Below are 71,029 nucleotides of genomic sequence, written 5' to 3'. Positions count from 1 at the left end.
TACATATACACATCAACATCCTATCGTAAAATCTTAATGTGAATTGTACCGGGCTGTACAAACCCGTGCATCATTCTCTAGCCGGTTGCACCCAAAAACCAAATCGTGGTACTTCATAGTTGACTGTATGTAGGACAATATACAGATCCAATGCGAAGCCATGGGTATCACCTGCATGATAGAACCATATTTCACATGGTTGGAGGTACTCCATATGGCATTTAAAATCATTCCTTGTCCTTCATATGGCCCTAAAAATAGTACAGTTGGATTTGTGGGTTTTAATTTTTTATTAACACACTCAATTGATTGCCCAAACATTGATTAATAATATTATTAAGGGGTGTGATGTTGAAAGCCATAAGAACAATGTGCCAAACATTCTTTGCTAGCGGACGGTAAATGTATACCCATCGAAATAATCAGCAGACGTGCATGTTTCTTTGGTCGTAATAATCTGCTGCACCATCTTAAAAGTAAATGGCATGACCATTTATTTGATTTGATAGCGTGCAGCTAGATGGCGTATATTACTATCTCTACTTCCTTGGGTCGCCCAAATCTGGAGTACTAAAAGCAAATCCTGGTGATTCATTTGACAAGACAACACAGATGCGTCCAAATTTCTCCGCCCATATTATTATAGTAATATACGAAATCTGGAGTGCGTTGCCTCGTTGCCTTCCAAGAGAAGCTGCATTCCTTGCCAAAAAAGAGAGAGAGGCTGTATTTATAACTACCTCACCGGCCGCCACTAGTACAAACCATCACTCCCTCTCCACCTCCACCTCCATCTCTTCCCTAGTAGCTCCACCTCCATATCGGCGACGGACCACAATCGCGCGGCTTCGACTTCCTCTTCGACGGCGGCGGCGACAGAGGCGTGAGGCACCTTCTCCGCGGCGCATCACTCATCCTCGTCCCGCGGCAACAATGGCTGTATGTGAAATCACCATACCCTTGTGTATGGTAGAGATGATGATGTGCGGATAAAATTTTATTGGCGGTTGCTCATCCTTGTTTGAATATTTGGTGTAGATTCACATCTAGGGCAGGGTGTCAAGCGGGGTGGGTAGCGGGCTAGCTAGTTTCAAGTATGCGAGTGCTTTAAATCTGCTCTAATCTCAACCACTATTTGCTCTAATTTTCTGCTTTATGACGATTCGCGGACGCCGCTTGCAACCCTAATCTAGGGTATTGATCCTAGTTTAGTAGACTACTAGGATTTACATGCCAATTTGTTTTTAGACTAGATCCGGATATTTGTCAATACTACTACGTACTTCTTTCGTTCGTATTTAATTGACTCTAGTTGAAAGCATCGACAGTTCATTTTCTTCTCTCCCTCGCGTCAACTAATTAAAACCGAACAGAGGGAGTATTAGGAATCCATGTGCATCCGTACTACCGAAGAAGGTATTGCATTGTTGCGAGGCTCGGTGTAATCAATATCTTTCGATATTAATATACTCACTTTATCGAAAAATAAATTAGTAATCCATGTTCAAACTTGCTAGTTTGATCGACGTTTGATGATGATTTGTGAGGCCATGTATGGGCCTAGTTTGTTTTGCACGGTGGTCGTAGGCTGATGATTTATTTTTTTGCTTGGTCGATCTGTGGTCGTTCCATGGCCACTGCTGATTAAGCATTACTAGAATCAACAATTTTTTGCTTGTCTGGTGATTGGAAGTGTATGCGCTAGCACCATCGCACGATGATTAGTCTTAATGGAGATGCAGATGTCGATCAAGAGGGAGAAACATATCTTGATCATGCATTTCTCACGAGATTACTTGGTGATTGGAAGTAGAATCCACAATTTGTTGTGCAAACTTCTCAACATATGCATATATTCAATGAATTGGCTTTATGTGATCAATAGTACTTCTTATTGCAGATGGATGGAGGGGAAAGAGCGAAAAAACCGATACTTAGTGAGATGACTTCTCATTCTCGTGACTTCGATATCCCGTATAACAAGGTAAATATATAGAACGACGATTCGTAGGTGATAAAAGCAGAATCCACAATTTGCCGTGCAAACTTCTCAACATATGCATATATTTGATTAATTAGTTTTATGTGATCAATAGTATTACTTATTCCAGATGGACGTAGGGGAAGGAACGAAAAAGCGGATGCTATGTGAAATGACTTCTAAATCTATGTGTTCTGATATCCCGTATGACAAGGTAAACATATGGACCGACGCTTGTTTTGCCGCTGCCCCTGTTAGATGGCTAGATGCTCTGGTCTAATTTCTGTTCATGTGCTTATTATTGCGAAACATAGAGTTGAAGAAAACTCTATATTGTCTCGATGACAAAGGTGAAATGGCATGCCAGTCTTTTAAACCTCCGACGCCACCTTGTTCTACCGTCTATGGAGACCGATGCAGCTGGACCTGGTGCGATGAGCCTATACCTGCATCATCGTGCCACATGAAGAAGGTTGTGGATTGGGTTTACCCCCGCTCGTAGAAACTGGTGGTGCAGCTGGAGCTGCTAGTGTAGAGCCTCTAGTGAACGGTGTCGCGCCACGGGAATTCTCTCGAATCGGAGCAAAACGGTTTACCTATTGTCAAGACCGATTTAACCGGTGCCGATGCCGGAGTTGCTACCGATGATCCCGCACCCGAAGGAGGTTTTGTATTGGTAGAACCCGTCATGACTATGCCCACAAGATCTTGACCGGTGGTGGACCCGGAGCTGGTAGGGTAGAGCCTCTAGCGAAAGGTGTCGTGCCACAAGAATCCTCCGAAGTGGATATTGGTGGTTTACCCTCTCGTAGAGACTAGTGGTCTACCTGGAGCTGGTATTGTAGAGATTTCAGCAAACGGTGCTGTCCCACCCGACTCCTATGAACTGGAGCATGTACCGATGTGCCTTCGTAGAACTCGACGCACCTGTAAGTAGTGGTGATGATTCCGCTGAATCTGATCAAGAAGGATCTGCATCTCTAGGACAAGATGTCACCGTCATTCACACTCAACTCGAGCTGAAGTCGCAACGGTAGCTTATATAGCACGGACTGTCCTTCAAGCTCTAAAGATCCAGCTTGGGTGGTTCACAGACCAGCTACTCCAAGCCATTGTCACTACAAAGACCAGCCCGGCATGCTTCGTCATCTCATGCATACTGTTTGACAAGTCAAGCACCGCAATCGGGCGCATTGTTCAATCCCATCAGCATGGAGAGAGGAGCTATGTTTATGTCAAGATGATTCATGCTGATTTGGTAAGGTTCCATGATAAGATGTATGGGTGGGGTGAGGCAAGAGCCACATTTTGCAGCATTCACACAGTCTTCGCTCTTGAGCCAGACCCCATGGATGCTTACCCGGGGTGCACTGTCCTGACTTGATATATGTTTTATGATCGGTATGTCATTGTCGTGGAACTGTGATGTGGAGCTACCTTTCTTATGGTTTCTAGGCTTTTGGTTTCAACATGTATTATGGAGCTTACCTTAGGACTTTCGCATGCATTTGGCTGTTGACCTGTAATGTTTGTGGTTGGTTGTCTAATCTACTTGGCACAATCACATTGCAAAGGCAAATGTTCCTTTTCTCTTTAATTGTTATTATGACTTATGTGTTATAACCAGGAAAGAATATGCAATCTTGGTTCTCTGACCGATATATATGTACACACAACTTTTGTTCACATAATAACACTTACACGGGAAAAGAGTAGCTGAAAGTGCATGGAGCCCCCATGTGTGGTTTTGGTAATTAATGACAATCCCTATGGACTAATGTTTGCATTGAGTTATATTTGTAGGAGTTGTCCATAGGCAATTCTTGAACCATATGTTGGCTTCAAGGTTGCAATAAGAAGAAATTGATGAAGGATATCAAGTGTCAAGTATGTCTTGAAGATGAAGATGAAGTGAGCCCTCAAGCTACTTCAAGACATCAACATGATGAAGAATGAAGAAATGAAGTGCAAGTTCAAGATGAGCCATCTCGAAGAGATCCTTTGCTTGAGTCTTGCCATCCATATGGTGATCATGGATATGTGAAGATGCGCCGAAGAAGAAGCTCTCCCATGGTGGATTATGGGGGAGCAATCCACAAGACTTCGTCAAGCAAGCACAAGCAAGAAAGGCGTTCCATCTTGTTGAGGTCAAGATCGTCGTCATCGAGCTCAAGTGGAATGCGCAAGTATAAGGTTTGCTCTTGATAGGGTTTGTTTCTCACCGGTCTCATAGTGTAGTTGGAGACCGGTTTATAGTTTAGTTGCCGTACTATCAAGAGGGCTCTCGAGTGAGTAACTCGATCGTATCGTTCGGAGAGAGCTCAAACCTTTGCATCCTTGCATCATCTTTCTTGGTTGTTATTTGGACCTTATCCATGTGATGTTTTAGAGCTTGTGCTTATTCTCATGACAAGCTCTAGTTCATCGAAAACGGATTTCGCATAGATCACTTGTTGCGTTTTCGAGTTTGGTTCATCATCTTTCTTGGTTGTTATTTGGACCTTATCCATGTGATGTTTTAGAGCTTGTGCTTATTCTCATGACAAGCTCTAGTTCATCGAAACGGATTTCGCATAGATCACTTGTTGCGTTTTCGAGTTTGGTTCATCATCTTTCTTGGTTTTATTTGGATCTTATCCATGTGATGTTTTAGAGCTTGTGCTTATTCTCATGACAAGCTCTAGTTCATTGAGAATGGTTTTTCCATGGGCAACTTGTTGCATTTTCAAGATTGGAGGTTTTACCGGTATGTCTTTTTGAGATAGGTCAAACCTTTCTTCATTTGTTTCTATCCTCCTTTGCTGGACTATGATGTTTCTATGCATATTGTTGTAGAGCTCGTTGTTGTGATTTCAACGAGCCCAAGATCATCGAAATCGGAGTCCGGATGCAAAAGTTATGCCCGTTTTAGTTTTGGTGTTTCGCAGTTTTCTTAGGCCGGATATTTTGGAAATATCCGGGTCGGATTATCCGGGCCGGATATTTCGGAAATATCCGGCCCCCCCGATATCGTCTAAGGACCGGAAGAGGTGCAGCGCGGGCTAGGGGCCGGATTGTTGGCCGGTTTTTGTCCAGGTTTTGTCCCCGAGGCCGGATTATCCGGCCCGGATAATCCGGCCCCAACTTGGGCCGGATTATCCGACCCCGGTTTTGCCCAAACGGCTCGATTTTCTTGGGGGTATAAATACCCCCTTCTTCCTCCTTGGGCTGGTGCTTCTCTCACTCTCTCCCTCCATTGTTGAACTAGAGAAGCTTGCTCCATCTCTCAATCCCTCCATGATTCTTGCCCCCATTTGAGGGAAAAGAGAGAGGAGATCTAGATCTACATTTCTACCAATCAAATCCATCTCTTTGTGAGTGGAACTCTCTAGATCTTGATCTTGGTGTTCTTTGTGAATTCCTTTGTTCTTCCTCTCTTATTCCCCCAATAGCTTTTGTAGCTTTGTTGGAATTTGAGAGAGAAGGACTTGAGCATCTTTGTGGTGTTCTTGCCATTGCATTTGGTGCATCGGTTTGAGTTCTCCACGGTGATTCGTGGAGGTGAAAGCAAGGAAGTTGTTACTCTTGGGTTCTTGGAACCCTAGACGGATTCTAGGCCTTTGTGGCGATTTGTTGGGAGCCTCCAATTAAGTTGTGGATGTGTGCCCCAATCTTTGTGTAAGGCCCGGTTTCCGCCTCGAAGGAAATCCCTTAGTGGAACCGTGACCTAGGCCTTTGTGGCGAGGGTCACCGGAGATTTAGGTGAGGCGCCTTCGTGGCGTTCGGTGTGTGGTGAGTACCGCATCTTGGGGTGAGGCCTTTGTGGCGTTGGTGTGCATCGAGCAACCACACCTCAAGGTGAGCCTCTTGTGGCGTTCGGGAGCACTAAGCAACCGCACCTCTCCACCGGAGATTAGCACTCGCAAGAGTGTGAACTCCGGGATAAATCATCGTCTCCCGCGTGCCTCGGTTATCTCTATACCCGAGCTCTTTACTTATGCACCTTACCTTGTGATAGCCATCGTGCTTGAAGTTATATATATCTTGCTATCACATACTTGCTTGTATTGCTTAGCATAAGTTGTTGGTGCACATAGGTGAACTCTTGCTTAGAATAAGTTGTTGGTGCACATAGGTGAACCATAGTATATATGCTTTGGGCTTGACAAAGTAAACGCTAGTTTTATTCCGCATTTGTTAAGCCCATCTCGTAAAAGTTTTAAATCGCCTATTCACCCCCCCTCTAGGCGACATCCGTGTCCTTTCAAATGGTATCGAGCAAGGTCTCTCATTCTTAGGCTTCACCGCCTTGAGAGTAAAGATGTCGGTTAGGGGATTAGATCACAATAACTTGTTTATATTTGATGGCACAAATTATGATCTATGGAAAATTTATGTGCTTAATATTTTGCGGGGTATTTCCCCGAACATGGAGCGATTTCTTGACATGGGTTTTTCTTCTCCTAAGGATCCCCAAAATTTATCTTATGAGGAGAAGAAAAACTCTTGTCTCGATGCTCTTGCTTCTCATGTGTTTTCCATTGTTGTGAGCAATGTAGTTACTTCTTCAATCATGCCTTTTGGGAGCGCTCATGAATTATGGACAAAGCTTCGAGATAAATATGATGTGTCCAATATCATTGAGGATGATTGTATTGCTTCCACTTCCGGCCGTGATGAGTTCTCATCTTCATCCACTTCACCAAAGTGTTTCAAGACACAAGGTAATGATATGGTGAGTGGTGATGGAAATTGCAATGTTGGTATTGAGCTTACTATTGATGATCCTTCATCTATATCTCATTGCAATGGTTCATCTTTGGACTTAAACACATCTAGCACTAGAAATGATTTACATGCTTGTGTTGATAGTCCTTGCATATCATGTGTAAGTTGCTTGAAAAATCTAATGATGATATGCTTGCATTGTCTTGTGGCCATGATAAAAATGATTCTATTTCCTCTAGTTGTTGTGTGTCTAACAATGTAGAGGAAACCAAAGATTCTATTGGTCAAGACAAGATCTTGAAAGGAGCCTCAAGTAACTCCTCATCTTTATTTCACGGTCCTCATATATGCCTTATGGCCAAGGGTTCCACGGTACCTCCTACCATGGAACCTAATATGTCTCGTGGTGATAAGAATGAGGATGAATATGAAGAAGAGGATTGGGTTGTCTCTCTACGCGATAAAGGTGAGAGTGTATTCAAGGTTCTTTACAAAGATAAAATTGCTAGCTCTCACTTCTTTGAAATCTTGACTACCGCTATTGAGAGCCAAAAACTTATTTGGATGCATGAGAACACCATTGATAAAAAGGGTGCTCTTGAACGAGAGTATGCCGATGATGTAGCATCTTTAAAGAATGATCTTGAAGAAGAACAAGAGACCGTAGCCTCTCTTGAGGAGCAACTTCAAACCCTTGAGGTGTCTCAAAATGAAATATTTGCTAAACTCACTAAAGAAAGAGACCATGCTAAAGCTAAATTAAAATTGCTTAAAAATGAAAAGTTCAAAGTTGGTGTTGGCCATGATAAACTTGTTAAGGATCTAGATGATCTAGACAAGGCCCACAAGGCCTTGGAGAGCGAACACTCTATCCTCACCAAGTCATATGAGCAACTACAAGCTTCATATTTAAAAGAGCATGCTATGTTACCTTCTCTTCTTAATATGTCTTGTGATGATGCTTGTGCTACTAACTCTACTTCTTGTGAAGCATCTATCTTGAAGGAGAATGTTGAGCTAAGGGCTCAACTTGAATTGCTAACTAGCAATTATGGGAAATTGGAAGAAAATCATGGAAAGCTTTCTAGCTCCCATGAGGATCTTCTAGCCTCCCATGATAGGCTAAAGTTAGCTCATGAGACTATCATATCGAAGGCAACACCTTGTGAGCCTCATGTGGATACTAGCACTACTACCCAAAATGCTATATTGCCATGTGCTAGTCCTAGTAATTCATCCACTCATAGTATTGCTAAATCTTGTGATGAATTATCTTCCTTGCCTTGTTGCTCTAACAATGAAGGTTCTACTTCCTCTAGTACTTGTGTTGTTACTAACCATGTAGAGGAAATCAAAGAGCTCAAGGCCCAAGTCACTTCTTTGAAGACCGACTTGGTAAAGAGTCATGAAGGGAAATGCAAACTTGACACGATGTTAAGTGTGCAACAATCCCCCAATGACAAGAGTGGACTTGGATTCAAATCCAACAACAAGAACAAGTCCAAGAACAACAACAACAAGAAGGGCCAAGTACAAGTCAAAGACCCGGCCAAGATTGTTTGCTTCAAGTGCAAAATTGAAGGGCACCATGTTAGATCTTGCCCTTTGAAGAAGAAGCAAAAAGGGAAGCGGCCTCAAGCTCAAACTCATATTCAACCTCAAGTTGAAGAAATTCCACTTCCCAAGAAGAATCAAGCCAATGCTCCCATTGTGGAGAAATCTAGTGAGAAGAAGGAGAAGAAAAGAACTTGCTACATATGCCGTGAGAAGGGCCACATCTCCTCTTTTTGCACTATTGGTACCTCATCCAACTCTATCTCCATTGATGATGTTTATTCTCTTTGTAAGGATGAGGGTGGCAATGTGTTTGCCAAATATGTTGGTGCTCAAAGTGGTGTCAAGAAAAGAACCATTTGGGTTGCCAAGCCTATTGTGACTAACCTCTTAGGACCCAACTTAGTTGGGGACCAACAATCCAAAACTTGATCAATAGGTGCTTTTTGGAGGGCATTGGAGACTTGGCTACATCATGAAGAGTTAAGGGATCTTCATCATTTATACTATCTCAAGCCAAGTCTTTTGGTTATCTTACTTCTATCATACACCCAATGTTCCTCCTTGCGGTAACATGTGCTCAACTCATTTATATTGAAAGTTACTCGCCCCTTTGCATGTGTTAGTTTTGTTCCTAACATGTGTTTGTATATGTTGTGCATCCTACGTGTTTTTCTTGAGAAATCAAGGCTATGTATGTTAGGTTGCACACCATGTATTTGTGCTTGTGTTGGAGCCTCTTTGCATCTTGTTGTATCTTATATGGCTCTTATGAGAGATTATTGGACTATAACATTTTGGGGGAGTGATATGCCTTTAGGAATTTCACAATCCTAACAATGTGTGTACATGAGGAATATCACTTAGAATTGATATTGCAAGATTATCTAGTCTCTATGTGGTATGTCATCTTCATGAGAAATTCAAATTCTAATGTTCATTAATATCTCTAGTTGGATCTTATTTGCCTCTTGTGAAAATAAATTCCTTATCACATTATGGGGGAGTAATAAGCTTTGTGCATATTACAAGCCTAGGAAATGTGAACATTTGAGGTTGTGTCACATAGAATTGATATTGTAGATTATCTCTCCTATGTGGCATGTTTGCTCAAACAAGCTCCAATTTGCTTAAATGGCTTCATTGCTAATATCTTTGTGGATCTTATTTGTGTAAGTTTTTCTTGGCATGGTTTTTCACAACGTGTCCCTCAATACATTTTTGGAAAACCATGTGCTTCAAGTCATACTATTAATTGCTTTGCATGTTGGTATGAATACTATTAATTGCTTTGCATGTTGGTATGAATACTATTAATTGCTTTGCATGTTGGTATGAATACTATTAATTGCCTTGCATGTTGGTATGACTAAATGAAGCTATCAAGAAACTTTCTTTGCATGATGGTTAACTCTTATCTTTTACCATATGCTTTGTTCGTTGTAAATATGATCTTATGTATACTTACAAACTACCACCGGAAATATTTCCTAATACCTCTTGTCCTAGGACAATTGGTAATCAATTATGAGGTAGATATTTATTGATCATATCTACATTGGCTCTTGTGTTTAAATTGCCTTATTTATTGCCATGAATTTGTTGTGCTTTGACTCCCATGTGTCTTCCTTGCATCTTATGGATCTTGTGTTTAAATTGCCTTATTTATTGCCATGAATTTGTTGTGCTTTGACTCCCATGTGTTCTTTTTTCTATTCAAACTTTCTTAGCTTTTTTTGTAGATATAGGTAGTGTGATGATCCTAGTTGTGTGCATTTTGTATCCATATTCTAAATCCTAGATAATGCACTAATCTTGGGGGAGCTCTCCTATATTTGTTATATAAACTTCTCTTGATCTTTATCAAAAATTTGGTTTTGGGAGTCATAAATTTTCTTTTTGGTACTGTGTGCCATCATAAAAAGTGTCGAGGGTTTGGTTTATTTGTTGGAACCTTGCTCTCTTGGGAGTTGGTTATCTCATTCCTTTGTGCTTAGGTTTAATTAGCTTCTTATAATGAGATAAGTCTTTGGAGTCAATCTTGTGTTGATTTGATTCTTTGATATAATTTGGACAACCATTGTCTCTTGGTTTATTTGGTGTTTTGTCCAAATTGTATCTTCCTTTGGTTCTTGAAAGTATTGTGCATGCATATTTAATATATGTATATCTTATGGCATGTGTCACTTTCTTTGATCCAATATATAGGGTAAACTCCATCAAATCCTAATTTGGCTAAGATGTGCATGAAATTCAATTTCATATCTATATGCACATAGAATTGTGGAGTTTGTCCTATATGTTGTAGTGTGTCTAACTACTTCGACCCAATTAGTTTGGGGACCATTTTGTACTTACCTTTGTCTTAGGTAAAATGTATAAGCATTGAATGCTTGTCTCACTCTTTGAAAGAATTGGTGACTAAATGGTAACGTTAGGCAAGCTAGGATGATCAACTAACACATATCTACTACATCCACACCAATGCTATCTTGGTAACAAGTATCTTCTCATGCATACTTTTCTTGTATCCAACCTTATGGTTGCATCTTGGCATGAATCTCTTGATTTGCAAATGTTGTGCTTCTTGCAAAAGTCTTAATGAAACCTCTTTATTGTGAATGTGAGTAATTTGAGATGAGTGCATGTGTTGGGAAGTATTTTAAATCATGCTCATGATTCATCCATCCCAACTATGCCTATCTAGCAATTTTGTTGCATATCAATTCCTCAAGGCTCTCACATGTGCAATATAGATGAAAGTGCAAATTTAGTTACTTCTTTTGGTATCCCCGTTTGTGATACTTGTTGCCTTTCTCAAATGCATCCCAACTATCTTCTATCCCTTGTTGATATTTGTGATGTATTTTAGTTGTTTGTGGTTGAAGTTCATGAATGTACAATAAGATAATATTGAGCCTTTGGCCATGCTATTAAGCAAAAATCTTATTGGTATATTGCATGACTTCGTCTTGGATATCATGCTATTTTTCTTGTGTATCTATTTGGTGTGTGCATGTTTCTTTGTGGATAAATATCTTTGTGATATTGTCCACTTAGAGAAACTTATACACATAAGAGATGATACATCTCCATTTGATATCTTTTTTATTTGTTGCATGTTGATTGGTCATGCTAAGAAATATAATTCATTGAAGACTATGATGATGCTTTTTGCTCATCCATATAATAGTCTTATAATATGCTTTATCATGCCTTTCACATATCTTCTTGGTTGAGCCTTTTATTATGGTGCCTCTTACTTTTTGCTCAACTATTTGTTTGTTGCAAGTGTTAAGCTTATTTCTCTATCTATGATCTATTCCAAATGTTTGTGTTTTAAATGGTAATGAGGGAGTGAGGATTCCATGTTATGCATATTGTATTCAAATACAACATTTTAATTTATGCATGTACCTTGGGGAGCTTCCTCATTTGATTTAGAGCACTATCTTGTGGTGATCATTAGAGTTTGATTCACTTGGTATCTTTTGTTTTTGAATGATATTATGGGAGTGATGATTCCATGTTTGTGCACTTTATACTCCAATGCAAATTGTCTAGTTTTGTGCACAAACCTTGGGGAGCTTCCTCATATTATTTAGAGCAATCTTCTTGATCTTATCATAATATCTATCTTTCTTTTGGTATCCTCTTTGTGACTCATTTGGTTGCTTGCTTCATTTGTTGAAGCTTCTTGACTTTGTTATCTTTTTGCAATCTTTGATCCTATCTATAGTGTGATTCCTTCCGAATATTCGCCATTGGATATGTGCATTTGATTCCACTCAAATTATGAGAAATGCACACGCTATGGAGGAACTCTCACTATATTAGCCTTTTAAATTTTTCACCCATTTCGGCAATTGGTGCCAATGGGGGAGAAGTTTGGAGGGTTTAAGGGAATTTGGTTATGTCTTTGCTTTGTGCTTAAGCATGTGCCTTTATTGCATTGCATCTTGTTGCTTTGCATAGTTGAATATTTAGAGGAAACTCCACTAGGCTTTGAATGCCAATATATGCAATGAAAGTCAAGATCATTCACACATGCATATATTATGGGGGAGTTTGCTCTATATATTCAACTTATTTGTTACTTAAATTCCTTATATAAACCCTCTCAAAGAGATTGTCATCAATTACCAAAATGGGGGAGATTGAAAGTGCATGGAGCCCCCATGTGTGGTTTTGGTAATTAATGACAATCCCTATGGACTAATGTTTGCATTGAGTTATATTTGTAGGAGTTGTCCATAGGCAATTCTTGAACCATATGTTGGCTTCAAGGTTGCAATAAGAAGAAATTGATGAAGGATATCAAGTGTCAAGTATGTCTTGAAGATGAAGATGAAGTGAGCCCTCAAGCTACTTCAAGACATCAACATGATGAAGAATGAAGAAATGAAGTGCAAGTTCAAGATGAGCCATCTCGAAGAGATCCTTTGCTTGAGTCTTGCCATCCATATGGTGATCATGGATATGTGAAGATGCGCCGAAGAAGAAGCTCTCCCATGGTGGATTATGGGGAGCAATCCACAAGACTTCGTCAAGCAAGCACAAGCAAGAAAGGCGTTCCATCTTGTTGAGGTCAAGATCGTCGTCATCGAGCTCAAGTGGAATGCGCAAGTATAAGGTTTGCTCTTGATAGGGTTTGTTTCTCACCGGTCTCATAGTGTAGTTGGAGACCGGTTTATAGTTTAGTTGCCGTACTATCAAGAGGGCTCTCGAGTGAGTAACTCGATCGTATCGTTCGGAGAGAGCTCAAACCTTTGCATCCTTGCATCATCTTTCTTGGTTGTTATTTGGACCTTATCCATGTGATGTTTTAGAGCTTGTGCTTATTCTCATGACAAGCTCTAGTTCATCGAAACGGATTTCGCATAGATCACTTGTTGCGTTTTCGAGTTTGGTTCATCATCTTTCTTGGTTGTTATTTGGACCTTATCCATGTGATGTTTTAGAGCTTGTGCTTATTCTCATGACAAGCTCTAGTTCATCGAAAACGGATTTCGCATAGATCACTTGTTGCGTTTTCGAGTTTGGTTCATCATCTTTCTTGGTTTTATTTGGATCTTATCCATGTGATGTTTTAGAGCTTGTGCTTATTCTCATGACAAGCTCTAGTTCATTGAGAATGGTTTTTCCATGGGCAACTTGTTGCATTTTCAAGATTGGAGGTTTTACCGGTATGTCTTTTTGAGATAGGTCAAACCTTTCTTCATTTGTTTCTATCCTCCTTTGCTGGACTATGATGTTTCTATGCATATTGTTGTAGAGCTCGTTGTTGTGATTTCAACGAGCCCAAGATCATCGAAATCGGAGTCCGGATGCAAAAGTTATGCCCGTTTTAGTTTTGGTGTTTCTGCAGTTTTCTTAGGCCGGATATTTTGGAAATATCCGGGACGGATTATCCGGGCCGGATATTTCGGAAATATCCGGCCCCCCCGAAATCGTCTAAGGACCGGAAGAAAAGCAGCTCTGGATAGGGGCCGGATTTTTGGCCGGATTTTGTCCAGGTTTTGTCCCTGAGGCCGGATTATCCGGCCCCCGGATAATCCGGCCCCAACTTGGGCCGGATTATCCGGCCCTGGTTTTGCCCAAACGGCTCGATTTTCTTGGGGGGTATAAATACCCCCCTTCTTCCTCCTTGGGCTGGTGCTTCTCTCACTCTCTCTCCCCTCCATTGTTGAACTAGAGAAGCTTGCTCCATCTCTCAATCCCTCCATGATTCTTGCCCCCATTTGAGGGAAAAGAGAGAGGAGATCTAGATCTACATTTCTACCAATCAAATCCATCTCTTTGTGAGTGGAACTCTCTAGATCTTGATCTTGGTGTTCTTTGTGAATTCCTTTGTTCTTCCTCTCTTATTCCCCCAATAGCTTTTGTAGCTTTGTTGGAATTTGAGAGAGAAGGACTTGAGCATCTTTGTGGTGTTCTTGCCATTGCATTTGGTGCATCGGTTTGAGTTCTCCACGGTGATTCGTGGAGGTGAAAGCAAGGAAGTTGTTACTCTTGGGTTCTTGGAACCCTAGACGGATTCTAGGCCTTTGTGGCGATTTGTTGGGAGCCTCCAATTAAGTTGTGGATGTGTGCCCCAATCTTTGTGTAAGGCCCGGTTTCCGCCTCGAAGGAAATCCCTTAGTGGAACCGTGACCTAGGCCTTTGTGGCGAGGGTCACCGGAGATTTAGGTGAGGCGCCTTCGTGGCGTTCGGTGTGTGGTGTGAGTACCGCATCTTGGGGTGAGGCCTTTGTGGCGTTGGTGTGCATCGAGCAACCACACCTCAAGGTGAGCCTCTTGTGGCGTTCGGGAGCACTAAGCAACCGCACCTCTCCACCGGAGATTAGCACTCGCAAGAGTGTGAACTCCGGGATAAATCATCGTCTCCCGCGTGCCTCGGTTATCTCTATACCCGAGCTCTTTACTTATGCACCTTACCTTGTGATAGCCATCGTGCTTGAAGTTATATATATCTTGCTATCACATACTTGCTTGTATTGCTTAGCATAAGTTGTTGGTGCACATAGGTGAACTCTTGCTTAGAATAAGTTGTTGGTGCACATAGGTGAACCATAGTATATATGCTTTGGGCTTGACAAAGTAAACGCTAGTTTTATTCCGCATTTGTTAAGCCCATCTCGTAAAAGTTTTAAATCGCCTATTCACCCCCCCCCCCTCTAGGCGACATCCGTGTCCTTTCAGTAGCTTTCTCTGTTGGACAAACACCAAACCACAAAAGGGTAACAACACAATATCCAAACTAGGTACGGCACCTGTTGAGCATACATGACTTTTGGCGTAAAATCACGTTAACCAACACTAGCATCATCTTGTTCTTTGCAAGGTGCTATGCTTATCGTCTAATCCCAATACACCACCTACTTCAGGTGGCACGATGATGTCAAGTGCAGGCTCACCAGTACCAACTCTCTTGCATCGGTCTCCATTGAATGTACGCCATCGTCGCAAGAGACACCATTAGCAATGCAAGCTGAAGTTGTTCTTATCCTCATATCAGGATCAAATAATACAGGTGTCAAGCTTCATGCACTAGCCAACACAATAAAAAGTCCGAACTAGGATAGCTAGGAAAAAACATGAAGATCTTTTTTCGAATCCCACACCGAACATCTTTTTTAACTAATTAGGTAAGCTCCTCGCCGACAAACATATTACAAGCAACTCCAAAGAAGTGGCTCTATATTTTGGCGCTGTGGGCTGAATGGCTGATGCTGCGCATGGAGCCGGCAATAGCTTCACCGGAAGCTGCAAACTGTGGCGGCCAAATGCAGGGCTGAAACAGCGTATTTTCAGAGGCGCTATAAATGCAGCGCCAAAAACAGAATATAATGAAAAATAGAGTGCAGTAAAACAGAAGATCAAACAAAGACTAGAAATAGACATAAAATAGGATAAAATTAGCTTGATAGATACTCCGTAGTTCATATTTTTACAAAGTAGTGCGATAAAACTAAACTAAAACTCGACATCTGACGAGTCCGGTGTCGTGCCCGACACCGGATCCGACGAGAAGAGGTCAATCCAACGGGGTCGTCCTCGCCAATGGTGGTCGGCCGGCGAGCTGCGCTTCGATGAAGGCCCGCTTCGTCGCCTTCTCCGCCCTCCGTCGTGCGCGGTCCTCCTTCTTCGCTGCCCGCCTCGTCGCCTTCTCCGCCCTCCGTCTGCGGAAGTGCTCGTTCTCGGCGGCAACGTCCTCGGGGAAGCGGGCCGCCCACTCGCGCGCCGCGCGCTCGTCCCGCTCGGCGATGCGCAAACGGCGCTCCGTCTCGCGGCGGCGGTGCTGTTCCTCCTGTCTAACGATGTACGGCGGCGGCGCGAGATCCTCGGCCTGCCGGCGCGTCCACACGTCATGGAAATTCATCGACGATCGCGGGCGCCCGAGCCGCCACGCCACGGCGTCGTACGCGCGCGCAGCCTCGTGCGTGGTCTCGTAGGTGCCGAGGCCGATGCGCTCGCCGCCGTCACGTATCTCCGCGTAATACGTACCTTTGGGGCGCGCGCGGACGCCTCGGTACCCCGTGCCCGAGACGCGGCAGTACCGCGAGCTCGACGCGAGACGAGGCATGGCGGCGGCGGCGGAAGCGGAGCCGCGGCGGCGATATTAGGCGCAGATGGGCAAATTTCAGCAACCCGTGTCCATCTTTTTTTTTGGCAGGATTACGCCATGTACCACCTTCCAATTAGTAAATAGTACTGTTCAGCCTTCCCCTGTTGGGCCCAATATTTCACTTTGGGTTGCCAACGGCCATCTACATGGTAATTGCTCTCGGCCTACTTGCTCCGGCTGTCAAAGCCCAATAACTACAAATGGGCCTTTCGCTCATGCAATTTTGGCCCTTTTCTAATGAAACACAGATCCTATGAATGGCAAAAGAAAAAAAACGCGGAGATTCTACATAAAAGTTGTTTTTATTTATTTTGAATTATTGGGTTCCAATTTTTGAAACTGCTCATGCCCAATATGAAAATCCTTGTTTGCTCCATACCCACATGGATAACGGTATTTTTAATAATTCATAAAGTGGATTTGAAATTTAAAACATATCCAAATAATTCCATGATTTAATCTATCAACTTGCAAGATCTTGGAGAGAAAAAGCTTGTATTAGTCTGCAGAATCCTCACCGTTTCAAAGGCGGCAGTGGATCAAAAGAAAAAAGGAAGTAGCCAGAAATTAGGGGTCAAAAATAACTCCAAGAAATGTAACTTTTATTGTTCGTAGAGGATGACATGCGGGACCCATGAGCCAGCAGCTTACTCAACGTTTCAAAGGCGGCATGAGATCGGAAGAAAAAGGCAAGTGACCAAATATCGAGCCAAAAATAATCCAAGAAATGAAACTTATTGTACATAGAGGATGACATGCGGGTCCCATTTTGCAGCGGTTTCAGCGTTTCAAATGCGGTTTGAGATCAAAAGAAAAAGAAAGTAGCCACAAATTAGGGGGTAAAAAAACTCCAAAAAAAGAAAGTTGATTGTACATAGAGGATGACATGCGGGTCCCATGAGTCAGCAGCTTACTCAACGTTTCCAAGGCGGCAGGGGATCAAAAGAAAAAGGAAATAGCCAAAAATCAGAGGTGAAAAAAAACAAGAAAAGAAATTTTATAGTACATAGAGGATGACATGCGGGTCCCATGAGCCAGCAGGTTCCTCAACGTTTTCAAAGGCCGGTGGGGATCAAAAGAAAAAGGCAAATAGCCAGAAATTAGGGGTAAACAATAAATCCAACAAAGGAAAGGTTTATTGTTCATAGATGCTGACATGTGGGACCCATGAGCCAGAAGCCAAGGCAAGTGACCAAAAATCAGGGGTAAAAAAATCCAAGAAAAGGAACTTTATTGTACATAGAGGATGACATGTGGGTCCCATGAGCCAGCACCTTACTCAACGTTTCGTAGGCGGCTTGAGATCGAAAGAAAAAGGAAAGTGACCGAATATCGAGCTAAAATAATCCAAGAAAGGAAACTTTTATTGTACATAGAGGTTGACATATGGGTCCCATTAATACAAGCTCTTTTGCTCGAAGATCTTGCAAGTTGATTGTACATAGAGGATGACATGCGGGCCCCATGTGTCAGCAGCTTACTCAATGTTTCCAAGGCGGCAAGGATCAAAAGAAAAAGGAAATAGCCAAAATCGTAGGATGAAAAATAAATCCAACAAAGGAGAGGTTTATTGTCCATGGAGGCTGACATCTGGGACCCACGAGCCAGCAGCGTCCTCTACGTTTAGAAGGCGACTGGGGATCGAAAGAAAAAAGGAAAATAGCCACAAATTAGGGGTACAAAATAACTCCAAGAAAGGAAGTGTTTATTGTCCATAGAGGTCGACATGTGGGACCCATGAGCCAGCAAAGTCTTCAACGTTTCAAAGGCGGCAGGGGATCAAAAGAAAAAGGCAAGTATCCATAAATTAGGGGTACAAAAAAACACCAAGAAAGGAAGTGAATATTGTTCATAGAGGATGACATGCGGTACCCATTTAGCAGCAGCGGTCTCAACGTTTCATAGGCGGCACGGGATCAAAAGAAAAAGGAAGTAGCCAGAAATTAGGGTTCAAAAATAACTCCAAGAAAGGAAACTTTTATTGTTCGTAGAGGATGACATGCGGGACCCATGAGCCAGCAGCTTAATCAACGTTTCAAACGAGGCATGAGATCGAAAGAAAAAGGCAAGTGACAAAATATCAGGAGACAAAAATAATACAAGAAAAGAAACTTGATTGTACATAGAGGATGGCATGCTGGTCCCATTTAGCAAAGAACGGTCTCAACGTTTCAAATGCGGCTTGAGATCAAAAGAAAAAGAAAGTAGCCGTAAATTAGGGGTAAAACAACTCCAAGAAAGGAAAGTTTTATCGATGAGCCAGCAGAGTCCTCAACGTTTCAAAGGCGGCAGGGGATCAAAAGAAAAAGGAAATAGCCGAAAATCGTAGGGTGAAAAATCCAAGAAATTTAACTTTTATAGTACATAGAGGATGACATGCGGGTCCCATGAGCCAGCAGGTTTTTCAACGTTTCAAACGTGGCATGAGATCGAAAGAAAAAGGCAAGTGACCAAATATCAGGATCCAAAAATAATTCAAGAAAAGAAACTTGATTGTACATAGAGTATGACATGCGGGTCCCATTTAGCAGCAGCGGTATCACCGTTTGAGAGGCGGCAGGGGATCGAAAGAAAAAGGCAAGTGACCAAATATGAGGTGCCAAAAAAAATCGAAGAAAAGAAAGTTTTATTGTACATAGAGGATGACATGCGGGTCCCATCAGCCAAAGAGGTTTTTCAACGTTTCAAACGTGGCATGAGATCGAAAGAAAAAGGCAAGTGACCAAATATCGGGAGCCAAAAATAATTCCATAAAAGAAACTTGATTGTACATAGAGTATGACATGCGGGTCCCATTTAGCAGCAGCGGTATCACCGTTTGAGAGGCGGTAGGGGATCGAAAGAAAAAGGCAAGTGACCAAATATGAGGTGCCAAAAAAAATCGAAGAAAAGAAACTTTTATTGTACATAGAGGATGACATGCGGGTCCCATGAGCCAGCAGGTTTTTCAACGTTTCAAACGTGGCATGAGATCGAAAGAAAAAGGCAAGTGACCAAATATCAGGAGCCAAAAATAATTCAAGAAAAGAAACTTGATTGTACCTAGAGTGTGTCCTGCGGGTCCCATTTAGCAAAGCGGTATCACCGTTTAAGAGGCTGCACGGGATCGAAAGAAAAAGGCAAGTGACCAAATATCAGAGCCAAAAATAATCTAAGAAAAGAAATTTTACCGTACATAGAGGATGACATGCGGGTCCCATTTTGCAGCAGCGGTCTCAACGTTTCCAAGGCGGCACAGACCAAAAGAAAATGAAGTAGCCGTAAATCGGGGGTGAAAAAATTCCAAAAAAAGAACGATTTCAATTGGGCTGCATGTGGACATCTGAGCATTCGAACTATCCTCGCCGGGCCTTTTGACTCGTACAATTTCAGCCCACTCCAAAACAGGATAGTTCGGATTTTTCTAAAAAAACAGGAAAGTCCTATGCTTCGCAAAAACAAAAACAAGGAGATTCAGCATATAAATTTGTTTATGTAAAAATAAATATTTAATTTATCCGTTGAAATAGCTCAGAGCGCAATACACTGTTTATTGTCTGCAAAATAATCAAGATATCACATGTTTCTTGTACGGGGAGCTGACATCGGGGACCCATGAGCCAGCAGCGTCGTTTTAAAGGCGGCAGGGGATGGAAAGAAAAAATAAACCAAAAATCTGTTGGTAAAAAATCCAAGAAAAGAAACATTTTCGTTCTGAGAGGATGACATGCGGGACCCATGAGGCAGCAACATCCTCGCCGTTTATTGTTCATAGAGGCCGACATGTGGGACCCGTGAGCCAAAGCGTCCTCAACGTTTTAAAGGCGTCAGGATATCGAAAGAAAAAATAAGCCAAAAATCATTTGGTAAACAATATCCAAGAAAAGAAACATTTACCGTTCTGAGAGGATGACATGCGGGACCCATGAGGCAGCAGCATCCTCAACGATTCCAAGGCGGCAGGGGATCAAAGAAAAAAAAAGGAAATATCCAGAAATTAATTAGGGGTTCAAAAAAAATCCATCAAAGGAAACTTTTATTGTTCATAGAGGATGACTTGTGGGACCGACCTGCCAACAGCGTCCTCATCATTTCAAAGGGGCAGGAGATCAAAAGAAAAAGGCAAATAGCCAGAAATTAGGGGTCAAAAATAACTCCAAGAAAGGAAACTTTTATTGTTCGTAGAGGATGACATGCGGGACCCATGAGCCAGCAGCTTACTCAACGTTTCAAAGGCGGATGAGATCGAAAGAAAAAGGCAAGTGACAAAATATCAAGAGCAAAAGATAATCCAAGAAAAGAAACTTTATTGTACATAGAGGATGACATGTGGGTCCCATTTAGCAAGAGCCGGTATCACCGTTTGAGAGGCGGCAGGGTTCAAAAGAAAAAGAAATTGCCAAAAATCAGAGGGTGAAAAAAACCAAGAAAATGACTTTTATAGTACATAGCGGATGACATGCGGGTCCCATGAGCCTGCAGGTTCCTCAACGATTCAAACGTGGCATGAGATCGAAAGAAAAAGGCAAGTGAAAAAATATGAGGAGCCAAAAATAATTCAAGAAAAGAAACTTTTATAGCACATAGAGGATGACATGCGGGTCCCATGAGCCAGCAGGTTCCTCAACGTTTCAAACGTGGCATGAGATCGAAAGAAAAAGTCAAGTGCCCAAATATGAGGTGCCAAAAAAAACTCCAAGAAAAGAAAGTCGATTGCTCATAGAGGATGACATGCGGGTCCCATTTAGCTGCAGCGGTCTCACTGTTTGAGAGGCGGCAGGGGATCGAAAGAAAAAGGCAAGTGAACGAATATGAGGTGCCAAAAATAATCCAAGTAAAGAAACTTTTACAGTACAGAGAGGATGACATGCGGGTCCCATTTAGCAGCAGCGGTATCACCGTTTGAGAGGCGGCAGGGGATCGAAAGAAAAAGGCAAGTGACCAAATATGAGGTGCCAAAAAAAATCCAAGAAAAGAAAGTTTTATAGTACATAGAGGATGACATGCGGGTCCCATTTAGCAGCAGCGGTATCACCGTTTGAGAGGCGGCAGGGGATCGAAATAAAAGGCAAGTGACCAAATATGAGGTGCCAAAAAAAATCCAAGAAAAGAAAGTTTTATAGTACATAGAGGATGACATGCGGGACCCATTTAGCAGCAGCGGTATCACCGTTTGAGAGGCGGCAGGGGATCGAAAAAAAAAGGCAAGTGACCAAATATGAGGTGCCAAAAAAAACTCCAAGAAAAGAAAGTTGATTGCACATAGAGGATGACATGCGGGTCCCATTTAGCAGCAGCGGTCTCAACGTTTCCAAGGCGGCAAGGGATCAAAAGAAAAAGGAAGTAGCCAGAAATCAGGGGGTCAAAAAATCCAAGAAAAGAAAGTTTTATAGTACATAGAGGATGACATGCGGGACCCATGATCCTGCATCGTAAACGGCTCGATCGGAGAACGTTGAACGAGATGGCGCGATCGAGAAAAAAACAATGCCAGAGAGGCTGCCATCTGGGCCCTACATCCCTCGGCGGTGCGGATTTGCGTTGACTCGGCCGGCGAACCCGAGATTTCGAGATGCACCACGTCCCGGGCCACCATACGCGACGTTTTGGCCGCTTTCGTCGGGCTAGGTGGCCTCAAAAACGAGAAAAAAAAAGTTTTGACATGCACCACGGAGGGACCCAAAATCGTCGGCCATGGTACACCAGCAACCACGGCGCGACTTCAACTTCGTCGGCCATGGCAACTTTTCTTGTAGTGTGTGGAGAGTAATAATTTTATGCATGAGACTCATGATAAGAATGCTTTATGTGATAGTTATATTGTTGAGTTTGCTCATGATGCTACTGAAAGTTATTATGAGAGAGGAAAATATGGTTGTAGAAATTTTCATGTTACTAAAACACCTCTCTATGTGCTGAAATTTTTGAAGCTACACTTGTTCTATCTTCTTATGCTTGTTACTTTGCTCTTCATGAACTTGTTTATTTACAAGATTCCTATGCATAGGAAGCATGTTAGACTTAAATGTGTTTTGGATTTGCCTCTGGATGCTCTCTTTCGCTTCAACTACTATTTCTTATGAGTGCATCATTAAAACTACTGAGCCCATCTTAATGGCTATAAAGAAAGAACTTCTTGGGAGATAACCCATGTGTTATTTTGCTACAGTACTTTGTTTTATATTTGTGTCTTGGAAGTTGTTTACTACTGTAGCAACCTCTCCTTATCTTAGTTTTGTGTTTTGTTGTGCCAAGTAAAGTCTTTGATAGTAAAGTCAATACTAGATTTGGATTACTGCGCAGAAACTGTTTTCTTGCTGTCACGAATCTGGGCCTAATTCTCTGTAGGTAAATCAGAAAATTATGCCAATTTACGTGAGTAATCCTCAGATATGTACGCAACTTTCATTCAATTTGAGCATTTTCATCTGAGCAAGTCTGGTGCCATTTTAAAATTCATCTTTATGGACTGTTCTGTTTTGACAGATTCTGCCTTTTATTTCGCATTGCTTCTTTCGCTGTGTTGGGTGGATTTCTTTGTTCCATTACCTTCCAGTAGCTTTGGGCAATGTCCAGAAGTGTTAAGAATGATTGTGTCACCTCTGAACATGTGAGTTTTTGATTATGCACTAACCCTCTAATGAGTTTGTTTCGAGTTTGGTGTGGAGGAAGTTTTCAAGGGTCAAGAGAGGAGGATGATATACTATGATCAAGAAGAGTGAAAGCTCTAAGCTTGGGGATGCCCCGGTGGTTCACCCCTGCATATATCAAGAAGACTCAAGCGTCTAAGCTTGGGGATGCCCAAGGCATCCCCTTCTTCATCGACAAATTATCAGGTTCCTTCTCTTGAAACTATATTTTTATTCGGTCACATCTTATGTGCTTTGCTTGGAGCGTCTGTATGTTTCTTACTTTTGTTTGTGTTTGAATAAAATGGATCCTAGCATTCTTTGTGTGGGAGAGAGACACGCTCCGCTGTTGCATATGGACAAGTATGTCCTTAGTTTCTACTCATAGTATTCATGGCGAAGTTTCTTCTTCGTTAAATTGTTATATGGTTGGAATTGGAAAATGATACATGTAGTAATTGCTATAAATGTCTTGGGTAATGTGATACTTGGCAATTGTTGTGCTCATGTTTAAGCTCTTGCATCATATACTTTGCACCCATTAATGAAGAAATACATAGAGCATGCTAAAATTTGGTTTGCATATTTGGTCTCTCTAAGGTCTAGATAATTTCTAGTATTGAGTTTGAACAACAAGGAAGACGGTGTAGAGTCTTATAATGTTTACAATATGTCTTTTATGTGAGTTTTGCTGCACCGGTTCATCCTTGTGTTTGTTTCAAATAACCTTGCTAGCCTAAACCTTGTATCGAGAGGGATTACTTCTCATGCATCCAAAATCCTTGAGCCAACCACTATGCCATTTGTGTCCACCATACCTACCTACTACATGGTATTTCCCGCCATTCCAAAGTAAATTGCTTGAGTGCTACCTTTAAAATTCCATCATTCACCTTTGCAATATATAGCTCATGGGACAAATAGCTTAAAAACTATTGTGGTATTGAATATGTAATTATGCACTTTATCTCTTATTAAGTTGCTTGTTGTGCGATAACCATGTTCACTGGGGACGCTATCAACTACTCTTTGTTGAATTTCATGTGAGTTGCTATGCATGTTCGTCTTGTCTGAAGTAAGAGAGATTTACCACCTTATGGTTAAGCATGCATATTGTTAGAGAAGAACATTGGGCCGCTAACTAAAGCCATGATTCATGGTGGAAGTTTCAGTTTTGGACAAATATCCTCAATCTCATATGAGAAAATTATTAATTGTTGTTACATGCTTATGCATAAAAGAGGAGTCCATTATCTGTTGTCTATGTTGTCCCGGTATGGATGTCTAAGTTGAGAATAATCAATAGCAAGAAATCCAATGCGAGCTTTCTCCTTAGACCTTTGTACAAAGCATAGAGGTACCCCTTTGTGACACTTGGTTAAAACATGTGCATTGCGATGATCCGGTAGTCCAAGCTAATTAGGACAAGGTGCGGGCACTATTAATATACTATGCATGAGGCTTGCAACTTGTAAGATATAATTTATATGATACATATGCTTTATTACTACCGTTGACAAAATTGTTTCATGTTTTCAAAATCAAAGCTCTAGCACAAATATAGCAATCGATGCTTTCCTCTTTGAAGGATCATTCTTCTACTTTTATTGTTGAGTCAGTTCACCTATTTCTCTCCACCTCAAGAAGCAAACACTTGTGTGAACTGTGCATTGATTCCTACATATTTGCATATTGCACTTGTTATATTACTCTATGTTGACAATATCCATGAGACATACATGTTATAAGTTGAAAGCAACCGCTGAAACTTAATCTTCCTTTGTGTTGCTTCAATGCCTTTACTTTGAATTATTGCTTTATGAGTTAACTCTTATGCAAGACTTATTGATGCTTGTCTTGAAGTACTATTCATGAAAAGTCTTTGCTATATGATTCACTTGTTTACTCATGTCATATACATTGTTTTGATTGCTGCATTCACTACACATGCTTTACAAATAGTATGATCAAGGTTATGATGGCATGTCACTCCAGAAATTATCTTTGTTATCGTTTTACCTGCTCGGGACGAGCAGAACTAAGCTTGGGGATGCTGATACGTCTCCGACGTATCGATAATTTCTTATGTTCCATGCCACATTATTGATGTTATCTACATGTTTTATGCACACTTTATGTCATATTCGTGCATTTTCTGGAACTAACCTATTAACAAGATGCCGAAGTGCGCTCCGTTTTCTGCTGTTTTTGGTTTCAGAAATCCTAGTAACGAAATATTCTCGGAATCGGACGAAATCAACGCCCATGTTCCTATTTTGCCCGGAAGCATCCAGAACACCCGAGAGCCGCCAGAGAGGGGGCACTGGGCCCCCAGACCATAGGCCGGCGCGGCCAGGGGGGCTCGCGCCACCCTATGGTGTGGGCACCCCTTCGACCCTCCTGCGCCGCCTCTTCGCCTATTTAAAGCCTCCGTCGCGAAAACCCTGAGGCGTTCGACGAAACCCACAGAAACCTTCCGGAGCCGCCGCCATCGCGGGCCAAGATCTCGGGGACAGAGTCTCTGTTCCGCACGCCGCCGGAACGGGGAAGTGCCCTCGGAAGGCTTCTCCATCATCACCACCGCCATCTTCATCACCGCTGCTGCTCCCATGAGGAGGGAGTAGTTCTCCATCGAGGCTCGGGGCTGTACCGGTAGCTATGTGGTTCATCTCTCTCCTATGTACTTCAATACAATAATCTCATGAGCTGCCTTACATGATTGAGATTCATATGATGATGCTTGTAATCTAGATGTCGTTATGCTAGTCAAGTGAATTTTACTTATGTGATCTCCGGAGACTCCTTGTCCCACGTGTGTAAAGGTGACAGTGTGTGCACCGTGTGGGTCTCTTAGGCTATATTTCACAGAATACTTATTCACTGTTATGAATGGCATAGTGAAGTGCTTATTTATATCTCTTTATGATTGCAATGTGTTTTGTATCACAATTTATCTATGTGCTACTCTAGCAATGTTATTAAAGTAGTTTTATTCCTCCTGCACGGTGTAATGGTGACAGTGTGTGCATCCGTGTTAGTACTTGGTTTATGCTATGATCATGATCTCTTGTAGATTGCGAAGTTAACTATTGCTATGACAGTATTGATGTGATCTATTCCTCCTACATATGCATGAAGGTGACAGTGTGCATGCTATGTTAGTACTTGGTTTAGTCGAATTGATCTTTCATGCACTCTAAGGTTACTTAAATATGAACATTGAATTGTGGAGCTTGTTAACTCCGGCATTGAGGGTTCGTGTAATCCTACGCAATGTGTTCATCATCCAACAAGAGTGTAGAGTATGCATTTATCTATTCTGTTATGTGATCAATGTTGAGAGTGTCCACTAGTGAAAGTCTAATCCCTAGGCTTTGTTCCTAAATACTGCTGCGTTACTACAGCTTGTTTACTGTTTCACTGCGTTACTACTGCTGCAATACTACCACCATCAACTACACGCCAGCAAGTTATTTTCTGGCACCGTTGCTACTGCTCATATATATTCATACCACCTGTATTTCACTATCTCTTCGCCGAACTAGTGCACCTATTAGGTGTGTTGGGGACACAAGAGACTTCTTGCTTTGTGATTGCAGGGTTGCATGAGAGGGATATCTTTGACCTCTTCCTCCCTGAGTTCGATAAACCTTGGGTGATCCACTTAAGGGAAAACTTGCTGCTGTTCTACAAACCTCTGCTCTTGGAGGCCCAACACTGTCTACAGAAAAAGGAGGGGGAAGTAGACATCATCGTGCCATGGCTGTTGCCTTTCTGTGTCCACCTAGAGGTTACATCGCTGGCAGCCACGACATCTGGCCTAGGCCTGGTGCGAGCCGGAGTGGCGAGGCAAGGGTGTGTGGGTCGCTGTCCGCACAACTGCTTCGGCGGTGGTGGCAGGCGGGCAACACCACAGTAGCTTTCTCCTTCGCTTTTCTGACCGGCAGTGTGGGGGGCAACCGGTTTTGCTTGCATAATGGAGGCAGTCCTAGTATTCTTTCTTGCGCCAAGACGGTGTTCTACTTGATGCTTGTTCAGGAGAGAGCGGCGTGAAGCTTTGCTATTTGTTGTCATCATGGGACATGTATTTTTTGTTCCACGAGGAAGTCAGATGCAGATAATGGCATGGAAGCCCATATCTAAAGACTAGTAATGGTGGTTCGAGTCTTTGCAGCGATGATAAATTTGATTGGTGAGTCGGGATTCGTCGCAGCGGCATGCTAGTGGGGGCGACAGTGCATGAGAAATTCAAATGCTTATCTTTTTGTTGAAGACTTTGTTTTGAGAGTGAGAACTTTCTTCAGGGTAAAAACAAATTTTGTTCTTGCAGACATCGCTTTTTTTGGAAGCCTTGAACTTCGGTTGACGAAGATGCTTGAGCATCATTTTCTTCTTGGATGCGTCGGTTTTAGAGAACTTGACCTTCGGGGGTTGCATTGGTGATGCTTGTGCTTCTACAAGAATAGAAACATTGTGCCCTTACTTTTCTTTTTTATCTTTTTTGTGTGTATATTATTAGGTTATTGTGTTTTTGGAGGTTGATTGTATTGATATCTCCGCGATATTAATATACTTTATTTATCAACTTTTTTATATTGTTTGTAAACTACGTATAGGGCGCGTTTGGTAGGCTGCATGCTCCTTGGCTCGCATGGGACCAGCAATTTTCGGTCCGTTTGGATGCCTGAGCCGAGCAGCGTTGTTGCACATGGGCGCCACACATGCCCATATGGCGCTCCTAGCAAGATCTATGAAATTAGTGGATGAATGGAGAAGATTCGAAGGGGATTACCTTGAGAAATGGATGGGGAACGATCTCCACTGACAGATCTGGTGATTTGGTGGTGGATTTGGTGGGGGGAAAGGGGGGAGAGAGAGGAACCGCCGGCCACATCCTGTTCTTCACGGGAAGAAGAGAGGAGAAAGAAGATGGTCGGGCTGGGCGGGCGCGCGCGGCCGAAACTTAAGTGCATGTGTGGCGCCCTTGCCACGGGCGACACACTTTCAAAGTGTGGCGCCGGCGAGAGCGGCGCCACACATGCTGCCACGTCGGATCGGGATCACCAGCTCAGCGTCGACGGGCCACGTCGGATGGGTTTGTGGCGCCGGCAGCAGGGGCGCCATATGGGCATGTGTGGCGCCCATGGGAGGGGCGCCACACAAAAGGGTTAGATGAGTGAAATAGTTTCGCCGGAGGGTCAGTCTGTGCTTTTCTTTAACTTTTGGGTTATTTTTATGCAAATCGCCGGTGTCTTCAGGTAGAAAATGAGAAATCAAAAAAACTAAAAAGGAACGGAAAGGAAAGGCTTTAATTTGCCCAGTAGACCCCGACAGAGAAGATAACAGAAGAGACATGAGACACCGCTGCGCCAAGAGTCGTGGCCACATCGACGGTGAAAAAAGTGACTGTGCACTAATTGCAAAACAGCTAGCTGTTTACTAGGAAAACTGAAAAAATAAACACCCAAAGTTTAACGCCAAACAATATTGTAGCACATATTAATAAAATATTAACAAACTTAGACTAGCATGGAGATTGTCTGAAGAAATTGAGCATGGGAACACTTTTGAATTTTGATGGTATAGTGAAAGCTCGAGAGTGATACAAAAAGATTCATAATTTGGAGTAGCAATATATTCTTTTTTTACTACGTCTATTCCAAATTAATTGACTCAACTTTGTCTCGATACACATGTCATGTTTAGACATGTGTATTCAGAAACATGTCCCGCCCGAGCGACTCTGGAGACGCCACATCTCGATCCCGCGAGCCCCCCAGACCCCCACCCCATCCCCTGCTCCTGGCCACCGCCGTTGTTGACATCGACAACGGTGGCGGCACACTTCTCGTATAAGACGAATGGGCAAGGGAGGGCATCCCGGGGATGCTCCATGGGCAATGGCCGGGCGGTGGCGCGGTATTTAGGTTCTAGGCCTGATGTCAGAGCTACTAGGTGGAGACGGGTGCGCGTCTTCAGCGTGATCTCCGATGGCACGGCTGACAGGTCAGATTTGGGCCATCCAGTTCTGCTCGTCGAGTGATGCTGGCATGGAGGTGTTGCGTCTGGTTTCTCCTTAGTTGCTCTGTCCGGCGGCGTGGGGAACTACTGGTTCGGAATAAAGGTTGTGTAGCCCCTTGTTGTTCTTCGAGTGCCAAGTCGTCGATCTGCTTCATGTTGGCCTGCTCAATCTAGACGCCGACGGGTGATGGTCTTGCTCTTAGGTATTTCCGTTGAATGGCGCATGGCGCCATTGGATATCTGGATTTAAATTGATTCGGTGGTGCACACCCTTATCTTTGGCCAGTGTGGCTTCATGAGGGTGTGGTTTCCCTGTCTTGCTAGTGCCATGGGCCATGTCTAAATATAGATTTCCATGATATTGACATATGTGGATAAAGTCATGGGGCTTCGACCGGAGGTTTGCAACGGTAGAGAGGTGTATTGTTTGTGATCAAGAGTTGCTCCACAGGTCCTTCCTTTGTATCGGGTGTTTGCTGACTTGCAGCAGCGACCTTTGCAAGAGGTGTGGGGGGGGGGGGGGGGCAGTACAAGTGGACTGCATTTTTCATCATGCTCTTCAAGAGTACCGAGCCGCGATTTTTAGGGTGAAACTCAAGATCTTCGATCAACTCTTTTGCATTGTTTTATCCCTTTTTTGATGTGTTGCTTTTGGGGAATCGATTTTGTAGTCTAGGTGTTACTGTTGCCTGCCAAAACCCACCGGCGGGCAGCGGCCTGGCAACACGGTAGAGCCGGGAAGAGCCTAGAGCTGCGGCTGGCTGAGACCCCTCCGAGCGACGGCCCGCAATGCTCTTCTGGTCACACGCGGCGATGCGAAGTGCAAGGGCGTGCCACCTGACCTATACCTGGTCAGGAAGGTGATGGGGATGCCTCGCTTAGTTCCTGCATGGCATACACGTAAACGTTAAATACGAGCCTCGATCGGCTCTCAGGTTATCCTGTGAATCGGCTCAAAGAGCCGATTCACCCATGATCCGTACGGGGTGCACGAATACTTGGTGATCCTTCTTGATCAAGATATAGCTAATGAGATCTACGACGATTTAGGGTTTTCACCGCATAATCGGATCATCCTACTCCAAAGCCAGGCCTCGCGGCCACGCACGGTGCTCATAAGCCGATCCTAAACAAGGCCTAAAAACCAACATGACGTTGATCCTCGGAACATCCTGTTTAGGACTTGCGAACGCCACCCTACGTGCCGCTGGATCCTCCACCCCTTTGTAAGGCCTAACTATTGCAGATATTAAACTAATCCTTGCAGAGCAAGGAGCAATCGTAACGGATCAGATCTACTAGATGATGAACAAGCAGGGTGCCGCCCCCACGCCTGAGATAGGCGTGAGGGCGGCTAGACATGCAAGGGCTGCACTACGTAAGCATATTATACGAAGAGCTATGCTAACCCTAACACATCTATGATAACTACGTTGCTCGCCATCAAAGACGCTTCAGTACGAGCAACGCATGAACAACGTGGAGCTTGTGCTGCCTAGATCGCAAGATGCGATCTAGGCAGCATGTCGCTTACCTGATTGAAACCCTCGAGATGAAGGAGTTGGCGATGCGCCGAGATTGGTTTGTTTTGGGTTGAACGTGAGTTGTTGTTTATTCCATAAACCCTAGATACATATTTATAGTCCAGCGGACTTTCTAATCGTGGGAATAGTCCCAACCGGGCACGGGCCCAAATCTAACTAACCGACACGTATCCTACTATGTTACAGATACAAGGGCAAACTAGCCCAAACTTGCTAAGCAAGGCCGATTCACGTATATTCTTCAACATAAAATCTTCAAGTCCACCTTGGTCGCGGCCCACCTCTGACTCGGTCAAATTCTGGTGATAACACATGCCCCCCTGGTTTTGGAATTGGTAATTCCAAAATCACTCCTTCGTCGGGTCATGTCGTGGCAGAACCGTCGCAGTATCCTTCATCATGATGTCCTGCCTTCTCAACTTCTCCGCGTGATCTGGCAGTTTTTTTTTTTCTTTAAGCACCACTTCCTCGGAAACTGCTGTGGCATTGAATTTCCACTATATCCCCCTTTTATTTAACCGCCATGAACAGTTCTCCTCTGCATCTCCTCCGCATTAGCACTCCAAAAGCCCTCCTGCCACCATGTCTTCCTCCTCCTCTGCCCCATCGGACCTTTCCAGCCAGTCTTCCACATCCCGTGAGCCGACGCCGGAGTACAGCCCGGCAGAGGTCCACGCGGCAAACACCCGCCACGCCATTGCGGCCGGGGAGGAGTCAGACCACGACTTCTCCATCTGGTCCGAGGACGACCAATCCTCGACGGACGGGGAGAGCGACCTCCGCTTCCTCGCCGTTGGGGAAACGGAAGAGGAGAGTGACGACGACAGCTTCTCCTGTGACTTCACCTCTTCCGGGGAGGAGAAGCAGGGAGAGGAGGAGGAGGACGACGACGAGAGCTCCTCCGACGAGCCGCCGGCCAAGCGGTTCTGCCCTTGGCCGGGCAATCTTAGCGACTTCGACAGCGACGAGGGCGACGCTGACGAGGAAGATGAAGACAACGAGGGCCCGGTCGACGGCCATTGGAGCGATGACGAGCCCGCCGGGAGCAGCGCCGATAGTGGCGACGACGGCGACGACGAGGGCAATGACGGCCCATAGATAGGGCCTCTAGAATAGGGCCAGTAGTAGTAGATGGGGCAATGGATCCCCTAGTATTTCCCTTTTGAGAGCAATTAGCTCTTTATGTAAGAAATCTCATCTAATCAATGAAGAACTTTTCCCCAATTTTGATTTTGCCGATTCCTTCTGAGTTTAATTGAGCCGATTCCCTCTTCTACTGACCTTGCCGATTCGTCCCCTTTGCCAATGTGTAATGAGCCGATCGCACCGCATCGGTCCTTTGAAATTCACCCTTCTCTTCTTCAGCTGATGATTTTCCAAATCTGGTAGAAAATGCAGGATCTTCAGGAAAATCTTTAAACTTTTCCAACCAAACCCAATAATCCTTTTCAGTACCCATCATTGTGAAGAAGGTTGCAATGAAGGACCAGCCGATGGTATCCCCATCGGCTCTTTAAGCAAAGTATCCACTAGGCCTGCTGCCCCCCGAGCCTTACTCGAGCCTGCTGCCCCCCGAGCCTCACTCGAGGCGAGAATGTCAGAGAGAATGCGCCACAGCCGATCCTCTTTCTTCCTCCACCAGCCGATAATCTTCCGTTTCAGCTAAACTAGCTCCAAAGATTGGAAATCCTTGACAAAAAAGGTTCAGGAACCCGGATCGGCTCGAAGCAGCTGAAGAAGTTTCCATTGTTATACTCCCTCGAGGCAACAGAAGGCACCACCGTTGGTCTAGATATGGTGGAGACTCGATAAACGTTGCATAATTCCACTAAAGTCGATGGCTGCGCATCGGCTGCCTCTCAATTCTAAAGTCGATGCCCTTGCATCGGCTATCAATTCTAAAGATTTTTTTTTTTTTTTACTGGCCGATTTTTCCTATCGGCCCCCAGTATTTCATTGCACACATGTACCCTTGCATCTGGTTCCCCTGTTTAGGTGCCCCCCGAGCCGAAGCTGTCAAAGAATGGCAGATATCGGCTCTGTAACTCGCACGTCGGCTCCTGATAGGGTCGAGGGTGAACACAAGCAGAACATGTGGCGAGGATAATTTTGGCTGATTGCTGGGATCGGCCTCCATAATGATTGGGGCGCTGACTGAAGGTTCTGTAATGTCCCTTCATAGACCTTTGGGGCCGATCACAAGGATCAGCCTCGCACGGTTTGCTCATTGATTTAATCTTGCTACTCGGTTAGGCTGGATAAAACCAATCCAACCTCTGACTTGATGCGCCTGCTTTCGTCCACCTTGAGTGCATCATATAATCGTGGAGCACTAAGCTCTGTCGGCAAGACGAGCACCATGTTTGTGCCAGCCGATGTTTCATCATCGGCTTTCTTTTGCTTGGGACGCCACTCCATTCTCCGTGGACGACCTTCTTCATCCAGGGCTCGCTGAACCTTTGCAGCCAGATCAGGTCGTGCCTTCCTTAGCGTGTGCAAGTATAACCTTTCGGCTTCCTCCAGGCCGCGCAACCGCTGAACCCTGCGTTTTTGTGAACGGCCGAGTCCGTCAGGGCACCACCTTGGACGGTGGTACCTGTCTTCTCCTTCTTCTAGTCCCTCGTCTTCGGAAGCCTCAAGATCTGCCCAACGAGGTGACTCAAAGACGTTTGCTCTGTGGCGGGAGAGGCCCTAAGCGCTTGAACACGTACACGTTGGCTGCCTCCTTCTTCTTCGGTTGCATTCTGGGCAATTGCCGATTGTGGGCAATCGGCTCATTCCCGAATCCCAGCAAGTCCGAAGAAAGGGCAGTCCCAGTGTCCGGCGTTGTCATCTTGCTCCTTGACTTGTCCGTGGTACGGCGCTCGTGTTCCTCCTCATCGCGATCCCGCCGACGATGTCTTCTCGGCTTCTCTAGCCGCACGATCTCCTTCATCATCATAGTTGGACCGTCGGCGTTGGTCATACCGACTCACATATTTGTTGAGGAGGTGATCGAGAGAGGTCGTTGATATCTTATGTTCTTCACTTCTCCCTCTCGTGACGTAGCGCTTACCATCATGATGGAGCCGATCGCGTGGAGCGGCCTCCTCTGTGTCCTTGCTATGAGAGCAGCTGCCTCATCTCCATCTTTGCTGAGTGGTTCCTGTGTCCTACCATGTTGATGCCGAACGTGGGACCTGGCCGGCAACCCTCGGGGTAGGTGACTTCCACCATGTTAACGGCGGGGAAGGGTTGGGTGTCAACCTTCATGGCGCATCGGTTGAAAATTAGACGCCCCTTCTCTATCGCCGCTTGGATGTGCCGACGCCACACCCGCAATCGTTGGTGGCATGGGAAAGCGAGTTGTGGAATTTGCGCACGGCTTCCCGTTTAGCTCTTGCGCCGTGGGGAACTTGAGACCTTCAGAATCGTCAACCTGTTTCTCCTTGAGCAGGAGGTCGAAGATTTGTTCACTCTTGGTCACGTCAAAATCAAATCCCCGGGCGGCCCCGGTGGCTTTACCCATTTGCAGGATACGGGGGTTCCTCCCCGAGTCCACTCAGCCCCTGCTACTTCTTGGTCCCCCGCAGGCACCTCATCTTCCTCTGTATCGACCATGACTACTGCATGCTTGAACTTGTCTTGGTACAGGTCTGGGTGGCGCTGTTCATATGCTGATAGTTTCTGAACCATGTGCGCCGCCGAGGGATAATCCGCTTGGGAGGCCATGTCCTTGAGCTGCGTTGCAAGGCCAGCCATCGCCAACTCGATCGCTTCCTTTTCAGCTTATACGAACCGAATAACATCGGTTCCTAAGATTCCCGAAGCGCTGGATGTACTCGTCACCTGTTTCTCCGCGCTTCGACGTAGTTGTGCTAGATCGGCAATGCTAGACTCGGAAGCTTCGAATGGTATTGCGTATGGAATTGTTCTTCCAATTGCTTCCAAGACCGGATGGAGTTTGTCGGGCAGAGAGGTGTACCATCCAAAAGCCGATCCCGTGAGGGACTCGTGAAAAGAGCCTCACGCGTAGCTGATCCGACACCGGCCGGTCCTAGTTGCGCCAAATATCGGCCGACGTGCTCGATGGAGCTGGAGCCATCCGATCCACCGAATTTGGAGAAGTCGTGGAGCCGATATTTAGGTGGCAGCGGGATCATCTCGTACTGCTGTGGTACGGCTTGGAATAGCCGATTGCCCTTCTTTTTCGGCACCATGCCGAATCGGTCTCTCGCATGGTACTGATCTGATCCGCCGTGGCGGCCGCGAAGTTGCACTCGAAGGTTCGCCGGGCGGCGTACTTAGCCAGCCATGCTTGCTTTTCCAGCTCGAGCCAACCGCAGAGCCGGGCTCGGGAGTTTCGTCGGGGTGGCGTACTTAGTTAGCCACGCCCGCTTCTCAAGCTCGTTGCCGACGTTTCTCCCGTTTTCGCCGGAGTCCCCGATGTTGTGGCCTGGTTTGAGAGTGCCCGCTTGCCACACAACCGGCACATACGTGCACGCGTATCCTTGAGGGATCTCCTTAGGCGCCTCGGTCAAGAATCGGTAGTCACTAGGATCACCACCAATCTTGTAGACGACGAATGCCGGTGTAGCCGGCACTTTCAGTGGTGCCGCCAACGCATATGGCAGCGGTGGACGGGATCGGAGCGGCAACTCTCCTTGATGCGTCCCGAGAGCTGGTCCCGACGGCGAGTACCGGTGGCTCATGATCTCCTCGGATCACGCGCAGAGCGAGACGCTCCAACACGTTGACCAGGTTTTCGCAGTGGCGGTGTAGCGAGTGAGCCACCAAGTAGTTGATCTCGTGCCGTAGGCCCCCGGTGCGTTCCTCCGACGGGGCAGAGAGATCTATCCCATCGAGTGCACCTTGCGGTGAGAATCCCTTCCATCTCGATGCCATGGGAACGGGTTCTTCCGGAAAGAGCCGATGAGGTCTGGCTTCGAGGGTGACCTTGATCTCGTCGTATCTCTTCTTGAGCTCGTCAGCAGCTCCTCGTAGGTGATCGGCGTGCCATCCGCCGCCATCTCGATGTAGATGGCGATGTGGTTGATGTAGACGATTGTCCCACCGGCGTGCTGCATGTGTTGCTCGCCAAAACCCACCGGCGGCGCGGCCCGGCAACACGGTAGAGCCGGAAGAGCCTAGAGCCGCGGCCGGCCGAGACCCCTCCGAGCGACGGCCCGCAATGCTCTTCTCGTCACACGCGGCGATGCGAAGTGCAAGGCGTGCCACCTGACCTATACCTGGTCGTGAAGGTGATGGGGATGCCTCGCTAGTTCCCGCATGGCATACACGTAAACGTTAAATACGAGCCTCGATCGGCTCAAAGTTATCCCGTGAATCGGCTCAAAGAGCCGATTCACCCATGATCCGTACGGGGTGCACGAATACTTGGTGATCCTGCTTGATCAAGATATAGCTAATGAGATCTACGACGATTTAGGGTTTTCACCGCATAATCGGATCATCCTACTCCAGGTTGGGCCTCGCGGCCACGCACGGTGCTCATAAGCCGATCCTAAACAAGGCCTAAAAACCAACATGACGTTGATCCTCGGAACATCCTGTTTAGGACTTGCGAACGCCACCCTACGTGCCGCTGGATCCTCCACCCCTTTGTAAGGCCTAACTATTGCAGATATTAAACTAATCCTTGCAGAGCAAGGAGCAATCGTAACGGATCAGATCTACTAGATGATGAACAAGCAGGGTGCCGCCCCCACGCCTGAGATAGGCGTGAGGGCGGCTAGACATGCAAGGGCTGCACTACGTAAGCATATTATACGAAGAGCTATGCTAACCCTAACACATCTATGATAACTACGTTGCTCGCCATCAAAGACGCTTCAGTACGAGCAACGCATGAACAACGTGGAGCTTGTGCTGCCTAGATCGCAAGATGCGATCTAGGCAGCATGTCGCTTACCTGATTGAAACCCTCGAGATGAAGGAGTTGGCGATGCGCCGAGATTGGTTTGTTTTGGGTTGAACGTGAGTTGTTGTTTATTCCATAAACCCTAGATACATATTTATAGTCCAGCGGACTTTCTAATCGTGGGAATAGTCCCAACCGGGCACGGGCCCAAATCTAACTAACCGATACGTATCCTACTATGTTACAGATACAAGGGCAAACTAGCCTAAACTTGCTAAGCAAGGCCGATTCACGTATATTCTTCAACATAAAATCTTCAAGTCCACCTTGGTCGCGGCCCACCTCTGACTCGGTCAAATTCTGGTGATAACACATGCCCCCCTGGTTTTGGAATTGGTAATTCCAAAATCACTCCTTCGTCGGGTCATGTCGTGGCAGAACCGTCGCAGTATCCTTCATCATGATGTCCTGCCTTCTCAACTTCTCCGCGTGATCTGGCAGTTTTTTTTTCTGTTTCCTTTTTTACTTTTATTTTCAGATTCGAAAAAAAGAAATATTTAAAAAAAAAATTAAAAAATGTTCAAATATAAAAAACCGTTCAAAATCTGAAAACCGTTCAAATTTAAAAATCGTTCAAACATGAAAAATGTTCAAATTTAAAATTCGTTCAAATTTAAAAACCGTTCAAATTTAAAAATCGTTCAAACTTGAAAATTGTTTAAACATGAAAATTATTCATATTTAAAAACCGTTCAAACATGAAAATGTTCAAATTTTGAAAAATATAATGTTTGAAAAATATTCAAAATATAAAATCGTTCAAATTTTAAAACTGTTGAATTTTAAAATGTTCATATTTTTGAAAAAAATCTTGAAAAATAATTTCATAAAAAATGTTAGATTTTGAAAAAGAAAAATATTAATAACAGAAAAAAAAACAGAAGAAAGAGAAGAAGAAAAAAAGGAAAAAAAATCGTACCTGAGCTAATGGGCCGCGGCCCAAACTACCCGACCTGGTCGCTGGGGGTGTCGGCGTATAGCAGTTCCCCCCAATATGGCCTATAACGGCCCCCCATTTCCGATCTCTCTCACCCGCCACCACCGCCACCGCGAGCTAGTGGCCGCCGGCAGCGATCTCGGCGATGCCGCCTCTCACGACTCCCAAGTCGGGCGACGCCCTCTTCGCCAGCGTCGAGCGCGTGGTAAGCTTCCGAACCCCATAACTAGCCTGTTCGCCCGTTAGATCTGCCCCCTCACTGATCTGGTTTCGCTGGTTCATTGTTGCTCTGCAGAACGCGGAGCTCTTCACGCTCACATACGGCGCTATCGTGCGGCAGCTCCTCACGGATCTGGAGGAGGTCGAGGAGGTCAACAAGCAGCTTGATCAGATGTAGGCCCGCTCCCCTTGTTCATCTATTTCTAACTTTCTGGGAAAATTCAGAAACTTCTCATGGGGGTCTATTTGATGGAGTACGTGGATGATCTTGATCTAGGAGTAGAAATCTGGGAATTTGCTATGGACTTCTCACCCAAGTCAACTGAAGTGCGTTTAGTGTGTGAATGTAGTTTTGTTTTTGTCGCTATGGTGCTGTCATTGTTGGCGTGGCAACACATAATTCACGTACGTACCATTGTTCAATGGATGAAGCAGAATTGTGCAATTGCATTGTATATTGAGGATTCGTGGACTTAGGGATTAGGCTCTTCCATCCATGCACTGTTGTAGATGACCTTATAGCAATCACTGATAGAGGAAAGATGGCAAGCTAGATCTGATGTAGAATCACATATGACGTGCCGATATGTCTCCTAATGTGATTGCTGTTTACAGACTTTCTAGCGAATTAAGCAATATACCTGTTGGCAGTGGCAGCCATACGATTTGCCGTGTCTGAACCTCGCGCACAGGCTCTTCATACGTGTTATACTCTTTTATTTTTCAGGGGTTATAATATTGGAACTCGATTGGTGGATGAATTCCTAGCCAAGTCAAATGTATCAACGTGTGTTGACTTCAAGGAGACTGCTGATACCATAGCGAAGGTCTACTGTTATTCTTTCTGTACTTCATGAAATTAGCACAGATGTAATGCATCCCATAGTTACTGAGTATGTTTCCCTTATGCATATTTCCTACACTTGTATGGAAAAACGTTCACAGGGGGGCAGAAAGACTCAATCATACAGATGTTTAATATATGTTTTGCATCTGGAACCATAAGTATGTTTCATATTATTGCTATTGCATATTATTTATCCAACAGAAGTTTCAAGAGCATAGCAGTTTTCCCATTGCATAACAGTGTTTTCGGTTTTATTAGATGTAGGCACTCAGCTGTGTTTTTATCCATTGATAGCATTCTTTCCTGCTGCACAGTGCACAGTGATACATCACTTAGGGACATTTGATGCCTACTCTTACTTCACCAGATTCTACATATATTGTGTTAGCTCATTTGTTTTATATATATCTCAACTTGTTCATTACTGAAGGTCCAGGGTTCATCACCATATCTCCAAGATGCCACTCATTTTCTTACTAGAACTGTCAAACTTGTGGGCTATCTGATTTCCCCTTCCGTTTTATCCTCCTTATGGCTTTATGGTCTGACATTTTTTACATTTTTAAAACAGCTTGGATTCAAAATGTTCCTGGGAGTGACTGCAACGGTAACCAATTGGGATGCTGAGGGTACAACATGCAGCTTTGTATTGGAGGACAACCCACTTGTAGATTTTGTTGAGCTTCCTGATACTTGCCAAGGTCTTCAGTATTGCAATGTTCTGAGTGGAGTTATTAGAGGAGCACTGGAAATGGTTTGTCTTCTATAACTGGCATCTTTTATATTTTTCTCTTGTCAAACTGATGATGAATAAATATGTTCTTATATTTGGAAGAACATATATTTTACAAAACGAAGCTGGGGTCCCTGAACCTTATGCCTCTATGTAGTAACTAAACAAAGATAATATGCACCTTTTCCCCTTGCGAGTTGAATGATGTTGATATCCTGATTTAAACGCACATCATGGCGAATTTATTGAAACCACTGGTATGGTACCACATAATTGTCTGCTCTAATATGGAGTATTATCTTTTTATTAAATGAAAATGATGTAGTAGGGGCCCCTTCGCTAATGTTTTTCCGTAAAAAAGTATGGACTATTATCCACTGGTGTTCTAATAACTATTAGTTGCAGTGTTTTAATGGAACTGTCTACTAGCAGCTTTTGATAATTGTAGATATGTGTTCCAGTACTATGATCTTACTAGTCCCTGAAATCTTTCATCATCTGCTGCTCTAATCTAATTGCTTGTGGTTTAGGTTTCCATGAAAACAGAGGTCACATGGGTCCGCGATATGCTTCGTGGGGATGACGCCTATGAGATGCGAGTGAAGCTCACCAAGCAAGTCCCAGAGGAATACCCCTACAAGGATGACGACTAGTTTCTTCTTAGGGATAGTTTATGCCACACTGTGTTGCTCGTTTTACTTCCGTGTTGAGTTCCTCCGTGGCTGTAATTTTGGTATGACATGATTTTTGCATGAGGTACCTGTGCATTATATTTTGCAGCTCTACTGCGTACCGTTGATGTGTTTTAAATATATTGTATGTATACTTTTCCTGCTTTGGATCAGTGAGATAAATTTGTTCAGATCAACTGTGCTGACGATGTGATTTCCTACCACATTGCAAGGAAATGATGTATTTTTACTCTGCTTACCTGCCAAGCCTATCCGAAACAATTTGTCCAAAGAAAGATAATTTCAAAACAAATAAGTAGAACTGATATTACTTTTCTACAAATAAGTATAAGTACTTGGCATACTGTTCGTTGTCTGCAAGAAGTCGATAGCCCTACCTAGCAAGTTAGGTTAGAATAGTTGCACCAAACCGGAGCGTGAAGATCGTCTTCATCTGAGCATAATTCGTGATCGGGGTCCCGATGTAAGGACGATGCCTCGGTTAGCGCTGCAATCCACAAGGAAGAACTATTAGTGCGGACGACATTCACGTATAGATCTATGAAGGAACTCAATGAGGCTTACTACCTGAATGTACTCGTTCGCCGTATCTTCATCAACAGCATAGAAGTAGCAACCATCTTCGCTCCAGTCCAAAATGTGATATGTTTTCATCTTCAGTATGATGTTCCACTTGGTCTCCCAGTTTCTGATGTGGTTGTAGAGCTGAAAAGTGGTCACATGTATGCAAACGAATGCAGGCAGCAACTACCTTCTTCATCTGCTCTTTTGAATCCCATGTTGAAACAGACGCCGCTACGGACGAGCTGAACCAACCGGTTGAGTACAAACTCTGAAAACTCCGATTTCCAAACCATGGCTGGTTTGCATGAAATCAGACATTGCTCAGCATTGATAGAAGGAGCAGAAAGATCAGAGAAGCCCAATGATATGATCGCCTACATGACAAATACTAGCGGATCAATAAACTACCGCTAGCACATCTACATCCTTAAGCGGTACCACTAGCAGATCAAGGAACTACCACTGCCCACATCCACGTCCTTAAGCAGTACCAGTACCACATCAATGAACTACCACTACCGCATCCACATCCTTAAGCAATACCACATCAATGAAGAGCGAGAAAAGTAAGACCGACCCACAGTCAGAGGAGCCACACGCAGCACCGACGTCGAGGAAGCAGGGGACCCTAGCGAAGATGCAGGTAGCACCAGCGTCCCAGTGGTAGAGTCAGATGCAACCTAGACAACCTCCACAACCTTGACCAGGGACGAAGGAATGTCCTACAATGAATTCGTTCAGATCCCCTTGTGTACCCACAAGATCTAGATCTAAGTCCAGGGTTTGCAGAAGCTTACTACAACCGAAGTCATCGATGCAGAGGAAGAGGACGACCATCCGCGACCAATACCCGCCGCCACAGCCACCGTCGCCGCCGCAAGCCTCACCGACCGTGCGGGTGAGGTAGAGCCGACCATGTCGTTAGATCGGGAAGGGTGGATGAGCTCGAAATGGGAGGAAATGGGGGATTTGAATTTGGCGATGAGAGAGCCGCCCCTATATACGGTGGCGAAATTTCAAGCATGGTGACCGAATTCATCCCGCCAATATTCCTCATCCCCCGCGAGCTCGCGCCATCTTCTGCGAAAAACGCGGTATTCTAGAGTTCTACCGAAGTGGAGGACAGGGATCAGGTGACATGCAGACAGCATGTCACGCTGCAACATGCACCCTCCCCGATGCTCTCCAAACCTCATCCAAAGGCCCAGAATGATCCAAGGTAAAAAAGATCCCAGGACCAATCCTCACACGGAACCAACACAGGCGCGTGCGTGTTCTAGTCTCAGGGCATCTCTAACTGCATGACACCGGGCCGAAAAATACGTCTGGTACCACCTTTAGCAGAGCGATGCAAAGTGACCAGGTCGGCGGCGATACAAACCTGGTCCAAATATGTGCCTCAGATCCGTCTCTGCGGACGCTGTGCAGACGCGCAAAGTGCCCGCTCGCGTCTGGCGGACGTTTCGTCTGGCCGGCCTGGCAGTGCCCAGCGTCGATGCATCTTCTTCGCTAGTATTGGCGCCGAGGCGTCGCTTCGGCAGTCTACGGCCGCGTAAATGGCGATGCCTCTTGCAAGCACTGCTGCAGCCTCGCGTTGGCGGCGTCGTCCTTGAGCGTCTCGAAGGACTCGACTATAGCCCTCTGCTCCGCCGCCCTCTCCTCCGGGGTAGGCGCATCAGGGTCATCGGAAGACCATGATATGTCGGAGTCAGAGTCCTCTGCGGCTGCGGCGGCCGCCACCCTGCGCTGTTCCAGCTCGGCGTCGACCGCCGCATGGGCGCCCGCTCCTCCTCTGGTTCCTTATCCGCTTCAGCCAGGGCCTCGGCGTCCCTGACCGGGTCGAGGAGGTCGGTGTTGTCGTCGGAGTCGAACTTCTCGTCGGAGCTCGAGGCCGGGGGAGGAGGAGGTGGAGGTGGAGGTGGAGGTGGAGGCGCGGCAACCTGGCCGCTGCCGGCGCTGCTCATGGTGGCTCCGGCGGAGGCTGAGCGGCAGCGGCGCTACGGTGGAGGTTGTGCGGCGGCTAGGATTTGTGGGGAGGAGATGAGATGCTCGCGCCCTGTTTATATAGATCGGAGGCAGGGCGACGGCCGCGGCACGCGTGACATCGCCATTACTTCGTGCGCAGAGGTAAGCGGCGGCCGCGCGCCACGCGAGGCATCGCCATTACTTCGTGCGCAGAGGTAGGCGGCGGCCGCGCGCGCACGCGAGGCATCGCCATTACTTCGTGCGCAGAGGTAGGCGGCGGCCGCGCGCCACGCGGATTGGTTCTGGGATCTTTTTTGCCATGGATCATTCTGGACCTTTGGATGAGATTTGGAGGGCATCGGGGAGGGTGCATGTTGCAGCGTGACATGCTGTATGCATGTCACCTGATCCCTGTCCCGGAGTGGAATGGTTTGTTAGAAACGGCCGAACCGAGAGACATTAGAGCATCTCCAGTCGCGTCCCCCAAACCGTCCCCCAAAGGGATTTGGGGCGCGCCGGACAGAAAATGTGTTCCAGCCGCGTCCCCCAAAGCCCTTTTTTGTCCGGCGCGCCCCTATACGGTGTCCGGCGCCCCGAGCCCGTCCCCGTCCCACAGGGGACGCTCCGGGGACGCCGGACACAACGAAAAGCGAGGCGGGGAGTGGTGGGGCCGACCCGTCAGCGGCACAATTAATTTAAACCTAACCGTCGCCTACCTCGCGACGGAAGTTATTGGCGCGCAGCGACGGTGCAGTTCCCGCAGAGGGCGCAGCGACGCGTCCCGTCGCGCCTAGCTCTGCGTGCCGGCGTTAATGAGCGCCACCGCTCCTCCGCCTCCCTCCGGCCTATAAAAAGGGGCGCCTCTCATCGTCCCTCTCACACACAAACCCTAGCGCCTCTCTCCCAAACCCTAGCCGCCACCATCTCTCAACAAGACTCGACGCTATGTCTGGTAGAGGCGGAGGCCGACCTCGCGGCCGCGGCCGTGGTCGTGGTCGTGGTCGTGGCCGCGGCATAGCTGAACGCTCGCCGTCGCCTCCCACGCCGTCGTCTTCATCGTCGGAGATGGACGTGGAGCCGGACGTCCTGTTCGAGTTCGTCCACGTCCTCGCGGCGACCCGCGCGGCATCCGCAGGTCGCCGACTCCTTCGCCGAGCACGTCGGCGGCGTACGCCCGCGCACGATGCATCTGCGGGAGCATTCGTGCGGCCATCGCCGGTGGATCGTCAAGGCGATCTACGACGCGCGCGGCAAGATGTACCTCAACATCGGCTGGGAGACGTTCGCGCGCCACCACAGCCTCGAAGCCGGCTACAACCTCGTGTTCTCCTACATCGGCAAAAGAGACAAGAGCGTCAAGGACTTCGACGAGAGGCGCCGCCTCCGGACTACCACGTCGACAAGGACTCCCACGACGACAGCACCGACGAGGAGGACGACTGAATGAGTGTTGTTTCTTCGCAGCGAATACGTGCACGGAGGTTTCTGCCTGTTCGCCTCATCGGTAGAACCAACAAGGGCACCATCCTCCCGCTGGATTTTCCAGTTTAGGTGACTGGGTGTGCCCTCGAGTGTTCTTTCTTAGCAGCGAACACAGGAAACCTTCGATGCACGGCCTAGTTAGGTTTAGTTTCTTTGCAACATTTTATATTTGTGTTCACGACGGTTCAAACTATGTATTAGTTTGTGGAAAACCACGTTCCCAATTATGTTTTCGTGTAAACCACGTTTCCAATTATGTATTAGTTTGTGGAAATTGAAATAAAAATGCCAGAAAAATTATTTTAAATGTTTGGGGGCGGCGTTTGGGGGACGCGGCTGGGAAGCGACGTCCCCCAAACACGGCACAAACGAAACACGTCCCCCAAACGCTCGATCCGACGCGGTTTGGGGGACGGTTTGGGAGACGCGACTGGAGATGCTCTTAGCGTGGCTCGCCAAAAACGATGCGAGTCAAGGGGCGCGATGCGAGTCAAGGGGCGCTGGTAATGGGAGCAACCAATCAGGCCTGTATGTCCTAAAAGAAATCCCCACTCATTGCCCTAGCCCAAACCCCTCTCGACCTTTCCGCACACGCCGCCTTTCAGTTTCAAACCCCTCCCAACTCAGCCGCCGCCATGGCCGCCTCCTCCTCCCGCGGCGGCGGCGACGACGACGAGCCCTACCTCCTGGGCTTACTCGTCACCAAGATCGTCGGCCTCCACCACTACAGCGGCACCATCACCGGCCGCGCGAACGTCACCCTCGTCCGCGAGCCCCTCAACCCTCACGACGACAACGCCATCGCCGTCCACAACAACCGCGGCGTCAAGGCCGGTCACATCGAGCGCCGCGCAGCCAGTGCCCTCGCCCCGCTCCTCGATTCGCTCCTCATCGCCAACAACATCGCCATCGTGCCCAAGGCCCCTTCCTCCAAGAACGGCGGCAAGCCCTACAGCCTCATCTGCCAGGTACACATCTTCGCCCGCCCAGCCGCCGCCGAAACTGTGAAGAAGGCTATCAAGGACAAGGGCCTCGCCCTCGTCGCCCCCAATAACCCCGAGTTCTTCTTCTCCGAGTCCGCCTTCGTGCAAGAACGGACCAAGAAATCCGACCGGGATGTCGATAAGCTGTTCGCGCATGTGGGGAAGGACGGCGACTGCCGCCGGATTGAGCCCATGGAGGCGCCGGAGGATGTGGTGCTGTCGGCCCTGTTCCAGCACCAGAAGGAAGCTCTGGGATGGCTGGTGCACCGGGAGGAGTCCTGCGACCTGCCACCATTCTGGGAAGAAGATAAAGATGGGGGATACAAGAATGTGCTTACAACCCAGGATGCCAAGGAGCGGCCGGCACCACTGAGAGGCGGGATTTTCGCCGATGATATGGGGCTTGGCAAGACGCTCACTCTGCTCTCATTGATTGCCAGAAGCAAAGCCCCCAATGTGGGGGTAAAGAAGACGAACAAAGGGGCTAAAAGGAGGAAGATTGATGCTGCTGAGGAGGGATCACGGACTACACTTGTGGTATGCCCGCCCTCGGTGTTCTCGTCTTGGGTGACACAGCTGGAGGAGCACACCAAGGCAGGAAGCTTGAAGGTGTATATGTATCATGGAGAGCGGACAAATGATAAGAATGTGCTGCTGAAGTATGACATTGTGATTACCACTTACAGCATCTTGGGCACGGAATTTGGCCAGGAGGGCTCGCCGGTGAATGATATTGAGTGGTTCCGGGTGATTCTGGATGAGGCCCATGTGATCAAGAACTCTGCAGCTCGGCAGACTAAGGCGGTTACTGCTTTGAATGCACAGAGGCGGTGGGTAGTCACTGGGACACCAATCCAGAACAGCTCGTTGGATTTGTACCCGCTCATGGCATTTTTGAAGTTCGAGCCTTTTTCATTTAAGAGCTATTGGCAGAGCTTGATCCAGCGCCCCCTAGGGAAAGGGGATAAGGCTGGGTTGTCACGATTACAAGTAAGTTAGGACGGTTGTCCCTCTCTCACCCCATTACTCTGTTTTTGTCATTCCACAGTTTTAGAACTACTAGTAAATATTGCCAGTTGAATCAGATGTTTCTCAACAGTGGCAGGTGATCACTGGTAAACCTGCTTCTAGAGTTAGAAAGTTAAGTCACTATGTTCGTTTGCTTGCAATCTTTATGTTCTGATAGCTTTTGGTCCTGTAATCTGTATATGCTCTTGCACATCAGACTCTCCTACTACTTGCCATAACTCATCAAACTGCCTTACATGTATATTATTTTGTTTTGATTATGCTGATTCTACCATCAATGTCGGTCGATCTTCTTATGGGGAGAATAATGAGTATTTTTATAACGGTGTTGGAAAGGGAGTCAAACATATCTGCAATGTAAATTTGTTGTCTGTTTATTGTAGAACCTCCTAGGTGCTATCTCACTGCGCAGAACAAAAGATGCAGAGAGTGGAAGTAAGAGTGTGGTTGCCCTTCCACCTAAAACTGTTGTAGCATGTTACATTGAACTTTCTACGGAGGAACGGGAGTACTATGATCAGATGGAAATGGAAGGGAGAAACAAAATGCTGGAGTTTGGTGACAGAGAATCGATTTTGCGTAACTACTCAACCGTGCTGTTTTTCATTCTGAGGCTCCGCCAGCTCTGCAACGATGTAGCACTGTGCCCTATTGACATGAAGTCATGGTTTCCTACTAGCTCTTTTGAAGGTATATAGGATTATGTTTTTGTGTTCACTATTCATGCTTTATGTTATTGGTATAATAAATTAATAATCCATAATTCAATCTTTTTGTCACATATGAAAAGTGTAACGATTTAAATTGATTCATGTTGTTTCTAAAGAAGTATCACATCTGTGTTGTTGTATATTGGTATTTAAATGAAGCTCCATCTTACTTTCTCTGAAAGTAGACCATCGTACTGTACTAGCATCCAACTAGCAACTACTGATTACTGAAGTCCTGTTGGTTTATCTATTCAAAATGAAACCAATGTCAGTAAGTCCATTGGTAGTTCATTTAATAAATAATAATTATGTTGTATTGCAACGCTTCTGTTATTTGTATAAGCTACATTGTGTGCCAATCTTGCAGATGAACTGTGATTATTTTTCACCGAAACCGGATATCAATTAGTACTCTATACTAGTCCTGGTAACATTGCTTATGAACCTTTGTAAGACGCTGAATACATTTGTTAATTCAGTAATATACCTGGACCTTGCAGAAAATTCCTTTGTATTATCAGGGCCGGCAAAAAACTTAAGGTTTTATCATCCACAAAATATCAGATCAAGCTTTTCTAAATCCCCATACCAATTAGGTTGAATGCTTAGGTTTTGTAGTGATCCTTATTTGTGGTATAGGTTGGTTGTACGGAATGCTTTATCAGTAATCATCATACAATTTAACACATGTTTTGGAGTTTGGAAAAATGGAAGTTGCATTTAGTACCAATGTGAAGTACTGTTTTCAGAATTCTTTTTGTTAATTTATTCTACTTTTGGTACTATAATAAATAAGTAATGGTGAAATCAATTGTTCCTATCGCTATTCAGTTATTCTTATTCCTGCATTACTTATCTTATTGTATCTTACCGCAACACAATTGTGTCTATCTCTATCGTTATTCTTGTACTGTACACTGGAAATATCTTTATTCTTACTCATATAGAAATCTGTTGCCCTTGTTGCAGATGTGTCTAAAAACCCAGAGTTGTTGAAGAAGTTAGCCTCATTGGTTGACGATGGAGAGGACTTTGACTGTCCAATTTGCTTATCTCCTCCATCAAAAACTGTGATAACAAGTTGCACTCACATATATTGCCAAACCTGCATCCTAAAAATCCTCAAGAGCTCTAGTTCCCGCTGTCCAATATGTCGGCGGTCTCTATCTAAAGAAGACCTCTTTATTGCTCCGGAGGTACAGCATGCCGATGAAGATGGCTCAGAAAACCTTGGCTCTGACAAACCGCTGTCTTCCAAGGTGCAAGCCCTGCTGGAACTACTGAAGCGTTCGCAGAAGGAGGACCCTTCATCAAAGTCCGTGGTCTTTTCCCAGTTCAGGAAGATGTTGCTTTTGTTGGAAGGGCCTCTCAAGAGAGCAGGCTTCAACATACTGCGCCTCGACGGCTCCATGAGTGCGAAGAAGAGGTCAGATGTTATAAAGCAGTTCGCCGTTGTTGGCCCTGACGCCCCAACTGTGCTGCTGGCCAGCCTGAAGGCTGCAGGAGCTGGCGTGAACCTGACCGCGGCATCGACGGTTTACCTCTTTGACCCCTGGTGGAACCCTGGGGTGGAGGAGCAGGCCATGGACCGGGTGCACCGGATCGGGCAGACGAGAGCGGTGAAGGCAGTGCGTCTGATTGTGAAGGGCAGCATCGAGGAGAGGATCCTGGAGCTGCAAGAGAGGAAGAAGCGGCTGATCAGTGGTGCGTTCGGGAGGAAAGGTGGAGCCAAGGAGAACAAGGAGATGCGCATCGAGGAGCTGCGCATGATGATGGGCTTGTAAGCGGTAGTTCTGGCAGTGGTAAGTTTTGCCCTCTGGTAGCATGTTCTGAATGCGCTATCTGACACAAGTGAACGATAACTTTAGCTCAGATTATGGTGCTGCTACATGCATGTATTTTTGTCCCGTGTGGTGAACATGCACGAGAGCAACGGTGGAGCAGGGAGAGTTGCTAAAGAGCTCCCTGTTTTGCAGAACTTGGCTGTAGCGTCTCATATCAGTGCATGACTAGGGAGTGGTGTATGTGAATTTCCTACAGGGGTGTATGTATATGTATGCCTGTGATGATAAACAGTAACCAGGTTCAGAAAGATCAATGTTCTGTAATTCTGATGTCGTGCGTCCTGTTTGTTGATGATCTAGAGCGTATTATCAGTTCCTTTCTTCTTCACATTTTTTTAATCCTCAAATCCTTGGTTTTCTTGTGCTGATTTTTTCTGATAGAACAAAATTATATCTCAAATCCAGCTGGATACAGAATTTGGTTCGATTTGTTTGAGCTGACAGTGGATACACAATGCCTGTAGAAGTGGTGGTGAATGATTATCCTGGCTTAACCGGGTTGTTGGCTGCAGTCGTCGTGGTGCTGGTTGTGGGTACTTTGGTCAGACTAAGTCAGGCGATTTGCATTTGCTGGGTGGAGAGAAAGACAGTAACGCCAGGGACGCAGCAGCGTCAGTTAATTGTAATTTACACAACCAAGTTATGTTGCCAACATTTTCTAGGATCCAGCTACGGTTTTGTTTCAAGAAAATGCTTTTGTATTATTGTGTCCTACAGTTCCATCTTTGCTTTTTGTACCACTTGTTTCCACATTACTTTCAGAATACTATTTCCACATTTTTTTTTCTCATCCTACTCTGTTTGTTAGATAGAAAGAAATTAGAAGACACCTAATCATCAAATGCACGGGCTAGCAACTAGTAGGACCACACAAAGAGTAAAAGCCAATGTCAACCATTTGAGCTTGTCTGTGAGATTTTCTTTTCTCCACTGAGCTGTGTGTGAGATTGTGCTCGCCATGTTCCAGCTTGACTCAAACACACTACATGCAACCCACCATCAAAAGGAAAACAAATATTGGATGAACCATAAGTTCGTGCTTGCATATTTTATAGGCCACCTGAGACCTATAAGTAGGCCCGCAACACACCAAGTTTCCTTCACCCAACTTCGATCGTTTCCCTCCCGCAATCTCTCGGGCTAGCTTCAGGAGCAGCCTTTCAGAGCAACATACGAACCATGGCTAGTGAAAAGCTTGCCGCCTTGGCTCTGCTACTAGCATTGTTTGGCTGCATTGCCCACACGTGCCAAGCGAGCTACGGGTATCCCTACCCGTTGTCGGCACCAGCAAAGAGTACTCCTGCTGCCCCGGCGCTTAGCTACGCTTACTACTACAAGACTTGCAAAGGAGCAGAGAAGATCGTGAGGGATGTTGTGCAGGCGGAGATTAAACGCAACCGTGGCATCGGCGCCGGGCTCATCCGTCTCTTCTTCCACGACTGCTTTGTCCAGGTATGTAAATACACATACCCATCTATCACTTCTAACATGTTCCTGATATACACATTAGTCAAATGTAGCTAGGGTAGATGTTTACAATTTGACGTGATGAATTCATTTATCTTCTTTTCAGGGATGCGATGCATCGGTTCTCCTTGACAAGACCCAGTCCAATGAACAGACGGAGAAGTTCGGCCTTCCTAACATAGGCAGCCTTCGAGGGTTCGAAGTGATCGATAAGATCAAGACTAAGCTCGAGGCCAAGTGCAAGGGTGTCGTCTCCTGCGCGGACATTGTCGCCTATGCTGGACGTGATGCCACCTACTTCCTCAGCAATAAGAAGGTATACTTTGAAATGCCGGCCGGCCGCTACGATGGACGCATCTCTTCTGCGAATGAGACCCTCTTCAACCTACCCCCTCCTTTCGTCAATGTCACGGTGCTCGAGGCTATGTTTGCAGCCAAGGGGCTCAGCCTCGACGAGATGGTCACCCTATCCGGTGCGCACACTATCGGGATCTCCCACTGCTCGTCCTTCGGTGACCGTCTCCCGCGCAACGCATCAGACCCAATGGCTATGAACTCTAGGTTTGCCAAATCGGTGACAAGGAAGTGCAAGAGTGGTAGCTCTACGGTGGATCAGGACATCTATACCCCTAATACCCTGGACAACCGGTACTACAAGAACGTTCTCAACCATGAAGTGTTGTTCACATCTGATGCCACGCTCGAGTCGTCCAAGACAAACTATTTGGTGAAACAAAATTTGAAGCCGTATGTGTGGGAGACAAAGTTCAAGCAAGCCATGAGGAAGATGGGCAGCATCGGGGTGAAGACCAGCGCTAATGGGGAGATCAGAAAGAGTTGTCGCCTTATCAACTAGCAACCTTCATGCAACGAAACCGAGCTGGTGATGATGCATGCCTAATCATCATGGCCCCTGGAAGTTGGAAACCGACCAGAATGCATGACGTTTTTTGTGTGTGATTTTTTTATATACTTCCCAATAAGGATTTTATTCATTTTTGTTTTACATTTTATTTTACTGGAATTGTTACATGTGTGCTTCTATTGATTAATTAATGAGACCGTTATTTTTTTTGTGTAAAGCGCATTTTTATTATATTATTTTGTTATCTCCCACAAGTTAGTTTTTCACTCTAAGAGCTTTGGTTTGTGGTTGTCGGTAACTCTACAAATTTATGGGTACACATCTCCGCATTACATATTGAATTATGAATTTCAGCTTAAGGATTCTACGGAACCAAGTGAATGTCATTTGTACCTAGTTTATGTGTGAGTATGTGGATGTCTAGCTAGCCCCTGGTCAGATTAAGCAATGTTCAGAAAGATACAATGTTCTGTAATTCTGGTCTTTGCAGATAGTTTCTTGATGATATCTAGAGCGTATTGCTAGTGCCTTTCTTCTTCACGCTTTGTTCTTCAATTCTCAAGTTGGGATCTCTTCTCAAATCTTTGGCTTTTGTGTGCTGATAGTGATAGCCCCAAAATACATGTAGGAGTAGGTGCTTGCCACTGTAGTTATTATTAGTTAACAGTAAAACTCACCTAGCTAGGAGCCACCACAGTGTTTTGGCGTCCTGGGTCGTCGGATCTGGTCATCCAACGTTGTAGATCAGCCAGTAATACCGAAGGGTCGCTAAACTCGTTTCTACGTCGTTGCGATCGCGTTAAATGGGCCAGCAAACCGTTTTAGGGCAGCTACTCCACAAAACAAGTTGGGTCGCCCCTCATTAATTGGGCCACGGGATTGATCTAGCCAAATTGTGTGTACTTTTCATATGGCCCGTGAGGCTTTTTTTTCCCTTCTTCCGTATCGTTGGCTGTACAGGAAACCAGACGAAGCGACAACGTTTCTTTTCCGCTCTCTCCCTCCTCGTCACGCCGTCCTTTTTCCTCCGCCTGCGACACACCTCAGCGACGCCCAGCTCCACGCGTGGTTGGATCTGGCTTAGAAACCGGCGAGGCGACGCTCGCACCGGTGGATATGAAGTTCGATGGATTTTGATGGCCACCGACTTCCTTCCCTTCTTCTTGGCTGACATTACCCTTTTGAGATCCTCTTTGGACTCCATCGCCGTCTATGATTTTACTGCAGATTCTCGTTCCTCCGACAACCCCTTTTCCACATATAGGATTTTCAGTTTGGAATCCTAATTTGTGCTATATTTTCATTCTATATTTTACAGGTTGTCGCTGGCAGCAGAAGACTTGGGTAAGAGGAGAAGAGAGGAGGCAGAGCAGATGAGCCTACTCGTATACCCCTGCTGTTGGTTGCCTTTCCTACACATGCAGATCGGAGGTCAACAAATTTCCATAAAGTCAAGTAGGTTAGTTCTTGTACAAAACGAACATCTTACATTCCATAAATGGTTGCAATTGTAATGCGCAACTAAACTTAAAAGAAGGGACATGGTCAATGAAATTATAAGCTCTCTGCCAGAGCTCATTCCAAACCGCAGGATGATCCATGCTGCAACCAAGCCCTCTCAGTTTACCTAGATTTTTCCACCCGGAATCTGTAAAATCATTGGTATGTTTTTCTATCTTTTTTCACACGAGGTATTTGGTCACAATCTATTGTGTTCCTTGTTGATGAGCACCCAACTATCAATAAATAAATTGCATTGAACTCAGCTTTGTTTTGGCTGCAGATACACATCAATTCATACAAAAATAACTTTGCCATTTTAAAGGATGGAGCAACTCAATTGTTGGATTCATGTACTACAGATGGATATATTAGTAATGGCATTGATATGACTTCCTTCTTTGATTTGATTTTTCATGATGTAAGTAAATGTCTTGTAATATTGATATATATATTATAGCAATTTTGACCAATCTGAGCTTTTTTATCTAAAGAGTTTTCATACAAACCTTGCCTATATTATCTAAAAGGTGGATGCACTGGTGGAGGTGCGGCAGGGAGCCGGTTCTGCCCCTTGTAAACTCTCTGTCAACCTCATCTGACTTTTGACTAGACCCCTAGATTTGAGCCGTAAGCTAAGTGCATCTTTGCTTTTGTTAAACATTCAGTGAAATAGTTCTGATTATATTATGTCAACTCCAGCGACAGTTTACGATATGTATCTCTCTAAGTTTTTGCATGCATGTCCATGTGTGAGTCTCCAACAGACTAAATATGGCCCAAAATTAGGGGTGAGCGAGTTTTCGGCATTGACCCACAAGAGGTGAAAACTTCAATTTTTTTGATGTAAGTTGGTACAACTAATTCTAATTTTCAATATTAATATATGCTTCTAAATGCCTATGTTTGGCTGTTTGTCGGATTCCATTATAGGATTGGGAAGAAGCCATGAGAGTTACCTGATTGATTTGGGGAATCTATATGTTGTGTGTATCCATGCACAACTATAATTACTGAGCAAATCTCTTGGATGGATAACATCGTAAATGTGATAAGGATTTTAGCTGGTTGTTTCATCTATTGTGAGATAACAGATAAATCTGGCTCGATTAATAAAGGTAAGTCAGATTTATTACTCTAATTTTGAACTCTTTTTGCTCAACCTAATGGTGACCTTGATAAAAGATCTACTCAAGAAGCATACACCATCCTTGGTGAGATGAGGAGATCAGAGATTTTCAATACTAAGTTGGCGTGAATAAATTATAATAACTCAAAAGAGGCTCCTTTTGAGCCATCACCATAAAGATGTAAAAATACTGAAAAATCTTGTGTATGTTCCTGTAAATTTTATACATGAAAATATGACAACTAAATTATCTAGAAAGAAGTTTGTGGGAACTCACTTGAGTATTGCTGCAGCTGGTAGGAACTTAATTGAGTTTATAATATTTTTTTACAGTAATAAAATCAGGTTTACATTGCTGTGAATATTGTTCATTTACTACCATCATATTGAGCATACATACAAAAGTCAGTTAAGAATGACCATTAAGTCTACCCGAGAAAGTTTCTTCCAACATTGTCAATTGTAGATCTGCTTGATTATGTTTAGTTGCTGGTTGCCTTCAGCTCTGGTACACTATTAATTATATCCTAGATCTCATATACACAGTCTATAGTTTAAATTGTTTACTGTATTAGCACATCCCATGGTTTAGAGCTTTCTTCGAACATAAGGATTTGTACGTCGCGATTTTTTTTGTGTTGGCCGATTTAGTTCTCGATTTCAAGATTGCATTTGTTTTCTCCTTGTATTTTGCACCTAATGTTCCCCTTTAAAAGAAATGATGTTGAAATTTGGCATGGTGCAACTTTGTTAAAGACATGCATCTGACCAAAGGGTGACATAGGACTTGTTAGAAGTGTTTTTCGAGTTTAGTGAATTTCTTATATATTTTTCCAACGGTATGTATGAAACATTAATGGTATGTTCTATTAAGGCTTCCTTCAGATTTAGTACTGAAGTTTATGAAGATCTAAAATATGGTATGTCGATTTTGCCTTGTGTATATCAGTCATGCATTGTTTAGATCTTCCGATGTATTTGTACCATCTGCTTAATTTGTCCGTTATTGAGTATCTGTTGATTTTTTTTTCCTTAAATGCTTTATAAATAGATAGTTAAAAATGTTGCATCACTTTATCAATGGATTGATTGGTATTAAATAAAGAACATAGCTGATGGTAACCGAACATCATAACTTTTCATTATCTTTCCACGGACCTTTGAGCTATCATGATGAAAAAATATTAAACTAAAGCTTAAAGGAATCCAACCAGACGAAAATAGTAACAGGTCCTCAAGAAAAACATTGGCATGCTGACACGATTAAGAACCAGTCTGGAAGACATTGTATGTCATGATAATCTAATAGTACAAAAATTTACCTCTTATTATCTTAACGAAAGGTGAAACTATTCATAAGTTTGTGCACTATTTTTTTTCATAAATATTGGCGGGTGCAGCAAAGCGCGCTTTTATGGTCTAGTTTATAGTAAAGCTTACCTAGCTAGACCATCACACATCGATTTGAACCTGTCAACCGTCGGATCATGCTCATGAGCGCACATGATTTACAGTGGCGGATGTAAGGGGATGTGAGCAGGTGGGCCAAGCAGAGAAATATAGCACACCGACGACATATGGGCCAGGAATTATGGAATTATGGATGGGATCGCTGTGAGACTATGCGCGGAGCTCGGCTTGATCGATCTCCATCACCCGTCCGCCGCCGGCCACCGCCTTGAAAATGCCTCGAATGCTTTGTCAAACGCCAGCGGCCACAGCCGCACACCACGAGAACTACTAGCCTATGCTAGACATAAGGTGATGCGCCCTGCGTTGCGACCTACGATGCTAGTTTTTTTTTCTTCTGGAATACCCCAAACACCACAATATCCTCCATGGAATACCGACCACCGAGATACGCTCATGTACCAGCACTCTTACCTGAATTTCTAGTATCTGTTGAAAGAGAGATTGTATGATCGGTCGAGACTGTGTTATCAATATTAGCTTGGGGAAAATGTGAGTTTAACAAAATATTTAAATAAGAGAGAAGCTCTTGCTCCTTACTTGTGGCCGTACTCATACCTTTGCTATTGTCAGTTGTAGGCGATCCACTTGATGCCACCGTAGTAACATCCATCTGTTGGAGCTCCACAGTATCTGAAATATTAGGACACATATTCACAACAGTCGGAGTAGCAGATGGACTAAAAGGATTCAAAACAATAGGAGACTCTAGCTCGTTTACTAAGACATTCGACACGACCAATAGAATGAGTATAGTTCCGTCTCCCTTCGCTGCACTGTGAGATCGTGTAGAAGGTCCTCATTACATGGCGACACGACCACCTTATTGAAACCATAGTCAGAATCAGTTCTTGTAGCGGTAGAGAAAACAGGAGGTATTTTGCCGAGGTAGCAACTCCTTCCACGGCAGAGAAAATAGGGACATCTCCTGCCATGCTAGAGGAAACAGCGAAATCTTCCGCGGTAACATCACCTGCCATGGCAGAGGAAACAACTTTTCCTTCCACTGTAGAGACCCTCGAGTGCACCTCCATGCATTCAATGAACTCATCCACATGTGATGCCAAGCGAAGGCAAAGGTGAGGGAAGAATATCATGGTCCTTAGATTCTAATCACCCCAAAGTCTACGAGGTGCATTAGCTTTACTTTGTGACAAGAATAGTTCTACCCGCAGGACTCGAGCTGTTCCCGCTGCGGGGCTGCCCCTTCGATCTACTCCGCCTCCTCCGCGGTGAGCTCGCGCGCGCCATTGTAGATGGTGAAGATGGCGGCCGAGCACGCACCCTCGTTTACTCCTAGCGACTACGTCGAGGACGCGGAACTCGAAAGGATCCTTCCCACGCTCAAGGATGCGGCTGGCTTCGCGCCTGGCGACTTCGTCAACAACCACCACCTCCCACCACCCTTGGTCTCGTGTCGGAGATGAGCCCCCGCGAAGCCGAGAAGGCGGAGGAATGGCGCGTGGTGGCGAAGGAGCATGACAAAGTGTACTACGATCTCTTTAGCGATGACGAGTGAAGCCGCCGCCGCAACGCCGTCCACGTTGCCGCCACGGCAAGAGGCTCCGGTGAGCATCCCGCAGCCGAATTTTCTATGTAGTTCGCCGTAGCGGCGATTTCCTTAGATTTAGGTCGCACTTTTTGCAAATTCACTGCACTATTTTATGTATGCACCTACCAAATGTCGATGAAAATGCATGTTCTATCTCCCGTGTGTTTTTTTTATTTACAGTTTTGTTTACCGTATCTGGTATGCGGACATATTTTTCGGTCCTCAATCGCGATTTGTGCAAATAAAGGTTACGGTTTGAGGGATCTGCTAGAGATGCTCTTACATCAACATATATACAACTGGGACTTGATCCATCCACTACTAATCTGACAATGTCATTCAATAAATGAAACCAGATGAAGCTAAAAAAAAAGGTCCACTACACGGCTGTTTCATGCGTATAGGTCTCCACACACTCCTCTTCATTTAACAAGCTAGCTGGACACAGAATTTGGTTCGATTTGTTTGAGCTGACAGTGGACACACAATGCCTGTAAAAGTGGTGGTGAATGATTATCCTGTCTTAACCGGGTTGTTGGCCGCAGTCGTCGTGGTGATCGTTGTGGGTACTTAGGTCAGACTAATTCAGGATATTTGTACTTGCTGGGTAGAGAGAAAGACCAGTAACGACAAGAATGCAGCAACATCAGGTAATGTGATGTGTTTTCCTCTTCTCTAGGCCAAATGTTGTTTTCGTTTCAACAATGCGCTAATTGTAATACTGCCTGAGCATGAATTAATTTACACAACCAAGTTATCTCGCCAACGTTTTCTAAGATCCAGCTACGGTTTTGTTTCAAGAAAATGCCATGTATTATTGTGTCCTACCGTTCGCTCTTAATTTTTTGTATCACCTTTTTCCACATAACTTTTAAAATAATATTTGCGCAAAAACATTTTTCTCATCCGACTGAAAGGAATTAGAACACATCTAATCATCAAATGCACGGGCTAGCAACCAGAAGAACCACACACGAAGAGTAAAAGTCAATGTCAACCATTTCAGTGTGTGAGATTTTTCTTTCTTCGAATGAGCTGTGTGTGAGATTGTGCTTGCCATGTTCCAGCTGACTCGAACACAAAACTAAACCCACCATCAAATGATTTTTTTTGCAGGAACCACAAGCCGTGGGTGCATGTTCTGAATGTCAGCTTAGATCTATAAGTAGACCTGCAACACACCGAGTTATCTTCATCCAACTTCGATCGTTTCTCTCCGGCACTCTCGAGCTAGCTTCAGTAGTAGTCTTCCAGAGCAACGTACGAACCATGGCTAGTCACAAGCTTGCCACCTTGGCTTTGCTTCTAGCATTGGTTGGTTGCGTGGCCCACACATGCCAAGCGAGCTATGGGCATCCCTACCCGTTGTCAGCGCCTAGAAAGAGCACTCCTCCTTCTGCCCCGGCACTCAACTACGCTTATTACTACAAAACTTGCAAAGGAGCAGAGAAGATCGTGAGGGACGTCGTGCAAGCGGAGATTAAACGCAACCGCGGCATCGGCGCCGGGCTCATCCGTCTCTTCTTCCACGACTGCTTTGTTCAGGTATATAAATACTCAAACCCATCTATCACTTCTTAGAAACCCATATATCAGCCAAATGTAGCTAGCATCGGTGTTTACGATTTGACACGATGAGTTTATATATCTTCTTTTCAGGGTTGTGATGCATCGGTTCTTCTTGACAAGACCCAGTCGAGTGAACAAACGGAGAAGTTCGGCCTCCCTAACATAGGAAGCCTTCGTGGTTTCGAAGTGATTGACAAGATCAAGGCTAAGCTCGAGGCCAAGTGCAAGGGTGTCGTCTCTTGCGCGGATATTGTCGCCTATGCTGGACGTGACGCCACCTACTTCCTCAGCAATAAGAAGGTATACTTTGAAATGCCGGCCGGCCGCTACGACGGACGTATTTCTTCTGCGAACGAGACCCTCTTCAACCTGCCCCCTCCTTTCGCCGATGTCGCGGTGCTCGAGGCTATGTTTGCAGCCAAGGGGCTCAGCCTCGACGAGATGGTCACCCTATCCGGTGCGCACACTATTGGGATCTCCCACTGCTCGTCCTTTGGTGACCGTCTCCCGCGCAACGCCTCAGACCCAATGGCCATGAACTCTAGGTTTGCCAAATCAGTGACAAGGAAGTGCAAGAGCGGTAGCTCTACGGTGGATCAGGACATCTATACCCCAAACACCCTGGACAACCGTTACTACAAGAATGTTCTCAACCATGAAGTGTTGTTTACATCAGACGCCGCGCTCGAGTCGTCCAAGACAAAGTATTTGGTGAAACAAAACTTGAAGCCTTATGTGTGGGAGGCAAAGTTCAAGCAAGCCATGAGGAAGATGGGCGGCATCGGGGTGAAGACCAAAGCTAATGGGGAGATCAGAAAGAACTGTCGCCTTATCAACTAGCGACATTCATGCAACGAAATGGAGACAATCTTGATGCATGCCTGATCGTCATGTCTCCGGTCGGTCGGAAACAGTTCTTTTTCTTTATGTATACTTTCCACTAAGGTTTTCGTTCATTCTTGTTTTACATTTGGCTTTAATGAAACTGTTACATGTGTGCTTCTATTGATTAATTGATGAGAATTTTATTGTTTTTGTGTAAAGGGAATTTTTTATTAACTATATTTTTGTCATCACTCACAATATTTGATGACGATATGGAGTTCAGCGTCGATGATTACATGAACGACCATCGGTACGGTGATGAACACTTCATGGCTCATGTTGGAGAACACTACATTGTTAAATACATTGGCGATCCAACTTATCCCATGGTTAAACCTAATTGTAACAAACTTCTATTCAGTTCTGAGACTCAAACTACTTGTTCCATGGGTATGCCGATGCTAACTGAGCGTCTTCTCAAGGCCGCAACTGGAGATATAAGAATTGTGCATTACGGTATTCTGACTATAGAGAAGCGGCATCTTCTCGAGAAAGATCAGGCATACCTGGCGTATTTTGGGTAACTCTAAAAATTTATGGGTACATGTCACCGCATTCTCTAAAAATTTATTGGTGATATTGCAAAACACTTGTTTGTCAAAGAACAATTAAAGGAGGAGAAATTAGATTTGATCGCCTTATTGGAGACGGGAAGATCTAATTTTTCAATTCCTTTTCGTAAAAAATTGGCAAATGGGTTTGACTTTTTCTGATTTTGTCTTCCCCCTCATGGAAGGTCTGGATGTATTCTGGTTGTAATTAATAATGCGTCACTACAAGTGGGTTTAGTCGAAACTGGGGATTTTTGTGTCAAATTACATGTTAAATGTAAACATGATGGATTTGAGTTGGTATTAGTGCCAGTCTATGGTGATGCTCAAGATACCCATAAAGCACAATTTCTAGCCGAACTAGCCAGGTTGGGTGATTCGGGAAACAAACCTTCTCTTATTGGGGGTGATTTTAATATTTTGAGAAGAAAAGAAGATAAGAATAATGATAACTTCAAGCCACACTGACCTTTTGTTTTTAATGCTATTATTGAAAGCTTTAATCTGCGAGAGATTGCTCTCTCAGATAGGCAATTTACCTGGGCCAATCGAAAGGAAAATCCAACCTATGAGAAGCTCGACCATATTCTTTCGACAGTTCAGTGGGAACAAAAATTTCCTTTAGTCACAATTAAAGCTTTGACAAGGACTGATTCTGGTCATGCTCCTTTGTTAATTATTTATGGCAATCAGGCTCATATTGGCAATAAAGCTCATTTCTCTTTTGAAACATCATGGTTGAAACATGAGAATTTCTATGAGATAGTGAGAGCTGAATGGGTGGCTGAAACTCATGGGAATACTCCTGTTGCCATTTGGCTGAATAAAATCAGACATTTGAGGTATTTTATTAATGGTTGGGCAAAATGTTTAAGTGGATAATATAAAAAAGAGAAATAAAATTTCTATTGTTGATAGATGAATTGGATTTGAAAGCTGAGTCAATTCCTCTAGATGATGAAGAGAGAGCAAAGTTAAGAAAGGCAAATGATGATTTAACAAAACTTCATAGAGATGAAGAATCTAATTGGGCACAAAGAGCTAAAGTAAAACATATTCAAGAAGGAGGGAATAATACAAAATATTTTCATCTAATTGCAAATGGCAAACACCGAAGGAAAAAAATATTCCAATTAGAACAAGAGGAAGGAACCATAGTGGGTGATGCGAATTTACAACTTTATATCTGTGAATATTACAAGAAGCTGTTTGGAGAGCCAACTGCTTCTACCCTCACACTGAGTGAGGGGTATACACATGATATTCCGCAATTAACACCAGAGGAGAATAATATTCTTGTTGCCGAATTCACTGAGAAGGAAGTTAGGGATGCTATTTTCCAAATGGAATTAAATAAATCTCCAGGACCTGATGGTTTTCCAGCTGAGTTCTACCAAACTTTTTGGGAAGTTATCAAGGGTGATTTAATGTCAATGTTCAATCAACTACATTCAGGGGAATTACAGTTGTTCAAACTGAACTTTGGTGTTATTACCCTATTGCCCAAGAAGGAGAACACATTTCAGATCCAGTAATATAGACCTATCTATCTGCTCAATGTTAGTTTTAAAATATTCACGAAAGTTGCTACTATTAGAGCTAATACTGTTGCTGAAACAGTTATTAGTCCTACACAGTCGGCATTCATGCCAGGACGACATATTCTTGAAGGAGTAGTTGTCTTACATGAAACCATTCATGAACTTCATCGGAAGAAATTGGATGGAGTGATATTTAAAATTGATTTTTAGAAAGCATATGATAAAGTTAAATGGCCTTTCCTTCAACAAGTTATGCGAATGAAAGGTTTTGACCCCAAATGGTGTCAACTCATCGAGCAATTTGTTAAGGGAGGAAGCGTAGGGATCAAGGTTAATGATGATATTGGTCATTATTTTCAAACTAGGAAAGGTCTTCGGCAAGGTGACTCGTTGTCACCTTTGTTGTTTAACACTATTGCAGATATAATGACTATCCTAATAGCGAGAGCGAAGGAGGATGGTCAGATAGGAAGTCTCATCCCTCATTTAGTTGATGGAGGAATTTCTATTTTGCAATATGCCAATGATACGATTCTTTTTATGGAACACGACTTTGAGAAAGCTGTAAACATGAAATTAATTTTGTGTTTCTTTGAAGAGTTGTGAGGACTCAAAATAATTTTCATAAGAGTGAGATTTTCTGTTTTGGTAGGGCCAAAGAGGAAGAGGAACAGTATAAACAACTATTTGGTTGTGAATCTTGTTCTTTACCCTTCAGATATTTGGGAATCCCAATCCATTATAGAAAGTTAAAAAACTCTGAATGGAATCCGTTGGAAGGTAGATTTGAGAGAAAATTGGGTTCTTGGGCTGGAAAATTGCTATCATACGGGGATTGCCTTGTATTGCTTAATTCGGTTCTTACTAGTTTGCCGATGTTTATGCTATCTTTTTTTGATTTACCTAAAGGGGTAAGGAAGAGATTAGATTTTTTCCTATCACGTTTCTTTTGGCAGTGTGAGGAAAATAAAAAAGAAATATAGGTTAACTAAGTGGAACTTGATTTGCAGGCCTAAGGACCAAGGTGGTCTTGGAATTGAAGTTCTTGAGATTAAAAATTCTTGCCTATTAAGTAAATGGTTATTTAAACTTCTCTCTGAAGAAGGGATTTGGCAACAACTTTTAAAAAACAAATACCTCTCGCGGAAAACATTGGTTGAAGTTGAAAGAAAACCTACTGATTCACCATTCTAGAAAGGGCTAATGAAGGTTAAAGGGGCTTTTTTTAGTACAGGAAAATTTAAAGTAGGTTCTGGGGAAGGAGTGCGGTTTTGGGAAGATAGATGGTTATGTGATCAGACCCTAGCATCCCAATATCCACAATTATATAACATAGTCAATCGTAAACACGATACGGTGGCAAATGTTATGAATTCTACTCCTCTAAATATTGGTTTTCGAAGAAGATTGATAGGCGATAAATGGGACCAATGGGTGCATCTTTGCCAAAGATTAATGGAGGTAAACCTAAATGAAGACCAAGATAAGTTTGCTTGGGACTTAACATCTTCATGGAAATTCTCTGTTAAATCTATGTATGGCGATATGTTAAATGGGCACACTAGATATCTTCGTAAATACATATGAAAGATAAAAATCCCACTGAAAATTAAAATCTTTATGTGGTTCCTCAGTAAGAGAGTCCTCTTAACCTGTGATAATCTAGCAAAAATGAATTGGAATGGAAATACAAAATGCTCTTTCTATGATGATGCGGAATCAGTTGAACATTTGTTTATTTTTTTGTCCTTTTGCTAAGCTTATTTGGCGAGTGATTTTTGCTGCATATAATATTCCACCTCCATCCAATGTCACAAACATGTTTGGGAATTGGCTTAATGGAACTAACAAAACTGATAAAGCTAGAATTCACATTGGTGTTTCGGCTTTATGTTGGTCAATCTGGAATTGCAGGAATGATATTGTTTTTAATAGAAAGGACTCTACTAGTTTTTGCAGGTTATCCACACTATGGTCCACTGGATCCAGCTCTGGCGTTTCTTGCTCCCGGAGGATCAGCGAGAGTGCACGGTTTCTGGATGCAACCGCCTAGGATATTTTCTACCAGGCTACTTGGCGGCCTATTAAGAGATTACATGATGCCTAGCTTGCTTACCAATCTTTTCCTTTTTCGATGGTTGATTTTTGTATCGACCCTCGTTGGTCCTTGAATTGTAAACGTTGAATATTCGATTCTTTAATAAAAGGCTGTGTGCATCAACCGATGAAGAGGCCGGGGTACACCCCATTTCGAAAAAAGCTTAAGAATCCTATGTAAAAGAGTGAATTTCATTTGTACCGAGTTATATGTGAGAGGATGTGAATGTCTAGCTAGACTTTTGTCAGAATAAGCTCGTGGTTGTGTATGTTATTCCTCTGGTACCATGTTCTGATTATGCTGTTGTTGCAAGCAGGAGGAAGATTTGCTGAATAGAGCTCCCTGTTTCGCGGAACCTCAATGTAGCATCTCATATCGTGTAGGACCTTTTTTTCTTCAAACTGGTGGAGCCACTGCCTCTGCATCAATCGATGCATATAGGTTTTATTTAGATCTTATTCAACATATAAATGTCAAAGGCATACATCACAAACCCGAAGTACCACTCAACACCTAGATACCCGCCAGTGGGTGAACAAACATCCCGCCGGGCCTAATGCCCTAAAAATAGAAACAACACCCCACTAGCTAAATATTGGGGGTATTAGTAGGTCACCCTGTGGTGAAAAAAGAGCACATGCCCGGTGGAGCAGACCCTCTACGCGCGCCTCATGCCCTGGCTTTAGAAGCCGTCACCACCATGAAACCACCGGTCCATCTTCAAGGTAGAGCTCCGCATAGCCCCTGCCAGACCTGCCATCAATGCCACCATAGCTCCACATAGCACCTCCACCCAGTGCGAATCCATCACACCGCAGCCATCATCGAGACCCCACCGTACCACTCGAGACTCGCCAATGACGACGTGGTAGAAGCACACCACTCCACCTCCTAGCTCCACCATCCGACAACTGCTCCTAGAAACAATGCCCTCATGAGAGAGAGAGAGCGACGCCATTGTCCAATCCAAGATACCCAGATCTAGGGTTTCCCCGAAAGCAACTGGAGTGAGGTGGAAGCAGACCGCAATAGCGACGCTCTCAACAAGAAAACAGCGTGCGCGCACTGCCATCGCGCGCCATGACCAGGGTCGAAACACAATTTTAGATACATATTTAGATTAAAGTTAACTCACCTTACATGATAGCACCAAAATTATGTCGAGATGGTCCGCTCGGCCTCCAGCGGCTCAAAAGTGTACGCCAACACATTTGCCTGACGACGATGCTCCGGCTGGACATCAGCGGTGTGTTACTTCATCTTAGGACATCTCCAACAGGGCGACGCATTTCAGACGCCCAAAAGTGGTCGCGAGCATCCGTTTGCGTCGCCCCGCGGACATATTTTGTCCGCGCGTCCGTTTGCGTCTGGGTGTGCTCCCACCGGGGCGACCCATTTTTAGATTTGCAACACATTTAAAAATATAAAAGTAGTACATTTAAATGCATAAAAACTATACAATGTAGATCTAGAAGACTAGACTACTTGCTTCCGGACGGGCCGGTACCGTCGTTGCGTCGTTCCATCGCCTGCTTCTCCGCCGCCTCCCGTGCGGCTGCTATGGCTCGGTGCGCCGCCGCGTCCTCTTGCAAGCACTGCTCCAGCCTCGTGTTCGCGGCGTCGTCCTTGAGCGTCTCGAAAGACTCGACGATAGCCCTCTGCTCCGCCGCCCTCTCCTCCGGCGTAGGCGCATCAGGTTCATCGGAAGACCAAGATATCTCGGAGTCGGAGTCCTCTGCGGCTGCGGTGGCCGCCAGCCTGCGTTGTTCCAGCTCGTTGTCCAATGCCGCATGGCCCGCCCGCTCCTCCTCTGCTTCCTTCTCCGCGAGTGCCAGGGCCTTGGCGTCCCTGACCGGGTCGAGGAGGTCGCCCGTGCTGTCGTCGGAGTCGAACTCCTGGTCGGAGCTCGAGGCCGGGGGAGGTGGAGTGGGAGGTGTAGGTGGAGGTGGAGGCGCGGCAGCCTGGCCGCAGCCGGCGTTGCTCATGGTGGCTGTGGCGGAGTCTGAGCGGCAGCGGCGCTACGGCGGAGGTTGTGCGGCGGCTAGGGTTTTTGCAGGGAGGAGATAAGATGCTGGCCACCCCTGTTTATATAGATCAGAGGCAGGGCGATGGCCGCGGCACGCGTGGCAACGCCATTATTTCGTGCACAGAGGTAGGCGACGGCCGCACGCCACGCGAGGCATCGCCATTTACGCGGCCGCAGACTGCCGAAGCAACGCCTCAGCGCCAATACTGGCGGAGAAGACGCATCGACGCTGGGTCACAGCCAGGTGGGCCAGACAAAAACGTCCGTCAGACGCGAGCGGACAGTTTCCGCGTCCGCGCAGCGTCCGCACAGACGCATCCCAGGCGCATATTTGAGCTAGGTTTGCGTCTCCGCGGACGGCCTAATCACTTTGCGTTTCCCCGACCCTTTTCGTGGTGCCGCTGGAGATGCCCTTATACGCAAGCATGGTGCGGTGGCCTGGAGAATTTGCACCAGCTGATCTGACTGCGCATATTGTGCCTCCGATGTTAACACATTGGGTCAGCCTTGGTTGCGCCCAGAAAAATATTGATAGTTCGCTGCTTGTTTGCGTCGTGAAAAACTTGCACCAGTGATATTCAGTCAATAGGTGAGTATCGATGGATCATGTAGACATTTTCGTGCTTAGTGTGATCGAGCCTCTGTACGTCTGGTCGTCTGTACGTGCCATGACTGAATCTCCAGTGTTTTTTCTTTTTCAGTTTCCTAGCTAGAAGATAAGCCAGAGCCATGGATTCTTGTTGCAATTTCATAGTCAATCTCTCTTTCTTGAATCCCCACGGCTGCTATCACTAGACCAAATCTCAGCCGTCCTTTAGCAACTTTAAATCCCACAGTAATATATACTAATAATACATAGATGATCTTATATGCTACCTATGGGAAGATCCTACCTAAGTTGCCGATGTACATTCTATGTTTTCCTGAACTGCCATTGTACTTCCAATTATTGCTTCATTGAGCTACTATAATCGAGGATTTTGTTACTTGGCCGTGTTTGTGACATTCCCCTAGTAGTCTCTCTCCACCCACCATGCACTCTTTCAGAGCAAATGGCTAAGCCAATGACCAACCATTTGAGCTGTGTGTGTGCTCTCCATGTTCAAATTTGACCTCTCTTTTGATTTTTTGTTTTGACAACACGTTCCAGCTTGACTTGAAAACACACATGTAATGTACCAATACGCTCCTCCTACCTTACACTCTTTCACGATGCGATATTAACACTTAACGGAAAAACCTCATCCACGATAGACGCACGCATTATCAAAGAGATGACAAAGCGAATGTCAACCATTTAATGGTAGGTAGCATATGTTGTATTTTTAAGTAAAGCTGGAATATAATGTCCCAAACTGGAACATGGAGAGCACAATCCCACACACGCATGCATTCTCTCAAGGTCAGCCTAGACCTATAAGTAGACCTACAACACACGAAGTTTTCTTCACCCAACCTCCAGCACTCTCTCGGGCTAGCTTCAGTAGTATATTTCGGAGCAACATACAAACCATGGCTAGTGAAAAGCTTGCCGCCTTGGCTCTGCTGCTAGCATTGCTTGGTTGTGTGGCCCGCTCATGCCAAGCGAGCTACGGGTATCCCTACCCATTGTCGGCGCCCACAAAGAGCACTCGTCCTGCTGCCTCGGCACTCAGCTACGCTTACTACTACAAGACTTGCAAAGGAGCAGAGAAGATCGTAAGGGACGTTGTGCAAGCGGAGATAAAACGCAACCGCGGCATCGGTGCTGGGCTCATCCGTCTCTTCTTCCACGACTGTTTTGTCCAGGTATATAAATACTCAAACCCATTATCACTTCTAACCTAGGCAACACTCCTTATATATGTATCATCCAAATGTAGCTAGCATAAATCTTTACCATTTGACATGATGAATTCATATATCTTCGATTCAGGGTTGCGATGCATCGGTTCTCCTCGACAAGACACAGGCCAATGAACAAACGGAAAAGTTCGGCCTCCCTAACATAGGCAGCCTTCGCGGGTTCGAAGTGATCGACAAGATCAAGACTAAGCTTGAGGCCAAGTGCAAGGGCGTCGTCTCTTGCGCCGACATTGTCGCCTATGCTGGACGTGATGCTACCTACTTCCTCAGCAATAAGAAGGTATACTTTGAAATGCCAGCCGGCCGCTACGACGGGCGCATCTCTTCTGCGAACGAGACCCTCTTCAACCTGCCCCCTCCTTTCGCCGATGTCACGGTGCTCGAGGCTATGTTTGCAGCCAAGGGTCTCACCCTTGATGAGATGGTTACCCTATCCGGGGCGCACACTGTTGGGATCTCCCATTGTTCATCCTTTGGTGACCGTCTCCCGCGCAACGCCTCGGACCCAATGGCCATGAACTCTAGGTTTGCCAAATCGGTGACAAGGAAGTGCAAGAGTGGTAGCTCTACGGTGGATCAGGACATATATACCCCTAATGCCCTGGACAACCGTTACTACAAGAACGTTTTGAACCATGAAGTGTTGTTCACATCAGACGCCGCACTCGAGTCATCCAAGACAAAGTATTTGGTCAAACAAAATTTAAAGCCTTATGTGTGGGAGGCAAAGTTCAAGCAAGCCATGAGAAAGATGGGTGGCATCGGGGTGAAGACCCGCACTAATGGGGAGATCAGAAGAAACTGTCGCCTAATCAACTAGCATCCTTCATGCAACGAAATGGAGACTATGCTTATGGATGCCTGATCATCATGGCTCCTGCGGGTTGGAAACAGATCAGAATAATCTCATGGTTTTTTCGGTGCTATTTTGTTTCTTTATATAATTTCCACTAAGGTTTTCATTCATTCTTTTTTTTACATTTGGTTTTACTGAAACTGTTACATATGTGCTTCTATATATTGATTATTAATGAGAATTTTATTGTGTTTGTGTAAAGGGAATTTTCATTAAATATTTTCCGTCATCTCTCATAATTAAGTTTTTTTCTCTACGAGCTCTGGATTGTGGTCATCGGTAGCTCTAGATATTTATGGGTACATGTCTCCACATTGTTGGAGATATGCCCGAGAGGCAATAATAAAATAGTTATTGTTATATCTTAGTGTTCATGATAAATGTTTACACTCCATGCTATAATTGTATTAACCGGAAACATTGATACATGTGTGTTGTGTAAACAACAAGAGTCCCTAGTAAGCCTCTCATTTAACTAGCTTGTTGATTAATAGATGATCATGGTTTCCTGATCATGAACATAGGATGTTATTAATAACAATGTCATATCATTAGGTGAATGATGTGATGGACACACCCATAGTAAGCATAGCATGAGATCAAGTCATTAAGTTCAACTTGCTATAAGCTTTCGATACATAGTAACTTAATCCTTTGACCATGAGATCATGTAAATCACTTATACCGGAAGGGTACTTTGATTACATCAAACGCCACTGCGTAAATGGGTGATTATAAAGATGTGATTAAGTATTCGGAAAGTATGAGTTGAGGCATATGGATCAAGAGTGGGATTTGTCCATCCCGATGACGGATAGATATACGCTGGGCCCTCTCGGTGGAATGATATCTAATTAGCTTGCAAGAATGTGACTGGTTCACAAGGGATATCATATCACGGTACGAGTAAAGAGTACTTATCGGCAACGAGGTTGAACTAGGTATGGAGATACCGACGATCAAACTTCGGATAAGTAAAATACCGCGAGACAAAGGAGATTGTTATTTTATGTGAACGGTTCTTTCAATCACGAAGTCATCGTTGAAGATGTGGGAGCTATTATGGATCTCCAGGTCCCGCTATTAGTTATTGATCAGAGAGGAGTCTCGATCATATCCGCATAGTTCTCGAATCGTAGGTTGACACACTTAAGGTTTGATGTTGTTTTAAGTAGATATGGAATATGGAATGGAGTTTGAATGTTGTTCGGAGTCTCGGATAGGATCCAAGACATCACGAGGAGTTCCGGAATGGTCCGGAGAATAAGATTCATATATAGAAAGTCACATTCCAAGTTTGGGAGTGGTCCGGTGAATTTATGGAAGGTTGTTTCTAGAATCATCCGGAATAAATCACTATGGAAGGAGGAGTGACACACGTACAGCACGCGACCGTTGGGAACCCCAAGTGGAAGGTGTGATGCGTACAGCAGTAAGTTTCCCTCAGTTAGAAACCAAGGTTTATCGAACCAGTAGGAGTCAAGAAGCACGTTGAAGGTTGATGGCGGCGAGATGTAGTGCGGCGCAACACCAGGGATTCCGACGCCAACGTGGAACCTGCACAACACAACCAAAGTACGTTGCCCCAACGAAATAGTGAGGTTGTCAATCTCACCGGCTTGCTGTAACAAAGGATTAGATGTATAGTATGGATGATGATTGTTTGCAGAGAACAATAGAACAAGTATTGCAGTAGATTGTATCGATGTAAAAGAATAGGACCGGGGTCCACAGTTCACTAGAGGTGTCTCTTCCATAAGATAAATAGCATGTTGGGTGAACAAATTACAGTTGGGCAATTGACAAATAGAGAGGGCATGACAATGCACATACATGATATGATGAGTATAGTGAGATTTAATTGGGCATTACGACAAAGTACATAGACCGCTATCCAGCATGCATCTATGCCTAAAAAGTCCACATTCAGGTTATCATCCGAACCCCTTCCAGTATTAAGTTGTAAACAACAGACAATTGCATTAAGTATGGTGCGTAATGTAATCAATAACTACATCCTCAGACATAGCATCAATGTTTTATCCCTAGTGGCAACAGCACATCCACAACCTTAGAACTTTCTGTCACTGTCCCAGATTTAATGGAGGCATGAACCCACTATCGAGCATAAATACTCCTGATACGTCTCCGACGTATCGATAATTTCTTATGTTCCATGCCACATTATTGATGATATCTACATGTTTTATGCACACTTTATGTCATATTCGTGCATTTTCTGGAACTAACCTATTAACAAGATGCCGAAGTGCCGATTCTGTTTTCTGCTGTTTTTGGTTTCAGAAATCCTAGTAAAGAAATATTCTCGGAATTGGACGAAATCAACGCCCAGGGTCCTATTTTGCCACGAAGCTTCCAGAAGACCGAAGAGGAGACGAAGTGGGGCCACGAGGTGGCCACACCCTAGGGCGGCGCGGCCCAAGCCCTGGCCGCGCCGACCTGTAGTGTGGGCCCCGCGTGTGGCCCCCAGACCAGCCCTTACGCCTACAAATAGCCTCCGTCGCGAAACCCCAGCATCGAGAGCCACGATACGGAAAACCTTCCAGAGACGCCGCCGCCGCCAATCCCATCTCGGGGGATTCAGGAGATCACCTCCGGCACCCTGCCGGAGAGGGGAATCATCTCCCGGAGGACTCTACGCCGCCATGGTCGCCTCCGGAGTGATGAGTGAGTAGTCTACCCCTGGACTATGGGTCCATAGCAGTAGCTAGATGGTTGTCTTCTCCCCATTGTGCTTAATTGTCGGGTCTTGTGAGCTGCCGAACATGATCAAGATCATCTATCTGTAATTCTATATGTTGCGTTTGTTGGGATCCGATGAATAGAGAATAATTGTTATGTTGATTATCAATTTATATCTATGTGTTGTTTATGATCTTGCATGCTCTCCGTTACTAGTAGATGCTCTGGCCAAGTAGATGCTTGTAACTCCAAGAGGGAGTATTTATGCTCGATAGTGGGTTCATGTCTCCGTGAATCTGGGGAAGTGACAGAAATCTCTAAGATTATGGATGTGATGTTGCCACTAGGGATAAAACATTGGTGCTATGTTCGAGGATGTAGTTACTGATTACATTACGCGCAATACTTAATGCAATTGTCTGTTGTTAGCAACTTAATACTGGAGGGGGTTCGGATGATAACCTGAAGGTGGACTTTTTAGGCATAGATGCATGCTGGATAGCGG

The 71,029-nt window shown here is 45.0% G+C and overlaps 5 protein-coding genes across 5 annotated transcripts; all 5 read left to right on the top strand.

Annotated features, from left to right (window-relative positions):
• The first annotated feature begins 37,459 nt into the window (after nucleotides 1–37,459).
• Nucleotides 37,460–40,060, top strand: LOC127331912 (uncharacterized). The gene is made up of 5 exons (XM_051358144.1): nucleotides 37,460–37,604; nucleotides 37,695–37,792; nucleotides 38,346–38,445; nucleotides 39,037–39,219; nucleotides 39,729–40,060. Exons 1-5 carry the CDS (start codon nucleotides 37,545–37,547, stop codon nucleotides 39,849–39,851), a joined length of 564 nt encoding a protein of 187 aa, XP_051214104.1. The 5' UTR covers nucleotides 37,460–37,544; the 3' UTR covers nucleotides 39,852–40,060.
• A 4,384-nt stretch (nucleotides 40,061–44,444) lies between these two features.
• Nucleotides 44,445–48,759, top strand: LOC127331909 (putative SWI/SNF-related matrix-associated actin-dependent regulator of chromatin subfamily A member 3-like 1). The gene is made up of 3 exons (XM_051358138.2): nucleotides 44,445–45,874; nucleotides 46,297–46,603; nucleotides 47,593–48,759. Exons 1-3 carry the CDS (start codon nucleotides 44,537–44,539, stop codon nucleotides 48,405–48,407), a joined length of 2,460 nt encoding a protein of 819 aa, XP_051214098.1. The 5' UTR covers nucleotides 44,445–44,536; the 3' UTR covers nucleotides 48,408–48,759.
• An 829-nt stretch (nucleotides 48,760–49,588) lies between these two features.
• On the top strand, nucleotides 49,589–51,008 carry LOC139829779 (peroxidase 2-like). The gene is made up of 2 exons (XM_051358140.2): nucleotides 49,589–49,919; nucleotides 50,041–51,008. The coding sequence occupies exons 1-2, from the start codon at nucleotides 49,647–49,649 to the stop codon at nucleotides 50,788–50,790; spliced, it is 1,023 nt and encodes a 340-aa protein (XP_051214100.1). The 5' UTR covers nucleotides 49,589–49,646; the 3' UTR covers nucleotides 50,791–51,008.
• A 6,657-nt stretch (nucleotides 51,009–57,665) lies between these two features.
• Nucleotides 57,666–59,056, top strand: LOC127331910 (peroxidase 2). The gene is made up of 2 exons (XM_051358139.2): nucleotides 57,666–57,995; nucleotides 58,110–59,056. Exons 1-2 carry the CDS (start codon nucleotides 57,720–57,722, stop codon nucleotides 58,857–58,859), a joined length of 1,026 nt encoding a protein of 341 aa, XP_051214099.1. The 5' UTR covers nucleotides 57,666–57,719; the 3' UTR covers nucleotides 58,860–59,056.
• A 7,549-nt stretch (nucleotides 59,057–66,605) lies between these two features.
• On the top strand, nucleotides 66,606–67,931 carry LOC127331911 (peroxidase 2-like). The gene is made up of 2 exons (XM_051358143.2): nucleotides 66,606–66,908; nucleotides 67,036–67,931. Exons 1-2 carry the CDS (start codon nucleotides 66,633–66,635, stop codon nucleotides 67,783–67,785), a joined length of 1,026 nt encoding a protein of 341 aa, XP_051214103.1. The 5' UTR covers nucleotides 66,606–66,632; the 3' UTR covers nucleotides 67,786–67,931.
• Nucleotides 67,932–71,029: the final 3,098 nt, after the last annotated feature.

Source organism: Lolium perenne, chromosome 2, assembly GCF_019359855.2.
Source record: "Lolium perenne isolate Kyuss_39 chromosome 2, Kyuss_2.0, whole genome shotgun sequence".
In the NCBI taxonomy this organism is placed as follows: Eukaryota; Viridiplantae; Streptophyta; class Magnoliopsida; order Poales; family Poaceae; genus Lolium; species Lolium perenne.
This window is presented reverse-complemented; position numbering and strand designations above follow the sequence as displayed.

Bases quoted from the DNA above. Each gene is read 5' to 3' on its own strand.
- LOC127331912 (XM_051358144.1), top strand. From the start codon at position 37,545: ATGCCGCCTCTCACGACTCCCAAGTCGGGCGACGCCCTCTTCGCCAGC. The intron at 37,605-37,694 runs GTAAGCTTCCGA...GTTGCTCTGCAG, and splicing joins TCGCCAGCGTCGAGCGCGTG to AACGCGGAGCTCTTCACGCT. The intron at 39,220-39,728 runs GTTTGTCTTCTA...CTTGTGGTTTAG, and splicing joins TTAGAGGAGCACTGGAAATG to GTTTCCATGAAAACAGAGGT.
- LOC127331909 (XM_051358138.2), top strand. From the start codon at position 44,537: ATGGCCGCCTCCTCCTCCCGCGGCGGCGGCGACGACGACGAGCCCTAC. The intron at 45,875-46,296 runs GTAAGTTAGGAC...TGTTTATTGTAG, and splicing joins CTGGGTTGTCACGATTACAA to AACCTCCTAGGTGCTATCTC. The intron at 46,604-47,592 runs GTATATAGGATT...CCCTTGTTGCAG, and splicing joins TCCTACTAGCTCTTTTGAAG to ATGTGTCTAAAAACCCAGAG.
- LOC139829779 (XM_051358140.2), top strand. From the start codon at position 49,647: ATGGCTAGTGAAAAGCTTGCCGCCTTGGCTCTGCTACTAGCATTGTTT. The intron at 49,920-50,040 runs GTATGTAAATAC...TCTTCTTTTCAG, and splicing joins TCCACGACTGCTTTGTCCAG to GGATGCGATGCATCGGTTCT.
- LOC127331910 (XM_051358139.2), top strand. From the start codon at position 57,720: ATGGCTAGTCACAAGCTTGCCACCTTGGCTTTGCTTCTAGCATTGGTT. The intron at 57,996-58,109 runs GTATATAAATAC...TCTTCTTTTCAG, and splicing joins TCCACGACTGCTTTGTTCAG to GGTTGTGATGCATCGGTTCT.
- LOC127331911 (XM_051358143.2), top strand. From the start codon at position 66,633: ATGGCTAGTGAAAAGCTTGCCGCCTTGGCTCTGCTGCTAGCATTGCTT. The intron at 66,909-67,035 runs GTATATAAATAC...TCTTCGATTCAG, and splicing joins TCCACGACTGTTTTGTCCAG to GGTTGCGATGCATCGGTTCT.